The 72,089-nt window shown below is 39.4% G+C and overlaps 7 non-coding genes across 7 annotated transcripts; all 7 read left to right on the forward strand.

The window, feature by feature from the left end:
- The first annotated feature begins 557 nt into the window (after positions 1–557).
- On the forward strand, positions 558–676 carry LOC131931127 (5S ribosomal RNA). The gene has a single exon (XR_009384242.1). It is a non-coding gene; the product is annotated as a 5S ribosomal RNA (ribosomal RNA).
- Positions 677–8,835: 8,159 nt separating this feature from the next.
- Positions 8,836–8,954, forward strand: LOC131931131 (5S ribosomal RNA). The gene has a single exon (XR_009384246.1). It is a non-coding gene; the product is annotated as a 5S ribosomal RNA (ribosomal RNA).
- Positions 8,955–17,193: 8,239 nt separating this feature from the next.
- Positions 17,194–17,312, forward strand: LOC131931133 (5S ribosomal RNA). The gene has a single exon (XR_009384247.1). It is a non-coding gene; the product is annotated as a 5S ribosomal RNA (ribosomal RNA).
- A 14,213-nt stretch (positions 17,313–31,525) lies between these two features.
- Positions 31,526–31,644, forward strand: LOC131931134 (5S ribosomal RNA). The gene has a single exon (XR_009384248.1). It is a non-coding gene; the product is annotated as a 5S ribosomal RNA (ribosomal RNA).
- An 8,254-nt stretch (positions 31,645–39,898) lies between these two features.
- On the forward strand, positions 39,899–40,017 carry LOC131931135 (5S ribosomal RNA). Its single transcript, XR_009384249.1, has one exon. It is a non-coding gene; the product is annotated as a 5S ribosomal RNA (ribosomal RNA).
- Positions 40,018–54,208: 14,191 nt separating this feature from the next.
- LOC131931128 (5S ribosomal RNA) lies at positions 54,209–54,327 on the forward strand. Its single transcript, XR_009384243.1, has one exon. It is a non-coding gene; the product is annotated as a 5S ribosomal RNA (ribosomal RNA).
- A 14,120-nt stretch (positions 54,328–68,447) lies between these two features.
- On the forward strand, positions 68,448–68,566 carry LOC131931129 (5S ribosomal RNA). Its single transcript, XR_009384244.1, has one exon. It is a non-coding gene; the product is annotated as a 5S ribosomal RNA (ribosomal RNA).
- The last annotated feature ends 3,523 nt before the right edge of the window (positions 68,567–72,089 follow it).

Genomic DNA, 72,089 nt, shown 5'->3' on the forward strand with positions numbered 1-72,089 from the left:
TAATAAATGAAAAGCATTGAACTATTTCTCAAACATTAAATTAGTAGACTTGTAGGCGGCTAGATCTAGATCTATGTGATGAGTTGGATTAAAATTGAATGAATTCGTGCAGAATGTTTCGGAAGGAGTGAGTGAGCGGGAGACCCAAAAAAGTTAAAGTATCGCCTTTCCGATAGATCATTTCACATGAAAGCGATAGTTAAAGGACAGGTCGGATGCAGGGGGCACCTGGTTTTCTGATTTTAGTCAAGGAAAATGGGGAAAATGTATTTATTTTGTATTTTACAACGCGCGATGCTCGAAAATTAGTAGCTCAGGGAAGTCTACCGGTGGTTACCGCCTCAGGTTAAAAATAGCGACCAATGGCTGTAGAGGGAAAAAAAGGCACATAGTATTCGATATTAAAACAATGTTTCGCTTTTGTGGAGATTTAGGGCGTTTTTTATTATTGAAATAATATGAGGAAAGCAGTGAAATCATTATTGTAGCCAGAAAAGGACGAATAACTGCTGATTTCGTTTGAGTATATTTATAAGCCCCAATTTTCTCACACAGATGTCTACGGCCATACCACGTTGAAAATACCGGTTCTCGTCCGATCACCGCAGTCAAGCAACGTCGGGCGTGGTTAGTACTTAGATGGGTGACCGCTTGGGAACACCACGTGTTGTAGACTTTTTTTCATCTTTTGTCTTTTATTTTTTGCCCCACTGGACACCTATTCTTACCACCTGCACTCTTTCCTAAGTTCACCACATACCTGTGAACACTTTTGTAATATCGAAATATTTTTTGTTTGTTTCTTTTGTGCCTTCACGGTAGGCTACCTCGATCCTACCCACCCATGGAAACAAACCCCTTAAAAACCAACAAAGGAAAGATGACCACTCTGCCCAAATTAAATAAATAAACTAAGTAGGCTACAACCTAATAATTAGAAGTAACTCAGTAAGTTAAATAAGGGGTAGGTATGGAAAACATTCGTGTAGGGGTTACAACCACTCGAGCTAATTCGGAAACGTATGGGTGGCCCTAATAAGGGCCGGATGGGTAGAACAAATGGGTGGTCCTGGGTTGAGTTTAACCGCCGAAGCCGTACAGGGTGCGACCTTGACGTTTCAGAGCATAGACGACATCCATAGCAGTGACGGTCTTCCTCTTGGCGTGCTCAGTGTAGGTGACGGCATCACGGATGACATTTTCAAGGAACACCTTGAGGACACCTCTGGTTTCTTCGTAGATCAGACCAGAGATACGTTTGACACCACCTCTGCGAGCAAGACGACGGATGGCTGGCTTGGTGATACCTTGGATGTTATCACGCAACACCTTCCTGTGACGCTTGGCGCCTCCTTTGCCGAGTCCCTTACCACCTTTGCCTCGGCCAGACATATTGAATTTTTCTTCTTTGTTGATGAAGGAGTGTTCGAAAAACGCCGTCTGCAGAGAAACTCGCTCCTTATATACGGTCCTGGGCTCGAGTTCGTTCAATATGGCGGACACCGCCCAACCAAAAGCGGTCGGCGAATGAGCCAGCCAATGAAAAAGCAGCTTGCCGTGTCGACTGGAATGTTGCTGGCTTGTCGGCTAACGGTGTCGTTTTCAAAGTCATTTTTTCACCTATTCTGCTATGCGACCCTTGGATAAAAAATAAAGAGTTTCATTGCCCACACGTGTAGGCATAGAAAAGATCCACGTTTGTCATGTTAAAATATGATATTAGACGTTATTTTCACCGTTTTGTGCGAATAAAACTGAAATATTTCCCTACACCTAATTATGCGAGTACGAGCGAGCTCATTATGCGAGTACGAGAGAATCTCGAACGCTGATTGGTCGAGTACGAACGAAATAATATTCTCGTACTCCGCTCCGTACTCGCAGTGGTTTGTTTACATCGTGAAACGAATAGGTTAGTTAGGCTTCTAATAATTAAATAATCTATGGCGTGTAGTCGTTAAGAATAATTTCTGCTCTCCGATTAAGATCTAGATATCTAGCTCTAACCCTAAAGGGTTTTTCTTTTTTTTTTTTTATATATATATTTTAAAAAGCAATGGATAGGGTGGTGGGTGGGTGAAAGAAAAATATAAAATTTATTCTCTCCTTTCTTCACATTTGAGATAAATAAAACAATATCAACAGCATGCATACACGAATTCAAATAGCAATGTGATGTGTGAGTTGAATTAAAGAGATAAATGAATAGAACCTATCTCCCGCATCCCCCAGAATAATACTAATAGATGTAGTAGTAGTAGTAGTAGTAGAGTGGCAGACATGGGCAGGGGGTGTAGTGGGTGGGTGGGTGGAAACTCGTGAGGTGGGGGACCTTCACTGCTAATCTGAACGTTGTCAGGTGGTCCTAAAAAGGACCTTGGTTGAGGACAGGGGGTGGTGGTTTGGGCTTAAAAGAAACCTCTTAAGCACGCTCACCACGGATACGTCTGGCTAGCTGGATGTCCTTGGGCATGATGGTGACACGCTTGGCGTGGATGGCGCACAGGTTGGTGTCTTCAAACAGACCGACGAGGTAAGCCTCGCTAGCCTCCTGCAGGGCCATGACAGCGGAGCTCTGGAAGCGAAGGTCAGTCTTGAAGTCCTGGGCGATTTCTCTGACCAGGCGCTGGAATGGCAGCTTGCGAATGAGCAGCTCAGTGCTCTTCTGGTAACGACGGATTTCTCTCAGGGCGACGGTTCCAGGCCTGTAACGATGGGGCTTCTTAACACCGCCGGTGGCTGGTGCTGACTTTCTGGCGGCTTTGGTGGCCAGCTGTTTACGTGGGGCTTTGCCTCCAGTAGATTTTCGGGCGGTTTGTTTGGTACGAGCCATCTTTTTTTTTTTGAATGATCTTAACTGACTGTTAAGGAAATGCGGCAGCTCAGCGCTGCTGGCCCTTTTATAACCGTCCGCCAAACCCTTAGCGCAACGAAGCTCTCCCATTGGACGAGTACGAGTTTAACGACGCTGATTGGCCAGTAGCAGCCACACAACGTTGAGACAGCGTCGACATAGCAGATTATTTTTAGACACGGTATCCAGCCGAGCGATCTATTAATAGCAGACAGGGCCGATAACACAAAATATTCTTCGTTCAAATGAAATCCTTGGTTGTGCCGCTTGTCAATGGAATCCGGTGTGTTTGCTTCTGTCGTCTTCAATGAATTATGAATGTGTGTGTGAGTGATTAGAAAAGAACCCAACATAGACTGCCTGAAACAATTTAGATCTAGACCTAGTCTATAGACCTAGGTAGATATTCTGACCCGATTCGACCGCCCGATCGGCGGTATTTACACAGTGTGTAAATAAATGAGGGGGAAGGATTAATAAAAACATATTTGGTTTTAAAAAGAAGAAGATATAAAATAAAAAGGGTAGACTAGCGGTAGGTTAAAGAATAGAATTTTAAAATAACGACCACCCTTATTTGTTGTAGACAGGGGTTAAACGGAGCACATTTAAAGAAAAATAGATTCTATTTTCATTTGTATCTATGAACGAATACCCCTAAAATATGTCCAGTTACTACTATTAATATGACCGCCCCCTCCCTGTTCTGCTCGTGTAAACCAGTGTAAGTATTATACATCTATAATAATGATCTCATACTGCTAGTGATTGACATGTTGATACGTTATTAATAAAGTTTGAAACAAGTAGGGTAGGGTAGGGTAGGGTAGGAAAACTCGATTTTTGTTCATTGACACACAACGAAAGCTAATTGGGTAAACTTTGGTTGTCCTGAAAAGGACAGTAGTAGGCTAGGTGGACAGTGGGCAGCAGGGTGACACTGTTTAGCTCTTGCCACCGGGTGTCTTCTGTGACTTCTTGGGCAGAAGCACGGCCTGGATGTTGGGGAGGACACCACCCTGGGCGATGGTGACACCCGACAAAAGTTTGTTCAACTCTTCGTCGTTACGGATGGCCAGCTGGAGGTGACGAGGAATGATTCTTGTCTTCTTGTTGTCTCTGGCAGCGTTGCCGGCCAACTCGAGCACTTCAGCGGCCAAATACTCGAGGACGGCGGCTAGGTAGACTGGGGCACCAGCACCGACACGCTCAGCATAGTTTCCTTTCCTCAACAGACGATGAATACGTCCGACTGGGAATTGAAGGCCTGCCCTGGAGGAGCGAGACTTGGACTTTCCCTTGACTTTACCGCCTTTACCACGTCCGGACATTGTGAGTTGGTTAGGAGCGAGAAGAAATACAGCGACTAACAGCGATACGGCTGCAGGCGATGAATGAAGACTTAACGGCGAGATCGGCCCTTTTATACGAAACGGCGAGGAAATCCGTTCGTCACCAAGCGAGCGTTCTGATTGGCTGCGCAGCGGCTTGGCGTTCGTACTCGTACTCGTACTCTCCAAATTTCCTCGCCGTTTCATATAAAAGGGCGGCCGGCGGTCGGTTCGCCTCATTTCTGTTCAAGCCATTGAAAAGAAAACAACATGCCACCTAAAGTTTCTTCCAAGGGAGCCAAGAAGGCCGGTAAGGCTAAAGCCGTACGCACCGGTGACAAGAAAAAGAAGAGGAGGAGAAAGGAAAGCTACAGCATCTACATTTACAAAGTCTTGAAGCAGGTGCACCCTGACACTGGCATTTCCTCCAAGGCCATGTCCATCATGAACTCCTTCGTCAACGACATCTTTGAGCGCATTTCAGCTGAAGCCAGCCGTCTTGCCCACTACAACAAGCGCAGCACCATCACCTCCAGGGAGATCCAGACCGCTGTCCGTCTCCTCCTGCCCGGTGAGCTGGCCAAACACGCCGTCAGTGAAGGCACCAAGGCTGTCACCAAGTACACCACCAGCAAATAAACACAACAGCAAACAACCACCTGGCTTGCTTGTTGTGGCTCTACTACTCGGCCCTTTTCAGGGCCTCCACCCATTCCCAATTAGCTCGGTTTGGTTTACATTGAACGAGTTTTCCCTCCCTCCCTCATCCACCCACCCACTCTGTGTAGCTGCCATGTTACAGTTTTTTTTTTTTTGTTTAGTCATTCTTTTCTTTAATAAGTAGAGATAGATATACATACATACATAGGCCTACATAGTAATATGCCTATCCCAACAACTGCACACACTATTCTCTTAACACATTTCATGCTAATTCTATCCTTTAAACTAGACATAAAAAGGCCACATACTTATTACTGGGTGGCTCCTTTTTTTTAAAAACACTATTTCATTCTGCATCTCACACAGGGCATCAGCACACCTCTATGCATATCATTTATTGTGTGTTGTTTGGCATAGATCCAAGGGATGAATGGGATTTAATAGTTTTAATTCAGATTATAAGGCTGGCTGTTGTAATAGGAATTATTAGCCAACACTTTGATTCTTATCACCAGTGCTAACTGCCATTTTCATTACAATACATCCATTCTGGTGGGTTGGTTTTTTTCTGTCTTCATTATATATGTTGAACATAACTGTGTGAGTGTGGCTTTTGGTGTTTTTATTATTTTTGTTTTTCTTTCATTAAAGCTACCATGTCAGATTGCTAAGGCATGCATCTGCCACCATTTGTTCACTGATATACTTTTTTCCTACTACCATCATATCATATGATTCTTTTGGTTTTGTCTTTTGCTAGGCCTGGCTTGAAAATGAGTTGGTTACACTTCTGCACAACATACATTCTCTTTAACAAGACAAAACAACAATTAAATACTCTGAACTTTTTTTTTTTATTATCATATATATACTTTTTTTTTTTTCAAAATACAGAAAATAAAAAATAACATGAGCTCAAGTACACAGCTTTCAAGAAGTTCATGGTTTTCTTTGCCAGCCTGCACAATGATTTCAGCACAGATTAAATTTAAACAATCAAAAGGAGGTTGATCTCTTACCGGCTGACGAGAAAGTTTGCGCAGAAGCATCATTTCTTAAGCCCCTGGTCAGTTGGAGTTGTAAAATGATGAGGTTTTCTTAACATTTGCCCTGGGGCATACATTTATGGTCCTGGTACTAGTTCTATACTGACAAGGATTCTTTCAAAGCAACTTGAGCCCAAAGGGAAGTATTTATATGCCTGCAACATAGCTGTGATTAATAAAGAATGAATTTCAATGCAAAAAATAATAATTTGAATCCCTGCAAGCTCCTTTCACATAAACCAGAGAGAAAAAAATGTATGCCAGTCTATAACATATACAATATAAATAAATTAGATTGAATATAAAGATTTTTTTTATTCCTCTCATTAGTTCAACCCTTCTCTTTTTATATAAACACCCAAGGCAGACGCTTGAGTAAATTAATATCCTTCCATATATTATAGAAGCATAAATAAATATGTGTAAAAAGTATTTCATATATGTATATATTTTTTTAAATATATATATATATATATATATATATATATTTTTATATATATATTTATTTATAATGTAAAAATATTGAATATATATACATAGACGAATATTGTATATATGTCTATATATACGTATGTATATATATGCATGTTTTGTGTATATATATATATATATATTTACATGTGTGTCTAAATGTATATTCATTGAATATATATTTGAATGTATATTCAAATATATATATTTGAGTGTAGACGAAAGACGCTCAAGTAAAATAATATCCTTCAGAATATTATAATTATAAGTTTTTTTCTTCTACCCCAGCAAACAGAAGGATATATATATACACACATATATATAATTTATATTTACAAATATATATTATATAAGAATTAATATATATATTCATAATACATATATATATATATATATATATATATATATATATATATATATATATAAGTATATATATATATATATATATGTATAAATAAATAAGTTATATATATAGATATATTCATATATAATGTATTTATTATGTAAATATATGTATATATCAGTGTGCGTATATAAAGGTATGTATATATGTTCAAATATATTTATTTGTTTGTTCGGATACATATATATCTGTTGTGTGTATTAAATTGCGCTCTTCTGTCAGTTTTTTCATTTGACGACAGTCGGTTAAGGTACTGGCCCCAGCCTAAAGATATTAGTAGAGTCTTCATAATGTGATGCCATGGGCTAGCAAAAAATAAATGAAGAAAAATCACATAGCAGGACAAATTGACATTTTACATGCTTTCAAACTTAAACTGAAATCAGAAAATGATGTGAAATTCATCTTGTGTATATAGAAAAATAAGCATTGTGCCAAAATCCTAATCATTGGTATTAAAAATGACATCAGCTTAATTTAAAAACTGGAAATTGTTTTGCCCTGCCGGATGAGATACCGGTAGCAGACACAGGGTTCCAGGCTGATGAAAGAAAGCGGTATACTTAAAGACAAAAGAATACCCTGTGTTAAAGCGGAACCAGCTAAGATTAAAGCTTAAAGTAAAGGCCTGCCCTGTCGCAGAATGTTAAAGTGGCCGGTGAAAGATCCCCGCGCCAGGCTAAAAGCAAGCTGTACACTTATTACTTAACGAGGGCTTCTTCAGGTCTTGTCTGTAGGACAATTCAGTCACAATAACAGGCAGACCAGGCCAGCCCTGGATATAAGCTAATTCATTTTATGCGCTGCTTCGACAGTCAATGAATATGGAGCTGCGGTCAGACTTTCAAACAAACCGCCTGAGTATTTAAAATGGGAAACAATATTTATTAATATTATCACCAACTAGATCTAGATTATATAGGCTACAAGGAAACCCAGAACCAGACTGGAAAGAAGTAAATTTACTCCCACTAATGATGACTTATCACTAATACTAATAATTAAAAAAAATGTTTAAAAAAATTAATTGCTCAAACCTAATAATCATTACAATCAAGCATCAAGTCTGATAGCCAACATTGGACCTAAAATCTAGATCTATTAGTTTTTACTGAACTAAATCTTATGTTATTTACTAATAATTACTAATGCATTTAATTATTAATACCTAGGCTACTCATTCCTACAGAATCTAGAAATTCTAGATCTAGACTCTAGAGAAATACTGGCGTCCCAGGCCAACCTAACCTTTTAAGCAACATCCTTAATTAGCATTTAATTAACCATGGATCGCCTGCCTTTTTTTTTTCACCGTGAAATTATTATTGTAATTTTTGAAACAGTATTTTGAATAGATCTACCCTCCTGTTTATATTATTTTAGTTAAGCTAGAGCGTTAGATCTAGAATTCTAGATCGTCGCCTAGTTGCGTGTTTTAAAATGAAGCCAGAATATTAATAGACTGAAAATAAATGTGCCAGTTGTCGTGGGAAAAGGTTAAAAGAATAATTAATAAATGAAAAGCATTGAACTATTTCTCAAACATTAAATTAGTAGACTTGTAGGCGGCTAGATCTAGATCTATGTGATGAGTTGGATTAAAATTGAATGAATTCGTGCAGAATGTTTCGGAAGGAGTGAGTGAGCGGGAGACCCAAAAAAGTTAAAGTATCGCCTTTCCGATAGATCATTTCACATGAAAGCGATAGTTAAAGGACAGGTCGGATGCAGGGGGCACCTGGTTTTCTGATTTTAGTCAAGGAAAATGGGGAAAATGTATTTATTTTGTATTTTACAACGCGCGATGCTCGAAAATTAGTAGCTCAGGGAAGTCTACCGGTGGTTACCGCCTCAGGTTAAAAATAGCGACCAATGGCTGTAGAGGGAAAAAAAGGCACATAGTATTCGATATTAAAACAATGTTTCGCTTTTGTGGAGATTTAGGGCGTTTTTTATTATTGAAATAATATGAGGAAAGCAGTGAAATCATTATTGTAGCCAGAAAAGGACGAATAACTGCTGATTTCGTTTGAGTATATTTATAAGCCCCAATTTTCTCACACAGATGTCTACGGCCATACCACGTTGAAAATACCGGTTCTCGTCCGATCACCGCAGTCAAGCAACGTCGGGCGTGGTTAGTACTTAGATGGGTGACCGCTTGGGAACACCACGTGTTGTAGACTTTTTTTCATCTTTTGTCTTTTATTTTTTGCCCCACTGGACACCTATTCTTACCACCTGCACTCTTTCCTAAGTTCACCACATACCTGTGAACACTTTTGTAATATCGAAATATTTTTTGTTTGTTTCTTTTGTGCCTTCACGGTAGGCTACCTCGATCCTACCCACCCATGGAAACAAACCCCTTAAAAACCAACAAAGGAAAGATGACCACTCTGCCCAAATTAAATAAATAAACTAAGTAGGCTACAACCTAATAATTAGAAGTAACTCAGTAAGTTAAATAAGGGGTAGGTATGGAAAACATTCGTGTAGGGGTTACAACCACTCGAGCTAATTCGGAAACGTATGGGTGGCCCTAATAAGGGCCGGATGGGTAGAACAAATGGGTGGTCCTGGGTTGAGTTTAACCGCCGAAGCCGTACAGGGTGCGACCTTGACGTTTCAGAGCATAGACGACATCCATAGCAGTGACGGTCTTCCTCTTGGCGTGCTCAGTGTAGGTGACGGCATCACGGATGACATTTTCAAGGAACACCTTGAGGACACCTCTGGTTTCTTCGTAGATCAGACCAGAGATACGTTTGACACCACCTCTGCGAGCAAGACGACGGATGGCTGGCTTGGTGATACCTTGGATGTTATCACGCAACACCTTCCTGTGACGCTTGGCGCCTCCTTTGCCGAGTCCCTTACCACCTTTGCCTCGGCCAGACATATTGAATTTTTCTTCTTTGTTGATGAAGGAGTGTTCGAAAAACGCCGTCTGCAGAGAAACTCGCTCCTTATATACGGTCCTGGGCTCGAGTTCGTTCAATATGGCGGACACCGCCCAACCAAAAGCGGTCGGCGAATGAGCCAGCCAATGAAAAAGCAGCTTGCCGTGTCGACTGGAATGTTGCTGGCTTGTCGGCTAACGGTGTCGTTTTCAAAGTCATTTTTTCACCTATTCTGCTATGCGACCCTTGGATAAAAAATAAAGAGTTTCATTGCCCACACGTGTAGGCATAGAAAAGATCCACGTTTGTCATGTTAAAATATGATATTAGACGTTATTTTCACCGTTTTGTGCGAATAAAACTGAAATATTTCCCTACACCTAATTATGCGAGTACGAGCGAGCTCATTATGCGAGTACGAGAGAATCTCGAACGCTGATTGGTCGAGTACGAACGAAATAATATTCTCGTACTCCGCTCCGTACTCGCAGTGGTTTGTTTACATCGTGAAACGAATAGGTTAGTTAGGCTTCTAATAATTAAATAATCTATGGCGTGTAGTCGTTAAGAATAATTTCTGCTCTCCGATTAAGATCTAGATATCTAGCTCTAACCCTAAAGGGTTTTTCTTTTTTTTTTTTTATATATATATTTTAAAAAGCAATGGATAGGGTGGTGGGTGGGTGAAAGAAAAATATAAAATTTATTCTCTCCTTTCTTCACATTTGAGATAAATAAAACAATATCAACAGCATGCATACACGAATTCAAATAGCAATGTGATGTGTGAGTTGAATTAAAGAGATAAATGAATAGAACCTATCTCCCGCATCCCCCAGAATAATACTAATAGATGTAGTAGTAGTAGTAGTAGTAGAGTGGCAGACATGGGCAGGGGGTGTAGTGGGTGGGTGGGTGGAAACTCGTGAGGTGGGGGACCTTCACTGCTAATCTGAACGTTGTCAGGTGGTCCTAAAAAGGACCTTGGTTGAGGACAGGGGGTGGTGGTTTGGGCTTAAAAGAAACCTCTTAAGCACGCTCACCACGGATACGTCTGGCTAGCTGGATGTCCTTGGGCATGATGGTGACACGCTTGGCGTGGATGGCGCACAGGTTGGTGTCTTCAAACAGACCGACGAGGTAAGCCTCGCTAGCCTCCTGCAGGGCCATGACAGCGGAGCTCTGGAAGCGAAGGTCAGTCTTGAAGTCCTGGGCGATTTCTCTGACCAGGCGCTGGAATGGCAGCTTGCGAATGAGCAGCTCAGTGCTCTTCTGGTAACGACGGATTTCTCTCAGGGCGACGGTTCCAGGCCTGTAACGATGGGGCTTCTTAACACCGCCGGTGGCTGGTGCTGACTTTCTGGCGGCTTTGGTGGCCAGCTGTTTACGTGGGGCTTTGCCTCCAGTAGATTTTCGGGCGGTTTGTTTGGTACGAGCCATCTTTTTTTTTTTGAATGATCTTAACTGACTGTTAAGGAAATGCGGCAGCTCAGCGCTGCTGGCCCTTTTATAACCGTCCGCCAAACCCTTAGCGCAACGAAGCTCTCCCATTGGACGAGTACGAGTTTAACGACGCTGATTGGCCAGTAGCAGCCACACAACGTTGAGACAGCGTCGACATAGCAGATTATTTTTAGACACGGTATCCAGCCGAGCGATCTATTAATAGCAGACAGGGCCGATAACACAAAATATTCTTCGTTCAAATGAAATCCTTGGTTGTGCCGCTTGTCAATGGAATCCGGTGTGTTTGCTTCTGTCGTCTTCAATGAATTATGAATGTGTGTGTGAGTGATTAGAAAAGAACCCAACATAGACTGCCTGAAACAATTTAGATCTAGACCTAGTCTATAGACCTAGGTAGATATTCTGACCCGATTCGACCGCCCGATCGGCGGTATTTACACAGTGTGTAAATAAATGAGGGGGAAGGATTAATAAAAACATATTTGGTTTTAAAAAGAAGAAGATATAAAATAAAAAGGGTAGACTAGCGGTAGGTTAAAGAATAGAATTTTAAAATAACGACCACCCTTATTTGTTGTAGACAGGGGTTAAACGGAGCACATTTAAAGAAAAATAGATTCTATTTTCATTTGTATCTATGAACGAATACCCCTAAAATATGTCCAGTTACTACTATTAATATGACCGCCCCCTCCCTGTTCTGCTCGTGTAAACCAGTGTAAGTATTATACATCTATAATAATGATCTCATACTGCTAGTGATTGACATGTTGATACGTTATTAATAAAGTTTGAAACAAGTAGGGTAGGGTAGGGTAGGGTAGGAAAACTCGATTTTTGTTCATTGACACACAACGAAAGCTAATTGGGTAAACTTTGGTTGTCCTGAAAAGGACAGTAGTAGGCTAGGTGGACAGTGGGCAGCAGGGTGACACTGTTTAGCTCTTGCCACCGGGTGTCTTCTGTGACTTCTTGGGCAGAAGCACGGCCTGGATGTTGGGGAGGACACCACCCTGGGCGATGGTGACACCCGACAAAAGTTTGTTCAACTCTTCGTCGTTACGGATGGCCAGCTGGAGGTGACGAGGAATGATTCTTGTCTTCTTGTTGTCTCTGGCAGCGTTGCCGGCCAACTCGAGCACTTCAGCGGCCAAATACTCGAGGACGGCGGCTAGGTAGACTGGGGCACCAGCACCGACACGCTCAGCATAGTTTCCTTTCCTCAACAGACGATGAATACGTCCGACTGGGAATTGAAGGCCTGCCCTGGAGGAGCGAGACTTGGACTTTCCCTTGACTTTACCGCCTTTACCACGTCCGGACATTGTGAGTTGGTTAGGAGCGAGAAGAAATACAGCGACTAACAGCGATACGGCTGCAGGCGATGAATGAAGACTTAACGGCGAGATCGGCCCTTTTATACGAAACGGCGAGGAAATCCGTTCGTCACCAAGCGAGCGTTCTGATTGGCTGCGCAGCGGCTTGGCGTTCGTACTCGTACTCGTACTCTCCAAATTTCCTCGCCGTTTCATATAAAAGGGCGGCCGGCGGTCGGTTCGCCTCATTTCTGTTCAAGCCGTTGAAAAGAAAACAACATGCCACCTAAAGTTTCTTCCAAGGGAGCCAAGAAGGCCGGTAAGGCTAAAGCCGTACGCACCGGTGACAAGAAAAAGAAGAGGAGGAGAAAGGAAAGCTATAGCATCTACATTTACAAAGTCTTGAAGCAGGTGCACCCTGACACTGGCATTTCCTCCAAGGCCATGTCCATCATGAACTCCTTCGTCAACGACATCTTTGAGCGCATTTCAGCTGAAGCCAGCCGTCTTGCCCACTACAACAAGCGCAGCACCATCACCTCCAGGGAGATCCAGACCGCTGTCCGTCTCCTCCTGCCCGGTGAGCTGGCCAAACACGCCGTCAGTGAAGGCACCAAGGCTGTCACCAAGTACACCACCAGCAAATAAACACAACAGCAAACAACCACCTGGCTTGCTTGTTGTGTGGCTCTACTACTCGGCCCTTTTCAGGGCCTCCACCCATTCCCAATTAGCTCGGTTTGGTTTACATTGAACGAGTTTTCCCTCCCTCATCCACCCACCCACCCACTCTGTGTAGCTGCCATGTTACAGTTGTTTTTTTGTTTAGTCATTCTTTTCTTTAATAAGTAGAGATAGATATACATACATACATAGGCCTGCATAGTAATATGCCTATCCCAACAACTGCACACACTATTCTCTTAACACATTTCATGCTAATTCTATCCTTTAAACTAGACATAAAAAGGCCACATACTTATTACTGGGTGGCTCCTTTTTTTAAAAAACACTATTTCATTCTGCATCTCACACAGGGCATCAGCACACCTCTATGCATATCATTTATTGTGTGTTGTTTGGCATAGATCCAAGGGATGAATGGGATTTAATAGTTTTAATTCAGATTATAAGGCTGGCTGTTGTAATAGGAATTATTAGCCAACACTTTTGATTCTTATCACCAGTGCTAACTGCCATTTTCATTACAATACATCCATTCTGGTGGGTTGGTTTTTTTCTGTCTTCATTATATATGTTGAACATAACTGTGTGAGTGTGGCTTTTGGTGTTTTTATTATTTTTGTTTTTCTTTCATTAAAGCTACCATGTCAGATTGCTAAGGCATGCATCTGCCACCATTTGTTCACTGATTTATTTTTTTCCTACTACCATCATATCATATGATTCTTTTTGTTTTGTCTTTTGCTAGTCCTGGCTTGAAAATGAGTTGGTTACACTTCTGCACAACATACATTCTCTTTAACAAGACAAAACAACAATTAAATACTCTGAACTTTTTTTTTTATTATCATATATATACTTTTTTTTTTTTCAAAATACAGAAAATAAAAAATAACATGAGCTCAAGTACACAGCTTTCAAGAAGTTCATGGTTTTCTTTGCCAGCCCGCACAATGATTTCAGCACAGATTAAAATTTAAACAATCAAAAGGAGGTTGATCTCTTACCGGCTGACGAGAAAGTTTGCGCAGAAGCATCATTTCTTAAGTCCTTGGTCAGTTGGAGTTGTAAAATGATGAGGTTTTCTTAACATTTGCCCTGGGGCATACATTTATGGTCCTGGTACTAGTTCTATACTGACAAGGATTCTTTCAAAGCAACTTGAGCCCAAAGGGAAGTATTTATATGCCTGCAACATAGCTGTGATTAATAAAGAATGAATTTCAATGCAAAAAATAATAATTTGAATCCCTGCAAGCTCCTTTCACATAAACCAGAGGGAAAAAAATGTATGCCAGTCTATAACATATACAAAATAAATAAATTAGATTGAATATAAAGATTTTTTTTATTCCTCTCATTAGTTCAACCCTTCTCTTTTTATATAAACACCCAAGGCAGACACTTGAGTAAATTAATATCCTTCCATATATTATAGAAACATAAATAAATATGTGTAAAAAGTATTTCATATATGTATATTTTTTTTTAATATATATAAATATATATATATATATAAATATATATATATATATATATATATATATATATATATATATATATATATAATGTAAAAATATTGAATAGACGAATATTGTATATATGTCTATATATACGTATGTATATATATGCATGTTTTGTGTGTATATATATATATATATGTATATATATATATATATATATATATATATATATTTACATGTGTGTCTAAATGTATATTCATTGAATATATATTTGAATGTATATTCAAATATATATATTTGAGTGTAGACGAAAGACGCTCAAGTAAAATAATATCCTTCAGAATATTATAATTATAAGTTTTTTTTTTCTACCCCAGCAAACAGAAGGATATATATATACACACATATATATAATTTATATTTACAAATATATATCATATAAGAATTAATATATATTTTCATAATATATAAGGATATAATACAAATATATATATATATATATATATATATATATATATATATATATATATATATATATATATATATATATATATATATATATATATGTATAAATAAATAAATTATATATATAGATATATTCATATATAATGTATTTATTATGTAAATATATGTATATGTATATATCAGTGTGCGTATATAAAGGTATGTATATATGTTCCAATATATTTATTTGTTTGTTCGGATACATATATATCTGTTGTGTGTATTAAATTGCGCTCTTCTGTCAGTTTTTTCATTTGACGACAGTTGGTTAAGGTACTGGCCCCAGCCTAAAGATATTAGTAGAGCCTTCATAATGTGATGCCATGGGTTAGCAAAAAATAAATGAAGAAAAATCACATAGCAGGACAAATTGACATTTTACATGCTTTCAAACTTAAACTGAAATCAGAAAATGATGTGAAATTCATCTTGTGTATATAGAAAAATAAGCATTGTGCCAAAATCCTAATCATTGGTTTTAAAAATGACACCAGCTTAATTTAAAAACTGGAAATTGTTTTGCCCTGCCGGATGAGATACCGGTAGCCGACACAGGGTTCCAGGCTGATAAAAGAAAGCGGTATACTTAAAGACAAAAGAATACCCTGTGTTAAAGCGGAACCAGCTAAGATTAAAGCTTAAAGTAAAGGCCTGCCCTGTCGCAGAATGTTAAAGTGGCCGGTGAAAGATCCCCGCGCCAGGCTAAAAGCAAGCTGTACACTTATTACTTAACGAGAGCTTCTTCAGGTCTTGTCTGTAGGACAATTCAGTCACAATAACAGGCAGACCAGGCCAGCCCTGGATATAAGCTAATTCATTTTATGCGGTGCTTCGACAGTCAATGAATATGGAGCTGCGGTCAGACTTTCAAACAAACCGCCTGAGTATTTAAAATGGGAAACAATATTTATTAATATTATCACCAACTAGATCTAGATTATATAGGCTACAAGGAAACCCAGAACCAGACTGGAAAGAAGTAAATTTACTCCCACTAATGATGACTTATCACTAATACTAATAATTAAAAAAATGTTTAAAAAAATTAATTGCTCAAACCTAATAATCATTACAATCAAGCATCAAGTCTGATAGCCAACATTGGACCTAAAATCTAGATCTATTAGTTTTTACTGAACTAAATCTTATGTTAGCTACTAATAATTACTAATGCATTTAATTATTAATACCTAGGCTACTCATTCCTACAGAATCTAGAAATTCTAGATCTAGACTCTAGAGAAATACTGGCGTCCCAGGCCAACCTAACCTTTTAAGCAACATCCTTAATTAGCATTTAATTTACCATGGATCGCCTGCCTTTTTTTTTCACCGTGAAATTATTATTGTAATTTTTGAAACAGTATTTTGAATAGATCTACCCTCCTGTTTATATTATTTTAGTTAAGCTAGAGCGTTAGATCTAGAATTCTAGATCGACGCCTAGTTGCGTGTTTTAAAATGAAGCCAGAATATTAATAGACTGAAAATAAATGTGCCAGTTGTCGTGGGAAAAGGTTAAAAGAATAATTAATAAATGAAAAGCATTGAACTATTTCTCAAACATTAAATTAGTAGACTTGTAGGCGGCTAGATCTAGATCTATGTGATGAGTTGGATTAAAATTGAATGAATTCGTGCAGAATGTTTCGGATGGAGTGAGTGAGCGGGAGACCCAAAAAAGTTAAAGTATCGCCTTTCCGATAGATCATTTCACATGAAAGCGATAGTTAAAGGACAGGTCGGATGCAGGGGGCACCTGGTTTTCTGATTTTAGTCAAGGAAAATGGGGAAAATGTATTTATTTTGTATTTTACAACGCGCGATGCTCGAAAATTAGTAGCTCAGGGAAGTCTACCGGTGGTTACCGCCTCAGGTTAAAAATAGCGACCAATGGCTGTAGAGGGAAAAAAAGGCACATAGTATTCGATATTAAAACAATGTTTCGCTTTTGTGGCGATTTAGGGCGTTTTTTATTATTGAAATAATATGAGGAAAGCAGTGAAATCATTATTGTAGCCAGAAAAGGACGAATAACTGCTGATTTCGTTTGAGTATATTTATAAGCCCCAATTTTCTCACACCGATGTCTACGGCCATACCACGTTGAAAATACCGGTTCTCGTCCGATCACCGCAGTCAAGCAACGTCGGGCGTGGTTAGTACTTAGATGGGTGACCGCTTGGGAACACCACGTGTTGTAGACTTTTTTTCATCTTTTGTCTTTTATTTTTTGCCCCACTGGACACCTATTCTTAATACCTGCACTCTTTCCTAAGTTCACCACATACCTGTGAACACTTTTGTAATATCGAAATATTTTTTGTTTGTTTCTTTTGTGCCTTCACGGTAGGCTACCTCGACCCTCCCCACCCATGGAAACAAACCCCTTAAAAACCAAAGGAAAGATGACCACTCTGCCCAAATTAAATAAATAAACTAAGTAGGCTACAACCAAATAATTGTACAATCAAACCTAAGTAATAAGGAGGAAGAAGTAACTCAGTAAGTAAGGGGTAGGTATGGAAAACATTCGTGTAGGGGTTACAACCACTCGAGCTAATTCGGAAACGTATGGGTGGCCCTAATAAGGGCCGGATGGGTAGAACAAATGGGTGGTCCTGGGTTGAGTTTAACCGCCGAAGCCGTACAGGGTGCGACCTTGACGTTTCAGAGCATAGACGACATCCATAGCAGTGACGGTCTTCCTCTTGGCGTGCTCAGTGTAGGTGACGGCATCACGGATGACATTTTCAAGGAACACCTTGAGGACACCTCTGGTTTCTTCGTAGATCAGACCAGAGATACGTTTGACACCACCTCTGCGAGCAAGACGACGGATGGCTGGCTTGGTGATACCTTGGATGTTATCACGCAACACCTTCCTGTGACGCTTGGCGCCTCCTTTGCCGAGTCCCTTACCACCTTTTTTTTTTTTTTTTTTTTTTTTTTTTTTTTTTCTTATTTTTTTTTTTTTATTTTTTTTTTTTTTTTTTTTTTTTTTTTTTTTTTTTTTTTTTTTTTTTTTTTTTTTTTTTTTTTTTATTACGTCTCAGTGTTGTAGATTTTACTTTCAGCGAGCCCAGCCAATGAGTGGTGGCAGTAGCTGATTTTTACTACGTTCATCATGCGACATAAGAAGACTGATGCAGATTTACAATATAAACTATTCCTGAAACTTTCATTCTCAAAATTTTTTACATGTTATTTACAGAATAAAATATGTATTTTATAGGGAGGGGGGGGGGTTATTTCATGGGCCAAAAGCAATTTGCTGTTTCTGAAAATTAAAGTTATAATTGGGGCAATATTTGGCTATAATAAATAAAAGTGCTGAGTTATGGTAAACTTTATATTAACAAAATTTGGCTTCGAAGGTTGGTCTAGGCTTCCTAAAGGGGGGGGGGGGTACAAATAGTTATATATGAAGTATACAGGAAAACATGATATGTTATGTACAATAGGTAGTTGCTATTTCTAAATAATAAAGTTGAAAAAGGGACAATATTTGTCTATGATAAATAAAAGTGATGAGTTGTAGTAAACTTTATATTAACAAACTTGGCTTCAAAGGTTTGTCTAGGCTTCCTAAAAGAGGGGAGAAGTACCTAAAGGAGGGGAGAAGTACACATAGTTATGTCTGAAGTATACAAAAAGCATGATATATTATGTACAATAGGTAGTCATTTGCATTCACACTTTCCATTTGTGCCTATTATCTGCAAACAGTCTTCATTTTTTTTTTTTTTAATTTTTTTTTAATTTTTTTTTTTTAATTTTTTTTTTTTTATTTTTTTTTTTTTTTAAATCAAAATTTTAAAATAATTAAACTTCAAAACAAACTTATTAATTAATTTGAGTAGGTAATGTACAGAGATGATCGTTAAATCAAATATGTTGAACGTATTTGAATTACATAAAAGGACAAATTTTTAAGAGGGGAGCGGTGGTGGGTCAGTGAGGGGGGGGTGGGTGGTGGGTGGGGGTTGGTTGGGTAAGGCGACCTAGATAGCGTGATCGTTTTTGCTACGCTGAGTAAACAAAAATCGTTCACTGGGAAGTTTGGTTGGGGGTGGGGGAGGGGGTTGGTTGGCTGTGGCAGGCCAGGCGTTGGGAGCGTTGTTGCGTGAAATGAACGCTATGGTGTTACATTTATAGCGTCATGTTGCGTGACATGACTGCTACAAGGAGGAGATAAAATCTCCCAGTCTCACGATAAGAGTGTAAAACTAGTAACATCTTACTTAAACTTTCACAGTGAAACATTACCAGTGGGGTGGATTTCCATGTATGGCAAAGTAAAAGGGTAGTATAGTTACAAAGATTTCAAGTAACAGATTTTTACTCTTGCTAAGTGGTTGGGGTAAAAAGGGGTTGCAAAGATTATTTATAAGTAAAGTAACCAATAATTTATTCAAGGGTAGGTTTGAGTGAGGGGAGGGGGGAAGTTGGTTGGGTGTGGCGGGCCATGTACTGGGAGCGGTGTTGCGTGACCTAACGGCTGTGGTATCATATTTATAGTGTGTGTGTTTTCCCTGTCAAGTCGTCTGTTAAAAATCAAGTCCAAAGTCTGTCTGTTAAACTCTGTCTCGTTGTATTTTGCCCTATTTCTGCAGTTCCAAATTATTTGTCTGTATATTGCTACTGTTCTTATTTTTTTTTCCAGTATGGTCCGGTCTTGTTGTTTTGGTACTTTGTTAAGCGTTATTCCTATATCAACATTGAAGGTCTCGTTCTTATTTCTTATTTTGGTTTCTAACGTTTTCTTCATGGTCTGGATGGTTGGGCAGTCTAGGTAGATGTGTGTTTCTGTTTCTGGGGTGTCTTGTTTGCATAGATAGCATAGGGATTTTTGTTTGCGTGTCGCTAGTGGTGTGTTGGTCTTGTGTTGGTGTCCGTGTCTCAGTGGTGTTGTGTTGTAAATCAGTCTGTATGTTATTTCCCTTTCCTTAGGTGTTATTGTTTTGAAATGAAGGTTTTTAAAAGTGTCCGTCGTGTCTGTTAAAGCGAATGTCCTGCACCAGGATATTCTATTGTAAAGAGGGGTGGCAAGCTTCTGTACTACTTTCCTATAAATCTGTTGAGATTTCTTTTTTAAAAGGTTTTCGTTAGTTTTAAAGATTTGTATACATTCTGTATAGAAGTTGTTTAATTTTTGTCCTATGAAATGTGGGGAGTTGTTGTTAATTTTTATATGTTTATTTAGATTAATCCCTATGTAATAATGTGCTAATGGGTGGTGTTGTGGTTCGCTAATTATTCTGTTTACATGTGTTAGCCTAAATGTATTTATTTTAGTTTGTATGTCGTGTAGATTTATTCCCCCGTGTATTTTGCTTTGGACTAGTGTGTTGTGACTGATGTTGCCTATAGTGTGTTGGAAGATATATCTCCTAATGAGCTTGTTTATTTCCTTGATTGTTGATTTTGGGACTGTTTGGGCTGTGGCGGTGTATGTTATTTGGGGTATAATGTATCTGTTTGTGATTGCGGCTCTCGTAAAAATTGTTGTTGTGCTGTACTTGTAGAAGTCTATAGTTTTCTTAATTTTGTTTATAATTTCTTTCCATCTTTTGTTGTTTTCCAGCGAGGGATTGTTCTGGTGTGTTATGCCATATATGTGTAATTCGTTTTTAGCTGTCATGTTTAGTGGATATGTTTGTCTGTTTTTCCAACGTCCTAGTCCCATAATTTCTGTCTTGTCTAAGTTAATTTTTGTTCCACTAGCCTGTCCATAGTCAATGAATTTTTCTACCACTAATTTTATTGAGTTTTCCGTCTGCAAAGTAAAGGCGGTGTCGTCGGCGTATGCTAATATCTTTTTATTCGTCAGGTTCGGTATGTCTATTCCTTTAATGTCTGCGTCTCGTCTGATATTTTCTAATAAAGGTTCTAGGGTTAAAATGTATAATATGGGTGATAGGGGGCATCCTTGTCTAACTGATTTGTCTATACTAAACGGTCTGGTTATGTTACTGTTTATAAGGAGGTGGCTTTTTGCGTTTGTGTAAATTATTTTGATCCAAGTGTTGAAATAACTGCCTAAGTTATATGTCTTGAGTGCTTTGTGTAGGTATTTATGTGAGACTCTGTCAAATGCTTTTTCTTGGTCTAATGTTAAAATGCAGGCTTGCGTGTTTTTCTCGTGTGTGTATTGTATAATGTCCCTAATTAGATGGTTGTGGTTCTGTATGTTTCTGCCTGTGACGCTGCATTGTTGGTCTGTATGTATTAGTTTTGGTAGGTGTGGTTCTAATTTGGCTACGAGTGCTTTGGTTAGTATTTTGTAGTCTGTATTTAAGAGTGATATGGGTCTATAATTTTTGGTTAGTTTAGGGTCTGTTTTTGGTTTATGGATGAGTGTTATGTATGATGTATTGAAGTTTTCGTGGCATTGTTCTAGCATATATATTTCTTTGAATGTATCTAGTAGGAGGGGGCTTAAGTCTGCTATGAAAGTTTTGTAGAATTCACTTGTCAGGCCGTCGGGTCCGGGGGATTTATTGTCGTTAAGTTTTTGAATGGCTTTCCTGATGTCGTCTAAGTTAAAGGGCGTATCTATTATGTTTTTGTCGTTGTCGTCTAGTGGTTTGATGTAGCTTAGGTATTCGTCTTGTTTCTCGTTGTGTGTCGCTTCTCGTTTGTAAAGTCGTGCGTAATAGTCTATAAATAAGGATTGTATCTTTTCAGGGTCTGTCGTTTCTTGGTTGTTTTCGTCCACAATTTGTTTGATTTGTTTGGATCTTTGTATGCTTTGTTCTAGTATGAGTGTGTGGTGTGTAGGGTTTTCTGATCCTATCCTGTCTATTTTGCTTCTTATTTGTGCTCCTCTGTATTTATATTCTTGTATTTCTGTCAATTGGTTTTCTAATGTGTCGATGTCTTCCCTACTGCCATTTGTTTTCTTAAGTGTTTTTAGTTGGTCTTCTATTCTTTTTTCCCTATCTTGTCTGATTATGTTGATGCTTTTGGCTATTTGTATAGTTGTTTGTTTGATATCTGCTTTGAAGTCTTCCCAATGTTGTATTTTATCTATCCTAGGCGCTGATTGTATGTAAAATTGGATAGTGTCTTTAATTCTAGATCTGTATCTTTCGTCCGAGAGTAATGAGTTATTTAGTTTCCACGGTGTGTTTCTTTTGAGTTTTGGTTCGAAGTTGTTTAGTGTTGTTATTACTGCACTGTGGTCGCTAAATTTTAGGGTGTGTGTAAGGTGTTCCACTCTGTTTATTTTCATGTCCTGTGGGGCATATATCCTGTCTAGCCTAGCTAGGTTACCTTGTGATTTGTTACCGCGGGTGAATTGTAGTGAGTGGGGGTATAATGTTCTGAACGTGTCCACTAGGTTGAAGTGTGTTGTAATGTTTTGGATCAGTTTTACCTGAGGCCTGTCTCGTTCTATACGACTATTTTTCTTTTCCGTCGTTCCAGATATGTCTATCGTTCTTTCAACACAATTAAAGTCCCCTAATAGTATGATTTTATGTTGTTTATACCTTGTTGTCAGCAGTTTATTTAGGTCATTATAATAATTTGTGTTTCGTTTTTCCGTCTGTCCGTGTACGTTAACTATTACTAGTGTCCCTGTTTGTCCTTGTACAGTCGCTATTAACAGTTTTCCGTTTATGTCGTTATACGTGTCTTTTACTTTGTAATGGTTGGAGGTGTTGAATATGGATGTGCCGCTACCTGTTGTAAGCTTACTTAGGCTGTGATATGCTTGAGTGAGTCCTAGGCTACGTGTGAATCTGTCCGCTGTGTGTTTGTCCTTGAAGTTAGTTTCTTGTATTGCTATAAAGTCTGGTGTGTAAGTGTGTATTAATTGCCTTAGGTACTTATCTTTATGTCTGATGCCTTGGATGTTGAGGGTGATGATTGTGAGGCTATCTATGTTGTCTCCCATACATGGCCTGCCTTGGTCGATTTGGGGCTTGGGGGGCTGATGAATTCCCCTGGTGGTCTCTTGTTTGTCCTGTCCGGTTTGTTGGCTAAGACGCCAGCATATGTAGTGGTTGGGCTAGCTATTTGCTCAATCGTGTCTGTTCGTTCTGCTTTGTTAATTCTGCTGTTGTTCTTGGCTCGTTGATGTCTGTATGCTGTCTTCTTTTTCCTATTTACAGTGTGCCATTCATTCTGTTGTTCCTCTTGATCGCCTGCTTCCCATCGGGTCGTAGTCTCGTCATCTGTCGTCGATAGTTCTTCGTCTTCTCGGTCCACTATGTATTGTCCCTCCCTGTCTAGGTGTATGTTGTCTCTTTCCCTGATGTACTGGTTTCTGCATGCCATTGGCCCGTGCCTGGTTGTTTTGCACAGAGGACACACCGTCCTCCGTCCCTCGAGCTGGAGCAACAAGGTGTGTTTCTCCTCACCTGCCTCCACTTCAATGTAGTGGGGCAGCTCTTCTGTGGGTACCATAGGACAGAAGTCCACGGCCCACTTATCGCTTTTCCCGATCTGCACTGCTGTTTTGGGTTCATTCGGGATGGCGATGCCCTCTAAAATGATGTTGATGGTCTCCTTTGCAAAGGTCGGGGGTACCCATTTCAGCATGCCTCTCTGGCCGTTCCTCTCTACGTCTAGCATGAGTATACTTGCACAGATGTTGCTATTCTTGGCAATTTCCCTCATGTGGAGGCTTTTAAAAAGTTCCTCCGAAAGAATGGTGACGAACCACTCATTCGGTTTGCCGAGATTGTATAGTTTTTGTATCTGGCGCTGTGGGATTCCTAGTTCTTGCATTATAATATCTTCTAGAATGATTTCATCGAATTTTGATGTTTTCTTCCCTTTGATAACTAGTCTTAGGGTGTTCTTTAGGTGAGTACCAACAGGTCCTCCGGTCAGAGTAATGCGCTTAATTAGTGAGGATTCTGTACTTACAGTTGCTTTGGTGTTTTCCTTCGCCAAAGATAGAATTCTCTCCACTTGGGGGGATATTCCAAGATCTCCCTTACCACCCTTGCCTCGGCCAGACATATTGAATTTTTTTTCTTTGTTGATGAACGAGTGTTCGAAAAACGCCGTCTGCAGAGAAACTCGCTCCTTATATACGGTCCTGGGCTCGAGTTCGTTCAATATGGCGGACACCGCCCAACCAAAAGCGGTCGGCGAATGAGCCAGCCAATGAAAAAGCAGCTTGCCGTGTCGACTGGAATGTTGCTGGCTTGTCGGCTAACGGTGTCGTTTTCAAAGTCATTTTTTCACCTATTCTGCTATGCGACCCTTGGATAAAAAATAAAGAGTTTCATTGCCCACACGTGTAGGCATAGAAAAGATCCACGTTTGTCATGTTAAAATATGATATTAGACGTTATTTTCACCGTTTTGTGCGAATAAAACTGAAATATTTCCCTACACCTAATTATGCGAGTACGAGCGAGCTCATTATGCGAGTACGAGAGAATCTCGAACGCTGATTGGTCGAGTACGAACGAAATAATATTCTCGTACTCCGCTCCGTACTCGCAGTGGTTTGTTTACATCGTGAAACGAATAGGTTAGTTAGGCTTCTAATAATTAAATAATCTATGGCGTGTAGTCGTTAAGAATAATTTCTGCTCTCCGATTAAGATCTAGATATCTAGCTCTAACCCTAAAGGGTTTTTCTTTTTTTTTTTTTATATATATATTTTAAAAAGCAATGGATAGGGTGGTGGGTGGGTGAAAGAAAAATATAAAATTTATTCTCTCCTTTCTTCACATTTGAGATAAATAAAACAATATCAACAGCATGCATACACGAATTCAAATAGCAATGTGATGTGTGAGTTGAATTAAAGAGATAAATGAATAGAACCTATCTCCCGCATCCCCCAGAATAATACTAATAGATGTAGTAGTAGTAGTAGTAGTAGAGTGGCAGACATGGGCAGGGGGTGTAGTGGGTGGGTGGGTGGAAACTCGTGAGGTGGGGGACCTTCACTGCTAATCTGAACGTTGTCAGGTGGTCCTAAAAAGGACCTTGGTTGAGGACAGGGGGTGGTGGTTTGGGCTTAAAAGAAACCTCTTAAGCACGCTCACCACGGATACGTCTGGCTAGCTGGATGTCCTTGGGCATGATGGTGACACGCTTGGCGTGGATGGCGCACAGGTTGGTGTCTTCAAACAGACCGACGAGGTAAGCCTCGCTAGCCTCCTGCAGGGCCATGACAGCGGAGCTCTGGAAGCGAAGGTCAGTCTTGAAGTCCTGGGCGATTTCTCTGACCAGGCGCTGGAATGGCAGCTTGCGAATGAGCAGCTCAGTGCTCTTCTGGTAACGACGGATTTCTCTCAGGGCGACGGTTCCAGGCCTGTAACGATGGGGCTTCTTAACACCGCCGGTGGCTGGTGCTGACTTTCTGGCGGCTTTGGTGGCCAGCTGTTTACGTGGGGCTTTGCCTCCAGTAGATTTTCGGGCGGTTTGTTTGGTACGAGCCATCTTTTTTTTTTTGAATGATCTTAACTGACTGTTAAGGAAATGCGGCAGCTCAGCGCTGCTGGCCCTTTTATAACCGTCCGCCAAACCCTTAGCGCAACGAAGCTCTCCCATTGGACGAGTACGAGTTTAACGACGCTGATTGGCCAGTAGCAGCCACACAACGTTGAGACAGCGTCGACATAGCAGATTATTTTTAGACACGGTATCCAGCCGAGCGATCTATTAATAGCAGACAGGGCCGATAACACAAAATATTCTTCGTTCAAATGAAATCCTTGGTTGTGCCGCTTGTCAATGGAATCCGGTGTGTTTGCTTCTGTCGTCTTCAATGAATTATGAATGTGTGTGTGAGTGATTAGAAAAGAACCCAACATAGACTGCCTGAAACAATTTAGATCTAGACCTAGTCTATAGACCTAGGTAGATATTCTGACCCGATTCGACCGCCCGATCGGCGGTATTTACACAGTGTGTAAATAAATGAGGGGGAAGGATTAATAAAAACATATTTGGTTTTAAAAAGAAGAAGATATAAAATAAAAAGGGTAGACTAGCGGTAGGTTAAAGAATAGAATTTTAAAATAACGACCACCCTTATTTGTTGTAGACAGGGGTTAAACGGAGCACATTTAAAGAAAAATAGATTCTATTTTCATTTGTATCTATGAACGAATACCCCTAAAATATGTCCAGTTACTACTATTAATATGACCGCCCCCTCCCTGTTCTGCTCGTGTAAACCAGTGTAAGTATTATACATCTATAATAATGATCTCATACTGCTAGTGATTGACATGTTGATACGTTATTAATAAAGTTTGAAACAAGTAGGGTAGGGTAGGGTAGGGTAGGAAAACTCGATTTTTGTTCATTGACACACAACGAAAGCTAATTGGGTAAACTTTGGTTGTCCTGAAAAGGACAGTAGTAGGCTAGGTGGACAGTGGGCAGCAGGGTGACACTGTTTAGCTCTTGCCACCGGGTGTCTTCTGTGACTTCTTGGGCAGAAGCACGGCCTGGATGTTGGGGAGGACACCACCCTGGGCGATGGTGACACCCGACAAAAGTTTGTTCAACTCTTCGTCGTTACGGATGGCCAGCTGGAGGTGACGAGGAATGATTCTTGTCTTCTTGTTGTCTCTGGCAGCGTTGCCGGCCAACTCGAGCACTTCAGCGGCCAAATACTCGAGGACGGCGGCTAGGTAGACTGGGGCACCAGCACCGACACGCTCAGCATAGTTTCCTTTCCTCAACAGACGATGAATACGTCCGACTGGGAATTGAAGGCCTGCCCTGGAGGAGCGAGACTTGGACTTTCCCTTGACTTTACCGCCTTTACCACGTCCGGACATTGTGAGTTGGTTAGGAGCGAGAAGAAATACAGCGACTAACAGCGATACGGCTGCAGGCGATGAATGAAGACTTAACGGCGAGATCGGCCCTTTTATACGAAACGGCGAGGAAATCCGTTCGTCACCAAGCGAGCGTTCTGATTGGCTGCGCAGCGGCTTGGCGTTCGTACTCGTACTCGTACTCTCCAAATTTCCTCGCCGTTTCATATAAAAGGGCGGCCGGCGGTCGGTTCGCCTCATTTCTGTTCAAGCCATTGAAAAGAAAACAACATGCCACCTAAAGTTTCTTCCAAGGGAGCCAAGAAGGCCGGTAAGGCTAAAGCCGTACGCACCGGTGACAAGAAAAAGAAGAGGAGGAGAAAGGAAAGCTACAGCATCTACATTTACAAAGTCTTGAAGCAGGTGCACCCTGACACTGGCATTTCCTCCAAGGCCATGTCCATCATGAACTCCTTCGTCAACGACATCTTTGAGCGCATTTCAGCTGAAGCCAGCCGTCTTGCCCACTACAACAAGCGCAGCACCATCACCTCCAGGGAGATCCAGACCGCTGTCCGTCTCCTCCTGCCCGGTGAGCTGGCCAAACACGCCGTCAGTGAAGGCACCAAGGCTGTCACCAAGTACACCACCAGCAAATAAACACAACAGCAAACAACCACCTGGCTTGCTTGTTGTGGCTCTACTACTCGGCCCTTTTCAGGGCCTCCACCCATTCCCAATTAGCTCGGTTTGGTTTACATTGAACGAGTTTTCCCTCCCTCCCTCATCCACCCACCCACTCTGTGTAGCTGCCATGTTACAGTTTTTTTTTTTTGTTTAGTCATTCTTTTCTTTAATAAGTAGAGATAGATATACATACATACATAGGCCTACATAGTAATATGCCTATCCCAACAACTGCACACACTATTCTCTTAACACATTTCATGCTAATTCTATCCTTTAAACTAGACATAAAAAGGCCACATACTTATTACTGGGTGGCTCCTTTTTTTTAAAAACACTATTTCATTCTGCATCTCACACAGGGCATCAGCACACCTCTATGCATATCATTTATTGTGTGTTGTTTGGCATAGATCCAAGGGATGAATGGGATTTAATAGTTTTAATTCAGATTATAAGGCTGGCTGTTGTAATAGGAATTATTAGCCAACACTTTGATTCTTATCACCAGTGCTAACTGCCATTTTCATTACAATACATCCATTCTGGTGGGTTGGTTTTTTTCTGTCTTCATTATATATGTTGAACATAACTGTGTGAGTGTGGCTTTTGGTGTTTTTATTATTTTTGTTTTTCTTTCATTAAAGCTACCATGTCAGATTGCTAAGGCATGCATCTGCCACCATTTGTTCACTGATATACTTTTTTCCTACTACCATCATATCATATGATTCTTTTGGTTTTGTCTTTTGCTAGGCCTGGCTTGAAAATGAGTTGGTTACACTTCTGCACAACATACATTCTCTTTAACAAGACAAAACAACAATTAAATACTCTGAACTTTTTTTTTTTATTATCATATATATACTTTTTTTTTTTTCAAAATACAGAAAATAAAAAATAACATGAGCTCAAGTACACAGCTTTCAAGAAGTTCATGGTTTTCTTTGCCAGCCTGCACAATGATTTCAGCACAGATTAAATTTAAACAATCAAAAGGAGGTTGATCTCTTACCGGCTGACGAGAAAGTTTGCGCAGAAGCATCATTTCTTAAGCCCCTGGTCAGTTGGAGTTGTAAAATGATGAGGTTTTCTTAACATTTGCCCTGGGGCATACATTTATGGTCCTGGTACTAGTTCTATACTGACAAGGATTCTTTCAAAGCAACTTGAGCCCAAAGGGAAGTATTTATATGCCTGCAACATAGCTGTGATTAATAAAGAATGAATTTCAATGCAAAAAATAATAATTTGAATCCCTGCAAGCTCCTTTCACATAAACCAGAGAGAAAAAAATGTATGCCAGTCTATAACATATACAATATAAATAAATTAGATTGAATATAAAGATTTTTTTTATTCCTCTCATTAGTTCAACCCTTCTCTTTTTATATAAACACCCAAGGCAGACGCTTGAGTAAATTAATATCCTTCCATATATTATAGAAGCATAAATAAATATGTGTAAAAAGTATTTCATATATGTATATATTTTTTTAAATATATATATATATATATATATATATATATTTTTATATATATATTTATTTATAATGTAAAAATATTGAATATATATACATAGACGAATATTGTATATATGTCTATATATACGTATGTATATATATGCATGTTTTGTGTATATATATATATATATATTTACATGTGTGTCTAAATGTATATTCATTGAATATATATTTGAATGTATATTCAAATATATATATTTGAGTGTAGACGAAAGACGCTCAAGTAAAATAATATCCTTCAGAATATTATAATTATAAGTTTTTTTCTTCTACCCCAGCAAACAGAAGGATATATATATACACACATATATATAATTTATATTTACAAATATATATTATATAAGAATTAATATATATATTCATAATACATATATATATATATATATATATATATATATATATATATATATATATATAAGTATATATATATATATATATATGTATAAATAAATAAGTTATATATATAGATATATTCATATATAATGTATTTATTATGTAAATATATGTATATATCAGTGTGCGTATATAAAGGTATGTATATATGTTCAAATATATTTATTTGTTTGTTCGGATACATATATATCTGTTGTGTGTATTAAATTGCGCTCTTCTGTCAGTTTTTTCATTTGACGACAGTCGGTTAAGGTACTGGCCCCAGCCTAAAGATATTAGTAGAGTCTTCATAATGTGATGCCATGGGCTAGCAAAAAATAAATGAAGAAAAATCACATAGCAGGACAAATTGACATTTTACATGCTTTCAAACTTAAACTGAAATCAGAAAATGATGTGAAATTCATCTTGTGTATATAGAAAAATAAGCATTGTGCCAAAATCCTAATCATTGGTATTAAAAATGACATCAGCTTAATTTAAAAACTGGAAATTGTTTTGCCCTGCCGGATGAGATACCGGTAGCAGACACAGGGTTCCAGGCTGATGAAAGAAAGCGGTATACTTAAAGACAAAAGAATACCCTGTGTTAAAGCGGAACCAGCTAAGATTAAAGCTTAAAGTAAAGGCCTGCCCTGTCGCAGAATGTTAAAGTGGCCGGTGAAAGATCCCCGCGCCAGGCTAAAAGCAAGCTGTACACTTATTACTTAACGAGGGCTTCTTCAGGTCTTGTCTGTAGGACAATTCAGTCACAATAACAGGCAGACCAGGCCAGCCCTGGATATAAGCTAATTCATTTTATGCGCTGCTTCGACAGTCAATGAATATGGAGCTGCGGTCAGACTTTCAAACAAACCGCCTGAGTATTTAAAATGGGAAACAATATTTATTAATATTATCACCAACTAGATCTAGATTATATAGGCTACAAGGAAACCCAGAACCAGACTGGAAAGAAGTAAATTTACTCCCACTAATGATGACTTATCACTAATACTAATAATTAAAAAAAATGTTTAAAAAAATTAATTGCTCAAACCTAATAATCATTACAATCAAGCATCAAGTCTGATAGCCAACATTGGACCTAAAATCTAGATCTATTAGTTTTTACTGAACTAAATCTTATGTTATTTACTAATAATTACTAATGCATTTAATTATTAATACCTAGGCTACTCATTCCTACAGAATCTAGAAATTCTAGATCTAGACTCTAGAGAAATACTGGCGTCCCAGGCCAACCTAACCTTTTAAGCAACATCCTTAATTAGCATTTAATTAACCATGGATCGCCTGCCTTTTTTTTTTCACCGTGAAATTATTATTGTAATTTTTGAAACAGTATTTTGAATAGATCTACCCTCCTGTTTATATTATTTTAGTTAAGCTAGAGCGTTAGATCTAGAATTCTAGATCGTCGCCTAGTTGCGTGTTTTAAAATGAAGCCAGAATATTAATAGACTGAAAATAAATGTGCCAGTTGTCGTGGGAAAAGGTTAAAAGAATAATTAATAAATGAAAAGCATTGAACTATTTCTCAAACATTAAATTAGTAGACTTGTAGGCGGCTAGATCTAGATCTATGTGATGAGTTGGATTAAAATTGAATGAATTCGTGCAGAATGTTTCGGAAGGAGTGAGTGAGCGGGAGACCCAAAAAAGTTAAAGTATCGCCTTTCCGATAGATCATTTCACATGAAAGCGATAGTTAAAGGACAGGTCGGATGCAGGGGGCACCTGGTTTTCTGATTTTAGTCAAGGAAAATGGGGAAAATGTATTTATTTTGTATTTTACAACGCGCGATGCTCGAAAATTAGTAGCTCAGGGAAGTCTACCGGTGGTTACCGCCTCAGGTTAAAAATAGCGACCAATGGCTGTAGAGGGAAAAAAAGGCACATAGTATTCGATATTAAAACAATGTTTCGCTTTTGTGGAGATTTAGGGCGTTTTTTATTATTGAAATAATATGAGGAAAGCAGTGAAATCATTATTGTAGCCAGAAAAGGACGAATAACTGCTGATTTCGTTTGAGTATATTTATAAGCCCCAATTTTCTCACACAGATGTCTACGGCCATACCACGTTGAAAATACCGGTTCTCGTCCGATCACCGCAGTCAAGCAACGTCGGGCGTGGTTAGTACTTAGATGGGTGACCGCTTGGGAACACCACGTGTTGTAGACTTTTTTTCATCTTTTGTCTTTTATTTTTTGCCCCACTGGACACCTATTCTTACCACCTGCACTCTTTCCTAAGTTCACCACATACCTGTGAACACTTTTGTAATATCGAAATATTTTTTGTTTGTTTCTTTTGTGCCTTCACGGTAGGCTACCTCGATCCTACCCACCCATGGAAACAAACCCCTTAAAAACCAACAAAGGAAAGATGACCACTCTGCCCAAATTAAATAAATAAACTAAGTAGGCTACAACCTAATAATTAGAAGTAACTCAGTAAGTTAAATAAGGGGTAGGTATGGAAAACATTCGTGTAGGGGTTACAACCACTCGAGCTAATTCGGAAACGTATGGGTGGCCCTAATAAGGGCCGGATGGGTAGAACAAATGGGTGGTCCTGGGTTGAGTTTAACCGCCGAAGCCGTACAGGGTGCGACCTTGACGTTTCAGAGCATAGACGACATCCATAGCAGTGACGGTCTTCCTCTTGGCGTGCTCAGTGTAGGTGACGGCATCACGGATGACATTTTCAAGGAACACCTTGAGGACACCTCTGGTTTCTTCGTAGATCAGACCAGAGATACGTTTGACACCACCTCTGCGAGCAAGACGACGGATGGCTGGCTTGGTGATACCTTGGATGTTATCACGCAACACCTTCCTGTGACGCTTGGCGCCTCCTTTGCCGAGTCCCTTACCACCTTTGCCTCGGCCAGACATATTGAATTTTTCTTCTTTGTTGATGAAGGAGTGTTCGAAAAACGCCGTCTGCAGAGAAACTCGCTCCTTATATACGGTCCTGGGCTCGAGTTCGTTCAATATGGCGGACACCGCCCAACCAAAAGCGGTCGGCGAATGAGCCAGCCAATGAAAAAGCAGCTTGCCGTGTCGACTGGAATGTTGCTGGCTTGTCGGCTAACGGTGTCGTTTTCAAAGTCATTTTTTCACCTATTCTGCTATGCGACCCTTGGATAAAAAATAAAGAGTTTCATTGCCCACACGTGTAGGCATAGAAAAGATCCACGTTTGTCATGTTAAAATATGATATTAGACGTTATTTTCACCGTTTTGTGCGAATAAAACTGAAATATTTCCCTACACCTAATTATGCGAGTACGAGCGAGCTCATTATGCGAGTACGAGAGAATCTCGAACGCTGATTGGTCGAGTACGAACGAAATAATATTCTCGTACTCCGCTCCGTACTCGCAGTGGTTTGTTTACATCGTGAAACGAATAGGTTAGTTAGGCTTCTAATAATTAAATAATCTATGGCGTGTAGTCGTTAAGAATAATTTCTGCTCTCCGATTAAGATCTAGATATCTAGCTCTAACCCTAAAGGGTTTTTCTTTTTTTTTTTTTATATATATATTTTAAAAAGCAATGGATAGGGTGGTGGGTGGGTGAAAGAAAAATATAAAATTTATTCTCTCCTTTCTTCACATTTGAGATAAATAAAACAATATCAACAGCATGCATACACGAATTCAAATAGCAATGTGATGTGTGAGTTGAATTAAAGAGATAAATGAATAGAACCTATCTCCCGCATCCCCCAGAATAATACTAATAGATGTAGTAGTAGTAGTAGTAGTAGAGTGGCAGACATGGGCAGGGGGTGTAGTGGGTGGGTGGGTGGAAACTCGTGAGGTGGGGGACCTTCACTGCTAATCTGAACGTTGTCAGGTGGTCCTAAAAAGGACCTTGGTTGAGGACAGGGGGTGGTGGTTTGGGCTTAAAAGAAACCTCTTAAGCACGCTCACCACGGATACGTCTGGCTAGCTGGATGTCCTTGGGCATGATGGTGACACGCTTGGCGTGGATGGCGCACAGGTTGGTGTCTTCAAACAGACCGACGAGGTAAGCCTCGCTAGCCTCCTGCAGGGCCATGACAGCGGAGCTCTGGAAGCGAAGGTCAGTCTTGAAGTCCTGGGCGATTTCTCTGACCAGGCGCTGGAATGGCAGCTTGCGAATGAGCAGCTCAGTGCTCTTCTGGTAACGACGGATTTCTCTCAGGGCGACGGTTCCAGGCCTGTAACGATGGGGCTTCTTAACACCGCCGGTGGCTGGTGCTGACTTTCTGGCGGCTTTGGTGGCCAGCTGTTTACGTGGGGCTTTGCCTCCAGTAGATTTTCGGGCGGTTTGTTTGGTACGAGCCATCTTTTTTTTTTTGAATGATCTTAACTGACTGTTAAGGAAATGCGGCAGCTCAGCGCTGCTGGCCCTTTTATAACCGTCCGCCAAACCCTTAGCGCAACGAAGCTCTCCCATTGGACGAGTACGAGTTTAACGACGCTGATTGGCCAGTAGCAGCCACACAACGTTGAGACAGCGTCGACATAGCAGATTATTTTTAGACACGGTATCCAGCCGAGCGATCTATTAATAGCAGACAGGGCCGATAACACAAAATATTCTTCGTTCAAATGAAATCCTTGGTTGTGCCGCTTGTCAATGGAATCCGGTGTGTTTGCTTCTGTCGTCTTCAATGAATTATGAATGTGTGTGTGAGTGATTAGAAAAGAACCCAACATAGACTGCCTGAAACAATTTAGATCTAGACCTAGTCTATAGACCTAGGTAGATATTCTGACCCGATTCGACCGCCCGATCGGCGGTATTTACACAGTGTGTAAATAAATGAGGGGGAAGGATTAATAAAAACATATTTGGTTTTAAAAAGAAGAAGATATAAAATAAAAAGGGTAGACTAGCGGTAGGTTAAAGAATAGAATTTTAAAATAACGACCACCCTTATTTGTTGTAGACAGGGGTTAAACGGAGCACATTTAAAGAAAAATAGATTCTATTTTCATTTGTATCTATGAACGAATACCCCTAAAATATGTCCAGTTACTACTATTAATATGACCGCCCCCTCCCTGTTCTGCTCGTGTAAACCAGTGTAAGTATTATACATCTATAATAATGATCTCATACTGCTAGTGATTGACATGTTGATACGTTATTAATAAAGTTTGAAACAAGTAGGGTAGGGTAGGGTAGGGTAGGAAAACTCGATTTTTGTTCATTGACACACAACGAAAGCTAATTGGGTAAACTTTGGTTGTCCTGAAAAGGACAGTAGTAGGCTAGGTGGACAGTGGGCAGCAGGGTGACACTGTTTAGCTCTTGCCACCGGGTGTCTTCTGTGACTTCTTGGGCAGAAGCACGGCCTGGATGTTGGGGAGGACACCACCCTGGGCGATGGTGACACCCGACAAAAGTTTGTTCAACTCTTCGTCGTTACGGATGGCCAGCTGGAGGTGACGAGGAATGATTCTTGTCTTCTTGTTGTCTCTGGCAGCGTTGCCGGCCAACTCGAGCACTTCAGCGGCCAAATACTCGAGGACGGCGGCTAGGTAGACTGGGGCACCAGCACCGACACGCTCAGCATAGTTTCCTTTCCTCAACAGACGATGAATACGTCCGACTGGGAATTGAAGGCCTGCCCTGGAGGAGCGAGACTTGGACTTTCCCTTGACTTTACCGCCTTTACCACGTCCGGACATTGTGAGTTGGTTAGGAGCGAGAAGAAATACAGCGACTAACAGCGATACGGCTGCAGGCGATGAATGAAGACTTAACGGCGAGATCGGCCCTTTTATACGAAACGGCGAGGAAATCCGTTCGTCACCAAGCGAGCGTTCTGATTGGCTGCGCAGCGGCTTGGCGTTCGTACTCGTACTCGTACTCTCCAAATTTCCTCGCCGTTTCATATAAAAGGGCGGCCGGCGGTCGGTTCGCCTCATTTCTGTTCAAGCCATTGAAAAGAAAACAACATGCCACCTAAAGTTTCTTCCAAGGGAGCCAAGAAGGCCGGTAAGGCTAAAGCCGTACGCACCGGTGACAAGAAAAAGAAGAGGAGGAGAAAGGAAAGCTACAGCATCTACATTTACAAAGTCTTGAAGCAGGTGCACCCTGACACTGGCATTTCCTCCAAGGCCATGTCCATCATGAACTCCTTCGTCAACGACATCTTTGAGCGCATTTCAGCTGAAGCCAGCCGTCTTGCCCACTACAACAAGCGCAGCACCATCACCTCCAGGGAGATCCAGACCGCTGTCCGTCTCCTCCTGCCCGGTGAGCTGGCCAAACACGCCGTCAGTGAAGGCACCAAGGCTGTCACCAAGTACACCACCAGCAAATAAACACAACAGCAAACAACCACCTGGCTTGCTTGTTGTGTGGCTCTACTACTCGGCCCTTTTCAGGGCCTCCACCCATTCCCAATTAGCTCGGTTTGGTTTACATTGAACGAGTTTTCCCTCCCTCATCCACCCACCCACCCACTCTGTGTAGCTGCCATGTTACAGTTGTTTTTTTGTTTAGTCATTCTTTTCTTTAATAAGTAGAGATAGATATACATACATACATAGGCCTGCATAGTAATATGCCTATCCCAACAACTGCACACACTATTCTCTTAACACATTTCATGCTAATTCTATCCTTTAAACTAGACATAAAAAGGCCACATACTTATTACTGGGTGGCTCCTTTTTTTAAAAAACACTATTTCATTCTGCATCTCACACAGGGCATCAGCACACCTCTATGCATATCATTTATTGTGTGTTGTTTGGCATAGATCCAAGGGATGAATGGGATTTAATAGTTTTAATTCAGATTATAAGGCTGGCTGTTGTAATAGGAATTATTAGCCAACACTTTGATTCTTATCACCAGTGCTAACTGCCATTTTCATTACAATACATCCATTCTGGTGGGTTGGTTTTTTTCTGTCTTCATTATATATGTTGAACATAACTGTGTGAGTGTGGCTTTTGGTGTTTTTATTATTTTTGTTTTTCTTTCATTAAAGCTACCATGTCAGATTGCTAAGGCATGCATCTGCCACCATTTGTTCACTGATTTATTTTTTTCCTACTACCATCATATCATATGATTCTTTTTGTTTTGTCTTTTGCTAGTCCTGGCTTGAAAATGAGTTGGTTACACTTCTGCACAACATACATTCTCTTTAACAAGACAAAACAACAATTAAATACTCTGAACTTTTTTTTTTATTATCATATATATACTTTTTTTTTTTTCAAAATACAGAAAATAAAAAATAACATGAGCTCAAGTACACAGCTTTCAAGAAGTTCATGGTTTTCTTTGCCAGCCCGCACAATGATTTCAGCACAGATTAAAATTTAAACAATCAAAAGGAGGTTGATCTCTTACCGGCTGACGAGAAAGTTTGCGCAGAAGCATCATTTCTTAAGTCCTTGGTCAGTTGGAGTTGTAAAATGATGAGGTTTTCTTAACATTTGCCCTGGGGCATACATTTATGGTCCTGGTACTAGTTCTATACTGACAAGGATTCTTTCAAAGCAACTTGAGCCCAAAGGGAAGTATTTATATGCCTGCAACATAGCTGTGATTAATAAAGAATGAATTTCAATGCAAAAAATAATAATTTGAATCCCTGCAAGCTCCTTTCACATAAACCAGAGGGAAAAAAATGTATGCCAGTCTATAACATATACAAAATAAATAAATTAGATTGAATATAAAGATTTTTTTTATTCCTCTCATTAGTTCAACCCTTCTCTTTTTATATAAACACCCAAGGCAGACACTTGAGTAAATTAATATCCTTCCATATATTATAGAAACATAAATAAATATGTGTAAAAAGTATTTCATATATGTATATTTTTTTTTAATATATATAAATATATATATATATATAAATATATATATATATATATATATATATATATATATATATATATATATATAATGTAAAAATATTGAATAGACGAATATTGTATATATGTCTATATATACGTATGTATATATATGCATGTTTTGTGTGTATATATATATATATATGTATATATATATATATATATATATATATATATATTTACATGTGTGTCTAAATGTATATTCATTGAATATATATTTGAATGTATATTCAAATATATATATTTGAGTGTAGACGAAAGACGCTCAAGTAAAATAATATCCTTCAGAATATTATAATTATAAGTTTTTTTTTTCTACCCCAGCAAACAGAAGGATATATATATACACACATATATATAATTTATATTTACAAATATATATCATATAAGAATTAATATATATTTTCATAATATATAAGGATATAATACAAATATATATATATATATATATATATATATATATATATATATATATATATATATATATATATATATATATATATATATATATATATATATATATATATATGTATAAATAAATAAATTATATATATAGATATATTCATATATAATGTATTTATTATGTAAATATATGTATATGTATATATCAGTGTGCGTATATAAAGGTATGTATATATGTTCCAATATATTTATTTGTTTGTTCGGATACATATATATCTGTTGTGTGTATTAAATTGCGCTCTTCTGTCAGTTTTTTCATTTGACGACAGTTGGTTAAGGTACTGGCCCCAGCCTAAAGATATTAGTAGAGCCTTCATAATGTGATGCCATGGGTTAGCAAAAAATAAATGAAGAAAAATCACATAGCAGGACAAATTGACATTTTACATGCTTTCAAACTTAAACTGAAATCAGAAAATGATGTGAAATTCATCTTGTGTATATAGAAAAATAAGCATTGTGCCAAAATCCTAATCATTGGTTTTAAAAATGACACCAGCTTAATTTAAAAACTGGAAATTGTTTTGCCCTGCCGGATGAGATACCGGTAGCCGACACAGGGTTCCAGGCTGATAAAAGAAAGCGGTATACTTAAAGACAAAAGAATACCCTGTGTTAAAGCGGAACCAGCTAAGATTAAAGCTTAAAGTAAAGGCCTGCCCTGTCGCAGAATGTTAAAGTGGCCGGTGAAAGATCCCCGCGCCAGGCTAAAAGCAAGCTGTACACTTATTACTTAACGAGAGCTTCTTCAGGTCTTGTCTGTAGGACAATTCAGTCACAATAACAGGCAGACCAGGCCAGCCCTGGATATAAGCTAATTCATTTTATGCGGTGCTTCGACAGTCAATGAATATGGAGCTGCGGTCAGACTTTCAAACAAACCGCCTGAGTATTTAAAATGGGAAACAATATTTATTAATATTATCACCAACTAGATCTAGATTATATAGGCTACAAGGAAACCCAGAACCAGACTGGAAAGAAGTAAATTTACTCCCACTAATGATGACTTATCACTAATACTAATAATTAAAAAAATGTTTAAAAAAATTAATTGCTCAAACCTAATAATCATTACAATCAAGCATCAAGTCTGATAGCCAACATTGGACCTAAAATCTAGATCTATTAGTTTTTACTGAACTAAATCTTATGTTAGCTACTAATAATTACTAATGCATTTAATTATTAATACCTAGGCTACTCATTCCTACAGAATCTAGAAATTCTAGATCTAGACTCTAGAGAAATACTGGCGTCCCAGGCCAACCTAACCTTTTAAGCAACATCCTTAATTAGCATTTAATTTACCATGGATCGCCTGCCTTTTTTTTTCACCGTGAAATTATTATTGTAATTTTTGAAACAGTATTTTGAATAGATCTACCCTCCTGTTTATATTATTTTAGTTAAGCTAGAGCGTTAGATCTAGAATTCTAGATCGACGCCTAGTTGCGTGTTTTAAAATGAAGCCAGAATATTAATAGACTGAAAATAAATGTGCCAGTTGTCGTGGGAAAAGGTTAAAAGAATAATTAATAAATGAAAAGCATTGAACTATTTCTCAAACATTAAATTAGTAGACTTGTAGGCGGCTAGATCTAGATCTATGTGATGAGTTGGATTAAAATTGAATGAATTCGTGCAGAATGTTTCGGATGGAGTGAGTGAGCGGGAGACCCAAAAAAGTTAAAGTATCGCCTTTCCGATAGATCATTTCACATGAAAGCGATAGTTAAAGGACAGGTCGGATGCAGGGGGCACCTGGTTTTCTGATTTTAGTCAAGGAAAATGGGGAAAATGTATTTATTTTGTATTTTACAACGCGCGATGCTCGAAAATTAGTAGCTCAGGGAAGTCTACCGGTGGTTACCGCCTCAGGTTAAAAATAGCGACCAATGGCTGTAGAGGGAAAAAAAGGCACATAGTATTCGATATTAAAACAATGTTTCGCTTTTGTGGCGATTTAGGGCGTTTTTTATTATTGAAATAATATGAGGAAAGCAGTGAAATCATTATTGTAGCCAGAAAAGGACGAATAACTGCTGATTTCGTTTGAGTATATTTATAAGCCCCAATTTTCTCACACCGATGTCTACGGCCATACCACGTTGAAAATACCGGTTCTCGTCCGATCACCGCAGTCAAGCAACGTCGGGCGTGGTTAGTACTTAGATGGGTGACCGCTTGGGAACACCACGTGTTGTAGACTTTTTTTCATCTTTTGTCTTTTATTTTTTGCCCCACTGGACACCTATTCTTAATACCTGCACTCTTTCCTAAGTTCACCACATACCTGTGAACACTTTTGTAATATCGAAATATTTTTTGTTTGTTTCTTTTGTGCCTTCACGGTAGGCTACCTCGACCCTCCCCACCCATGGAAACAAACCCCTTAAAAACCAAAGGAAAGATGACCACTCTGCCCAAATTAAATAAATAAACTAAGTAGGCTACAACCAAATAATTGTACAATCAAACCTAAGTAATAAGGAGGAAGAAGTAACTCAGTAAGTAAGGGGTAGGTATGGAAAACATTCGTGTAGGGGTTACAACCACTCGAGCTAATTCGGAAACGTATGGGTGGCCCTAATAAGGGCCGGATGGGTAGAACAAATGGGTGGTCCTGGGTTGAGTTTAACCGCCGAAGCCGTACAGGGTGCGACCTTGACGTTTCAGAGCATAGACGACATCCATAGCAGTGACGGTCTTCCTCTTGGCGTGCTCAGTGTAGGTGACGGCATCACGGATGACATTTTCAAGGAACACCTTGAGGACACCTCTGGTTTCTTCGTAGATCAGACCAGAGATACGTTTGACACCACCTCTGCGAGCAAGACGACGGATGGCTGGCTTGGTGATACCTTGGATGTTATCACGCAACACCTTCCTGTGACGCTTGGCGCCTCCTTTGCCGAGTCCCTTACCACCTTTTTTTTTTTTTTTTTTTTTTTTTTTTTTTTTTCTTATTTTTTTTTTTTTATTTTTTTTTTTTTTTTTTTTTTTTTTTTTTTTTTTTTTTTTTTTTTTTTTTTTTATTACGTCTCAGTGTTGTAGATTTTACTTTCAGCGAGCCCAGCCAATGAGTGGTGGCAGTAGCTGATTTTTACTACGTTCATCATGCGACATAAGAAGACTGATGCAGATTTACAATATAAACTATTCCTGAAACTTTCATTCTCAAAATTTTTTACATGTTATTTACAGAATAAAATATGTATTTTATAGGGAGGGGGGGGGGTTATTTCATGGGCCAAAAGCAATTTGCTGTTTCTGAAAATTAAAGTTATAATTGGGGCAATATTTGGCTATAATAAATAAAAGTGCTGAGTTATGGTAAACTTTATATTAACAAAATTTGGCTTCGAAGGTTGGTCTAGGCTTCCTAAAGGGGGGGGGGGGTACAAATAGTTATATATGAAGTATACAGGAAAACATGATATGTTATGTACAATAGGTAGTTGCTATTTCTAAATAATAAAGTTGAAAAAGGGACAATATTTGTCTATGATAAATAAAAGTGATGAGTTGTAGTAAACTTTATATTAACAAACTTGGCTTCAAAGGTTTGTCTAGGCTTCCTAAAAGAGGGGAGAAGTACCTAAAGGAGGGGAGAAGTACACATAGTTATGTCTGAAGTATACAAAAAGCATGATATATTATGTACAATAGGTAGTCATTTGCATTCACACTTTCCATTTGTGCCTATTATCTGCAAACAGTCTTCATTTTTTTTTTTTTTAATTTTTTTTTAATTTTTTTTTTTTTATTTTTTTTTTTTTATTTTTTTTTTTTTTTAAATCAAAATTTTAAAATAATTAAACTTCAAAACAAACTTATTAATTAATTTGAGTAGGTAATGTACAGAGATGATCGTTAAATCAAATATGTTGAACGTATTTGAATTACATAAAAGGACAAATTTTTAAGAGGGGAGCGGTGGTGGGTCAGTGAGGGGGGGGTGGGTGGTGGGTGGGGGTTGGTTGGGTAAGGCGACCTAGATAGCGTGATCGTTTTTGCTACGCTGAGTAAACAAAAATCGTTCACTGGGAAGTTTGGTTGGGGGTGGGGGAGGGGGTTGGTTGGCTGTGGCAGGCCAGGCGTTGGGAGCGTTGTTGCGTGAAATGAACGCTATGGTGTTACATTTATAGCGTCATGTTGCGTGACATGACTGCTACAAGGAGGAGATAAAATCTCCCAGTCTCACGATAAGAGTGTAAAACTAGTAACATCTTACTTAAACTTTCACAGTGAAACATTACCAGTGGGGTGGATTTCCATGTATGGCAAAGTAAAAGGGTAGTATAGTTACAAAGATTTCAAGTAACAGATTTTTACTCTTGCTAAGTGGTTGGGGTAAAAAGGGGTTGCAAAGATTATTTATAAGTAAAGTAACCAATAATTTATTCAAGGGTAGGTTTGAGTGAGGGGAGGGGGGAAGTTGGTTGGGTGTGGCGGGCCATGTACTGGGAGCGGTGTTGCGTGACCTAACGGCTGTGGTATCATATTTATAGTGTGTGTGTTTTCCCTGTCAAGTCGTCTGTTAAAAATCAAGTCCAAAGTCTGTCTGTTAAACTCTGTCTCGTTGTATTTTGCCCTATTTCTGCAGTTCCAAATTATTTGTCTGTATATTGCTACTGTTCTTATTTTTTTTTCCAGTATGGTCCGGTCTTGTTGTTTTGGTACTTTGTTAAGCGTTATTCCTATATCAACATTGAAGGTCTCGTTCTTATTTCTTATTTTGGTTTCTAACGTTTTCTTCATGGTCTGGATGGTTGGGCAGTCTAGGTAGATGTGTGTTTCTGTTTCTGGGGTGTCTTGTTTGCATAGATAGCATAGGGATTTTTGTTTGCGTGTCGCTAGTGGTGTGTTGGTCTTGTGTTGGTGTCCGTGTCTCAGTGGTGTTGTGTTGTAAATCAGTCTGTATGTTATTTCCCTTTCCTTAGGTGTTATTGTTTTGAAATGAAGGTTTTTAAAAGTGTCCGTCGTGTCTGTTAAAGCGAATGTCCTGCACCAGGATATTCTATTGTAAAGAGGGGTGGCAAGCTTCTGTACTACTTTCCTATAAATCTGTTGAGATTTCTTTTTTAAAAGGTTTTCGTTAGTTTTAAAGATTTGTATACATTCTGTATAGAAGTTGTTTAATTTTTGTCCTATGAAATGTGGGGAGTTGTTGTTAATTTTTATATGTTTATTTAGATTAATCCCTATGTAATAATGTGCTAATGGGTGGTGTTGTGGTTCGCTAATTATTCTGTTTACATGTGTTAGCCTAAATGTATTTATTTTAGTTTGTATGTCGTGTAGATTTATTCCCCCGTGTATTTTGCTTTGGACTAGTGTGTTGTGACTGATGTTGCCTATAGTGTGTTGGAAGATATATCTCCTAATGAGCTTGTTTATTTCCTTGATTGTTGATTTTGGGACTGTTTGGGCTGTGGCGGTGTATGTTATTTGGGGTATAATGTATCTGTTTGTGATTGCGGCTCTCGTAAAAATTGTTGTTGTGCTGTACTTGTAGAAGTCTATAGTTTTCTTAATTTTGTTTATAATTTCTTTCCATCTTTTGTTGTTTTCCAGCGAGGGATTGTTCTGGTGTGTTATGCCATATATGTGTAATTCGTTTTTAGCTGTCATGTTTAGTGGATATGTTTGTCTGTTTTTCCAACGTCCTAGTCCCATAATTTCTGTCTTGTCTAAGTTAATTTTTGTTCCACTAGCCTGTCCATAGTCAATGAATTTTTCTACCACTAATTTTATTGAGTTTTCCGTCTGCAAAGTAAAGGCGGTGTCGTCGGCGTATGCTAATATCTTTTTATTCGTCAGGTTCGGTATGTCTATTCCTTTAATGTCTGCGTCTCGTCTGATATTTTCTAATAAAGGTTCTAGGGTTAAAATGTATAATATGGGTGATAGGGGGCATCCTTGTCTAACTGATTTGTCTATACTAAACGGTCTGGTTATGTTACTGTTTATAAGGAGGTGGCTTTTTGCGTTTGTGTAAATTATTTTGATCCAAGTGTTGAAATAACTGCCTAAGTTATATGTCTTGAGTGCTTTGTGTAGGTATTTATGTGAGACTCTGTCAAATGCTTTTTCTTGGTCTAATGTTAAAATGCAGGCTTGCGTGTTTTTCTCGTGTGTGTATTGTATAATGTCCCTAATTAGATGGTTGTGGTTCTGTATGTTTCTGCCTGTGACGCTGCATTGTTGGTCTGTATGTATTAGTTTTGGTAGGTGTGGTTCTAATTTGGCTACGAGTGCTTTGGTTAGTATTTTGTAGTCTGTATTTAAGAGTGATATGGGTCTATAATTTTTGGTTAGTTTAGGGTCTGTTTTTGGTTTATGGATGAGTGTTATGTATGATGTATTGAAGTTTTCGTGGCATTGTTCTAGCATATATATTTCTTTGAATGTATCTAGTAGGAGGGGGCTTAAGTCTGCTATGAAAGTTTTGTAGAATTCACTTGTCAGGCCGTCGGGTCCGGGGGATTTATTGTCGTTAAGTTTTTGAATGGCTTTCCTGATGTCGTCTAAGTTAAAGGGCGTATCTATTTTGTTTTTGTCGTTGTCGTCTAGTGGTTTGATGTAGCTTAGGTATTCGTCTTGTTTGTCGTTGTGTGTCGCTTCTCGTTTGTAAAGTCGTGCGTAATAGTCTGTAAATAAGGATTGTATCTTTTCAGGGTCTGTCGTTTCTTGGTTGTTTTCGTCCACAATTTGTTTGATTTGTTTGGATCTTTGTATGCTTTGTTCTAGTATGAGTGTGTGGTGTGTAGGGTTTTCTGATCCTATCCTGTCTATTTTGCTTCTTATTTGTGCTCCTCTGTATTTGTATTCTTGTATTTCTGTCAATTGGTTTTCTAGTGTGTCGATGTCTTCCCTACTGCCATTTGTTTTCTTAAGTGTTTTTAGTTGGTCTTCTATTCTTTTTTCCCTATCTTGTCTGATTATGTTGATGCTTTTGGCTATTTGTATAGTTGTTTGTTTGATATCTGCTTTGAAGTCTTCCCAATGTTGTATTTTATCTATCCTAGGCGCTGATTGTATGTAAAATTGGATAGTGTCTTTGATTCTAGATCTGTATCTTTCATCCAAAAGTAGTGAGTTATTTAGTTTCCACGGTGTGTTTCTTTTGAGTTTTGGTTCGAAGTTGTTTAGTGTTGTTATTACTGCACTGTGGTCGCTAAATTTTAGGGTGTGTGTAAGGTGTTCCACTCTGTTTATTTTCATGTCCTGTGGGGCATATATCCTGTCTAGCCTAGCTAGGTTACCTTGTGATTTGTTACCGCGGGTGAATTGTAGTGAGTGGGGGTATAATGTTCTGAACGTGTCCACTAGGTTGAAGTGTGTTGTAATGTTTTGAATCAGTTTTACCTGAGGTCTGTCTCGTTCTATACGACTATTTTTCTTTTCCGTCGTTCCAGATATGTCTATCGTTCTTTCAACACAATTAAAGTCTCCTAATAGTATGATTTTATGTTGTTTATACCTTGTTGTCAGCAGTTTATTTAGGTCATTATAATAGTTTGTGTTTCGTTTTTCCGTCTGTCCGTGTACGTTAACTATTGCTAGTGTCCCTGTTTGTCCTTGTACAGTCGCTATTAGCAGTTTTCCGTTTATGTCGTTATACGTGTCTTTTACCTTGTAATGGTTGGAGGTGTTGAATATGGATGTGCCGCTGCCTGTTGTAAGCTTACTTAGGCTGTGATATGCTTGAGTGAGTCCTAGGCTACGTGTGAATCTATCCGCTGTGTGTTTGTCCTTGAAGTTAGTTTCTTGTATTGCTATAAAGTCTGGTGTGTAAGTGTGTATTAATTGCCTTAGGTACTTATCTTTATGTCTGATGCCTTGGATGTTGAGGGTGATGATTGTGAGGCTGTCTATGTTGTCTCCCATACATGGCCTGCCTTGGTCGATTTGGGGCTTGGGGGGCTGATGAATTCCCCTGGTGGTCTCTTATTTGTCCTGTCCGGTTTGTTGGCTAAGACGCCAGCGTATGTAGTGGTTGGGCTAGCTATTTGCTCAATCATGTCTGTTCGTTCTGCTTTGTTAATTCTGCTGTTGTTTTTGGCTCGTTGATGTCTGTATGCTGTCTTCTTTTTCCTATTTACAGTGTGCCATTCATTCTGTTGTTCCTCTTGTTCGCCTGCTTCCCATCGGGTCGTAGTCTCGTCATCTGTCGTCGATAGTTCTTCGTCTTCTCGGTCCACTATGTATTGTCCTTCCCTGTCTAGGTGTATGTTGTCTCTTTCCCTAATGTACTGGTTTCTGCATGCCATTGGCCCGTGCCTGGTCGTTTTGCACAGAGGACACACCGTCCTCCGTCCCTCGAGCTGGAGCAACAAGGTGTGTTTCTCCTCTCCTGCCTCAACTTCAATGTAGTGGGGCAGCTCTTCTGTGGATACCGTAGGACAGAAGTCCACGGCCCACTTATCGCTTTTCCCGATCTGCACTGCTGTTTTGGGTTCATTTGGCATGGTAAGGTTGTCAAGGATGGTGTTAACTGTTTCTTTGGTAAATGTTGGGGGTACCCATTTCAGCACTCCTCGCTGTCCGTTTCTCTCTACATCAAGTAGCAGTATGCTCGAGCAGATGCTGCTGTTTTTAGCGATCTCCCTCATGTGGAGGCTTTTAAAAAGTTCTTCAGATAGAATGGTGACAAGCCATTCATTGGGCTTTCCGAGGTTGTACAGTTTTTGTATTTGGCGCTGTGGGATTCCTAGTTCTTGCATTATAATATCTTCTAGAATGATTTCATCGAATTTTGATGTTTTCTTTCCTTTAATAACCAGTCTTAGGGTGTTCTTTAAGTGAGTACCAACAGGTCCTCCGGTCAGAGTAATGCGCTTAATTAGTGAGGATTCTGTACTTACAGTTGCTTTGGTGTTTTCCTTCGCCAAAGACAGAATTCTCTCCACTTGGGGGGATATTCCAAGATCTCCCTTACCACCTTTGCCTCGGCCAGACATATTGAATTTTTTTTTCTTTGTTGATGAACGAGTGTTCGAAAAACGCCGTCTGCAGAGAAACTCGCTCCTTATATACGGCCCTGGGCTCGAGTTCGTTCAATATGGCGGACACCGCCCAACCAAAAGCGGTCGGCGAATGAGCCAGCCAATGAAAAAGCAGCTTGCCGTGTCGACTGGAATGTTGCTGGCTTGTCGGCTAACGGTGTCGTTTTCAAAGTCATTTTTTCACCTATTCTGCTATGCGACCCTTGGATACAAAATAAAGAGTTTCATTGCCCACACGTGTAGGCATAGAAAAGATCCACGTTTGTCATGTTAAAATATGATATTAGACGTTATTTTCACCGTTTTGTGCGAATAAAACTGAAATATTTCCCTACACCTAATTATGCGAGTACGAGCGAGCTCATTATGCGAGTACGAGAGAATCTCGAACGCTGATTGGTCGAGTACGAACGAAATAATATTCTCGTACTCCGCTCCGTACTCGCAGTGGTTTGTTTACATCGTGAAATGAATAGGTTAGTTAGGCTTCTAATAATTAAATAATCTATGGCGTGTAGTCGTTAAGAATAATTTCTGCTCTCCGATTAAGATCTAGATATCTAGCTCTAACCCTAAAGGGTTTTTCTTTTTTATATATTTTAAAAAGCAATGGATAGGGTGGTGGGTGGGTGGGTGAAAGAAAAATATAAAATTTATTCTCTCCTTTCTTCACATTTGAGATAAATAAAACAATATCAACAGCATGCATACACGAATTCAAATAGCAATGTGATGTGTGAGTTGAATTAAAGAGATAAATGAATAGAACCTATCTCCCGTCTACCCAGGAATAATACTAATAGATGTAGTAGTAGTAGTAGATTGGCAGACATGGGCAGGGGGTGTAGTGGGTGGAAACTCGTGAGGTGGGGGACCTTCACTGCTAATCTGAACGTTGTCAGGTGGTCCTAAAAAGGACCTTGGTTGAGGACAGGGGGTGGTGGTTTGGGCTTAAAAGAAACCTCTTAAGCACGCTCACCACGGATACGTCTGGCTAGCTGGATGTCCTTGGGCATGATGGTGACACGCTTGGCGTGGATGGCGCACAGGTTGGTGTCTTCAAACAGACCGACGAGGTAAGCCTCGCTAGCCTCCTGCAGGGCCATGACAGCGGAGCTCTGGAAGCGAAGGTCAGTCTTGAAGTCCTGGGCGATTTCTCTGACCAGGCGCTGGAATGGCAGCTTGCGAATGAGCAGCTCAGTGCTCTTCTGGTAACGACGGATTTCTCTCAGGGCGACGGTTCCAGGCCTGTAACGATGGGGCTTCTTAACACCGCCGGTGGCTGGTGCTGACTTTCTGGCGGCTTTGGTGGCCAGCTGTTTACGTGGGGCTTTGCCTCCAGTAGATTTTCGGGCGGTTTGTTTGGTACGAGCCATCTTTTTTTTTTTGAATGATCTTAACTGACTGTTAAGGAAATGCGGCAGCTCAGCGCTGCTGGCCCTTTTATAACCGTCCGCCAAACCCTTAGCGCAACGAAGCTCTCCCATTGGACGAGTACGAGTTTAACGACGCTGATTGGCCAGTAGCAGCCACACAACGTTGAGACAGCGTCGACATAGCAGATTATTTTTAGACACGGTATCCAGCCGAGCGATCTATTAATAGCAGACAGGGCCGATAACACAAAATATTCTTCGTTCAAATGAAATCCTTGGTTGTGCCGCTTGTCAATGGAATCCGGTGTGTTTGCTTCTGTCGTCTTCAATGAATTATGAATGTGTGTGTGAGTGATTAGAAAAGAACCCAACATAGACTGCCTGAAACAATTTAGATCTAGACCTAGTCTATAGACCTAGGTAGATATTCTGACCCGATTCGACCGCCCGATCGGCGGTATTTACACAGTGTGTAAATAAATGAGGGGGAAGGATTAATAAAAACATATTTGGTTTTAAAAAGAAGAAGATATAAAATAAAAAGGGTAGACTAGCGGTAGGTTAAAGAATAGAATTTTAAAATAACGACCACCCTTATTTGTTGTAGACAGGGGTTAAACGGAGCACATTTAAAGAAAAATAGATTCTATTTTCATTTGTATCTATGAACGAATACCCCTAAAATATGTCCAGTTACTACTATTAATATGACCGCCCCCTCCCTGTTCTGCTCGTGTAAACCAGTGTAAGTATTATACATCTATAATAATGATCTCATACTGCTAGTGATTGACATGTTGATACGTTATTAATAAAGTTTGAAACAAGTAGGGTAGGGTAGGGTAGGGTAGGAAAACTCGATTTTTGTTCATTGACACACAACGAAAGCTAATTGGGTAAACTTTGGTTGTCCTGAAAAGGACAGTAGTAGGCTAGGTGGACAGTGGGCAGCAGGGTGACACTGTTTAGCTCTTGCCACCGGGTGTCTTCTGTGACTTCTTGGGCAGAAGCACGGCCTGGATGTTGGGGAGGACACCACCCTGGGCGATGGTGACACCCGACAAAAGTTTGTTCAACTCTTCGTCGTTACGGATGGCCAGCTGGAGGTGACGAGGAATGATTCTTGTCTTCTTGTTGTCTCTGGCAGCGTTGCCGGCCAACTCGAGCACTTCAGCGGCCAAATACTCGAGGACGGCGGCTAGGTAGACTGGGGCACCAGCACCGACACGCTCAGCATAGTTTCCTTTCCTCAACAGACGATGAATACGTCCGACTGGGAATTGAAGGCCTGCCCTGGAGGAGCGAGACTTGGACTTTCCCTTGACTTTACCGCCTTTACCACGTCCGGACATTGTGAGTTGGTTAGGAGCGAGAAGAAATACAGCGACTAACAGCGATACGGCTGCAGGCGATGAATGAAGACTTAACGGCGAGATCGGCCCTTTTATACGAAACGGCGAGGAAATCCGTTCGTCACCAAGCGAGCGTTCTGATTGGCTGCGCAGCGGCTTGGCGTTCGTACTCGTACTCGTACTCTCCAAATTTCCTCGCCGTTTCATATAAAAGGGCGGCCGGCGGTCGGTTCGCCTCATTTCTGTTCAAGCCATTGAAAAGAAAACAACATGCCACCTAAAGTTTCTTCCAAGGGAGCCAAGAAGGCCGGTAAGGCTAAAGCCGTACGCACCGGTGACAAGAAAAAGAAGAGGAGGAGAAAGGAAAGCTACAGCATCTACATTTACAAAGTCTTGAAGCAGGTGCACCCTGACACTGGCATTTCCTCCAAGGCCATGTCCATCATGAACTCCTTCGTCAACGACATCTTTGAGCGCATTTCAGCTGAAGCCAGCCGTCTTGCCCACTACAACAAGCGCAGCACCATCACCTCCAGGGAGATCCAGACCGCTGTCCGTCTCCTCCTGCCCGGTGAGCTGGCCAAACACGCCGTCAGTGAAGGCACCAAGGCTGTCACCAAGTACACCACCAGCAAATAAACACAACAGCAAACAACCACCTGGCTTGCTTGTTGTGTGGCTCTACTACTCGGCCCTTTTCAGGGCCTCCACCCATTCCCAATTAGCTCGGTTTGGTTTACATTGAACGAGTTTTCCCTCCCTCATCCACCCACCCACCCACTCTGTGTAGCTGCCATGTTACAGTTGTTTTTTTGTTTAGTCATTCTTTTCTTTAATAAGTAGAGATAGATATACATACATACATAGGCCTACATAGTAATATGCCTATCCCAACAACTGCACACACTATTCTCTTAACACATTTCATGCTAATTCTATCCTTTAAACTAGACATAAAAAGGCCACATACTTATTACTGGGTGGCTCCTTTTTTTTAAAAACACTATTTCATTCTGCATCTCACACAGGGCATCAGCACACCTCTATGCATATCATTTATTGTGTGTTGTTTGGCATAGATCCAAGGGATGAATGGGATTTAATAGTTTTAATTCAGATTATAAGGCTGGCTGTTGTAATAGGAATTATTAGCCAACACTTTGATTCTTATCACCAGTGCTAACTGCCATTTTCATTACAATACATCCATTCTGGTGGGTTGGTTTTTTTCTGTCTTCATTATATATGTTGAACATAACTGTGTGAGTGTGGCTTTTGGTGTTTTTATTATTTTTGTTTTTCTTTCATTAAAGCTACCATGTCAGATTGCTAAGGCATGCATCTGCCACCATTTGTTCACTGATATACTTTTTTCCTACTACCATCATATCATATGATTCTTTTGGTTTTGTCTTTTGCTAGGCCTGGCTTGAAAATGAGTTGGTTACACTTCTGCACAACATACATTCTCTTTAACAAGACAAAACAACAATTAAATACTCTGAACTTTTTTTTTTTATTATCATATATATACTTTTTTTTTTTTCAAAATACAGAAAATAAAAAATAACATGAGCTCAAGTACACAGCTTTCAAGAAGTTCATGGTTTTCTTTGCCAGCCTGCACAATGATTTCAGCACAGATTAAATTTAAACAATCAAAAGGAGGTTGATCTCTTACCGGCTGACGAGAAAGTTTGCGCAGAAGCATCATTTCTTAAGCCCCTGGTCAGTTGGAGTTGTAAAATGATGAGGTTTTCTTAACATTTGCCCTGGGGCATACATTTATGGTCCTGGTACTAGTTCTATACTGACAAGGATTCTTTCAAAGCAACTTGAGCCCAAAGGGAAGTATTTATATGCCTGCAACATAGCTGTGATTAATAAAGAATGAATTTCAATGCAAAAAATAATAATTTGAATCCCTGCAAGCTCCTTTCACATAAACCAGAGAGAAAAAAATGTATGCCAGTCTATAACATATACAATATAAATAAATTAGATTGAATATAAAGATTTTTTTTATTCCTCTCATTAGTTCAACCCTTCTCTTTTTATATAAACACCCAAGGCAGACGCTTGAGTAAATTAATATCCTTCCATATATTATAGAAGCATAAATAAATATGTGTAAAAAGTATTTCATATATGTATATATTTTTTTAAATATATATATATATATATATATATATATATTTTTATATATATATTTATTTATAATGTAAAAATATTGAATATATATACATAGACGAATATTGTATATATGTCTATATATACGTATGTATATATATGCATGTTTTGTGTATATATATATATATATATTTACATGTGTGTCTAAATGTATATTCATTGAATATATATTTGAATGTATATTCAAATATATATATTTGAGTGTAGACGAAAGACGCTCAAGTAAAATAATATCCTTCAGAATATTATAATTATAAGTTTTTTTCTTCTACCCCAGCAAACAGAAGGATATATATATACACACATATATATAATTTATATTTACAAATATATATTATATAAGAATTAATATATATATTCATAATACATATATATATATATATATATATATATATATATATATATATATATATATATATATATATAAGTATATATATATATATATATATGTATAAATAAATAAGTTATATATATAGATATATTCATATATAATGTATTTATTATGTAAATATATGTATATATCAGTGTGCGTATATAAAGGTATGTATATATGTTCAAATATATTTATTTGTTTGTTCGGATACATATATATCTGTTGTGTGTATTAAATTGCGCTCTTCTGTCAGTTTTTTCATTTGACGACAGTCGGTTAAGGTACTGGCCCCAGCCTAAAGATATTAGTAGAGTCTTCATAATGTGATGCCATGGGCTAGCAAAAAATAAATGAAGAAAAATCACATAGCAGGACAAATTGACATTTTACATGCTTTCAAACTTAAACTGAAATCAGAAAATGATGTGAAATTCATCTTGTGTATATAGAAAAATAAGCATTGTGCCAAAATCCTAATCATTGGTATTAAAAATGACATCAGCTTAATTTAAAAACTGGAAATTGTTTTGCCCTGCCGGATGAGATACCGGTAGCAGACACAGGGTTCCAGGCTGATGAAAGAAAGCGGTATACTTAAAGACAAAAGAATACCCTGTGTTAAAGCGGAACCAGCTAAGATTAAAGCTTAAAGTAAAGGCCTGCCCTGTCGCAGAATGTTAAAGTGGCCGGTGAAAGATCCCCGCGCCAGGCTAAAAGCAAGCTGTACACTTATTACTTAACGAGGGCTTCTTCAGGTCTTGTCTGTAGGACAATTCAGTCACAATAACAGGCAGACCAGGCCAGCCCTGGATATAAGCTAATTCATTTTATGCGCTGCTTCGACAGTCAATGAATATGGAGCTGCGGTCAGACTTTCAAACAAACCGCCTGAGTATTTAAAATGGGAAACAATATTTATTAATATTATCACCAACTAGATCTAGATTATATAGGCTACAAGGAAACCCAGAACCAGACTGGAAAGAAGTAAATTTACTCCCACTAATGATGACTTATCACTAATACTAATAATTAAAAAAAATGTTTAAAAAAATTAATTGCTCAAACCTAATAATCATTACAATCAAGCATCAAGTCTGATAGCCAACATTGGACCTAAAATCTAGATCTATTAGTTTTTACTGAACTAAATCTTATGTTATTTACTAATAATTACTAATGCATTTAATTATTAATACCTAGGCTACTCATTCCTACAGAATCTAGAAATTCTAGATCTAGACTCTAGAGAAATACTGGCGTCCCAGGCCAACCTAACCTTTTAAGCAACATCCTTAATTAGCATTTAATTAACCATGGATCGCCTGCCTTTTTTTTTTCACCGTGAAATTATTATTGTAATTTTTGAAACAGTATTTTGAATAGATCTACCCTCCTGTTTATATTATTTTAGTTAAGCTAGAGCGTTAGATCTAGAATTCTAGATCGTCGCCTAGTTGCGTGTTTTAAAATGAAGCCAGAATATTAATAGACTGAAAATAAATGTGCCAGTTGTCGTGGGAAAAGGTTAAAAGAATAATTAATAAATGAAAAGCATTGAACTATTTCTCAAACATTAAATTAGTAGACTTGTAGGCGGCTAGATCTAGATCTATGTGATGAGTTGGATTAAAATTGAATGAATTCGTGCAGAATGTTTCGGAAGGAGTGAGTGAGCGGGAGACCCAAAAAAGTTAAAGTATCGCCTTTCCGATAGATCATTTCACATGAAAGCGATAGTTAAAGGACAGGTCGGATGCAGGGGGCACCTGGTTTTCTGATTTTAGTCAAGGAAAATGGGGAAAATGTATTTATTTTGTATTTTACAACGCGCGATGCTCGAAAATTAGTAGCTCAGGGAAGTCTACCGGTGGTTACCGCCTCAGGTTAAAAATAGCGACCAATGGCTGTAGAGGGAAAAAAAGGCACATAGTATTCGATATTAAAACAATGTTTCGCTTTTGTGGAGATTTAGGGCGTTTTTTATTATTGAAATAATATGAGGAAAGCAGTGAAATCATTATTGTAGCCAGAAAAGGACGAATAACTGCTGATTTCGTTTGAGTATATTTATAAGCCCCAATTTTCTCACACAGATGTCTACGGCCATACCACGTTGAAAATACCGGTTCTCGTCCGATCACCGCAGTCAAGCAACGTCGGGCGTGGTTAGTACTTAGATGGGTGACCGCTTGGGAACACCACGTGTTGTAGACTTTTTTTCATCTTTTGTCTTTTATTTTTTGCCCCACTGGACACCTATTCTTACCACCTGCACTCTTTCCTAAGTTCACCACATACCTGTGAACACTTTTGTAATATCGAAATATTTTTTGTTTGTTTCTTTTGTGCCTTCACGGTAGGCTACCTCGATCCTACCCACCCATGGAAACAAACCCCTTAAAAACCAACAAAGGAAAGATGACCACTCTGCCCAAATTAAATAAATAAACTAAGTAGGCTACAACCTAATAATTAGAAGTAACTCAGTAAGTTAAATAAGGGGTAGGTATGGAAAACATTCGTGTAGGGGTTACAACCACTCGAGCTAATTCGGAAACGTATGGGTGGCCCTAATAAGGGCCGGATGGGTAGAACAAATGGGTGGTCCTGGGTTGAGTTTAACCGCCGAAGCCGTACAGGGTGCGACCTTGACGTTTCAGAGCATAGACGACATCCATAGCAGTGACGGTCTTCCTCTTGGCGTGCTCAGTGTAGGTGACGGCATCACGGATGACATTTTCAAGGAACACCTTGAGGACACCTCTGGTTTCTTCGTAGATCAGACCAGAGATACGTTTGACACCACCTCTGCGAGCAAGACGACGGATGGCTGGCTTGGTGATACCTTGGATGTTATCACGCAACACCTTCCTGTGACGCTTGGCGCCTCCTTTGCCGAGTCCCTTACCACCTTTTTTTTTTTTTTTTTTTTTTTTTTTTTTTTTTTTTTTTTTTTTTTTTTTTTTTTTTTTTTTTTTTTTTTTTCATTTCTTTATATGTCTCAGTGTTGTAGATTTGACTTTCAGCGAGCCCAGCCAATGAGTGGTGGCAGTAGCTGATTTTTACTACGTTCATCATGCGACATAAGAAGACTGATGCAGATTTACAATATAAACTATTCCTGAAACTTTCATTCTCAAAATTTTTTACATGTTATTTACAGTATAAAATATGTATTTTATAGGGAGGGGGGGGGGGTTATTTCATGGGCCAAAAGCAATTTGCTGTTTCTGAAAATTAAAGTTATAGTTGGGGCAATATTTGGCTATAATAAATAAAAGTGCTGAGTTATGGTACACTTTATATTTAACAAAATTTGGCTTCGAAGGTTGGTCTAGGCTTCCTAAAGGGGGGGGGGGTACAAATAGTTATGTATGAAGTATACAGGAAAACATGATATGTTATGTACAATAGGTAGTTGCTATTTCTAAATAATAAAGTTGAAAAGGGGACAATATTTGTCTATGATAAATAAAAGTGGTGAGTTGTAGTAAACTTTATATTAACAACATTGGCTTCAAAGGTTTGTCTAGGCTTCCTAAAAGAGGGGAGAAGTACACATAGTTATGTCTGAAGTATACAAAAAAAAAACATGATATATTATGTACAATAGGTAGTCATTTGCATTCACACTTTCCATTTGTGCCTATTATCTGCAAACAGTCTTCATTTTTTTTTTTTTTAAATTTTTTTTTTTTTTATTTTATTTTATTTTATTTTTTTTTTTTTTTTAATCAAAATTTTAAAATAATTAAACTTCACAACAAACTTATTAATTAATTTGAGTAGGTAATGTACAGAGATGATCGTTAAATCAAATATCTTGAACGTATTTGAATTGCATGAAAGGACAAATTTATAAGAGGGGAGCGGTGGTGGGTCAGTGAGGGGGAGTGGGTGGTGGGTGGGGGTTGGTTGGGTAAGGCGACCTAGATAGCGTGATCGTTTTTGCTACGCTGAGTAAACAAAAATCGTTCACTGGGAAGTTTGGTTGGGGGTGGGGGGGAGGGGGTTGGTTGGCTGTGGCAGGCCAGGCGCTGGGAGCGTTGTTGCGTGAAATGAACGCTGTGGTGTTACATTTATAGCGTCATGTTGCGTGGTAAGGGTACAAGGGGGAGATAAAATCTCCCAGTCTCACGATAAGAGTGTAAAACTAGTAACTTTTTACTTAAACATTCACAGTGAAACATTACCAGTGGGGGGATTTCCATGTATGGCAAAGTAAAAGGGTAGTATAGTTTCAAAGATTTCAAGTAACAGATTTTTACTCTTGCTAAGTGGTTGGGGTAAAGAGGGGTTGCAAAGATTATTTATAAGTAAAGTAAACAATAATTTATTCAAGGGTAGGTTTGAGTGAGGGGAGGGGGGAAGTTGGTTGGGTGTGGCGGGCCATGTACTGGGAGCGGTGTTGCGTGACCTAACGGCTGTGGTATCATATTTATAGTGTGTGTGTTTTCCCTGTCAAGTCGTCTGTTAAAAATCAAGTCCAAAGTCTGTCTGTTAAACTCTGTCTCGTTGTATTTTGCCCTATTTCTGCAGTTCCAAATTATTTGTCTGTATATTGCTACTGTTCTTATTTTTTTTTCCAGTATAGTCCGGTCTTGTTGTTTTGGTACTTTGTTAAGCGTTATTCCTATATCAACATTGAAGGTCTCGTTCTTATTTCTTATTTTGGTTTCTAACGTTTTCTTCATGGTCTGGATGGTTGGGCAGTCTAGGTAGATGTGTGTTTCTGTTTCTGGGGTGTCTTGTTTGCATAGATAGCATAGGGATTTTTGTTTGCGTGTCGCTAGTGGTGTGTTGGTCTTGTGTTGGTGTCCGTGTCTCAGTGGTGTTGTGTTGTAAATCAGTCTGTATGTTATTTCCCTTTCCTTAGGTGTTATTGTTTTGAAATGAAGGTTTTTAAAAGTGTCCGTCGTGTCTGTTAAAGCGAATGTCCTGCACCAGGATATTCTATTGTAAAGAGGGGTGGCAAGCTTCTGTACTAATTTCCTATAAATCTGTTGAGATTTCTTTTTTAAAAGGTTTTCGTTAGTTTTAAAGATTTGTATACATTCTGTATAGAAGTTGTTTAATTTTTGTCCTATGAAATGTGGGGAGTTGTTGTTAATTTTTATATGTTTATTTAGATTAATCCCTATGTAATAATGTGCTAATGGGTGGTGTTGTGGTTCGCTAATTATTCTGTTTACATGTGTTAGCCTAAATGTATTTATTTTAGTTTGTATGTCGTGTAGATTTATTCCCCCGTGTATTTTGCTTTGGACTAGTGTGTTGTGACTGATGTTGCCTATAGTGTGTTGGAAGATATATCTCCTAATGAGCTTGTTTATTTCCTTGATTGTTGGTTTTGGGACTGTTTGGGCTGTGGCGGTGTATGTTATTTGGGGTATAATGTATCTGTTTGTGATTGCGGCTCTCGTAAAAATTGTTGTTGTGCTGTACTTGTAGAAGTCTATAGTTTTCTTAATTTTGTTTATAATTTCTTTCCATCTTTTGTTGTTTTCCAGCGAGGGGTTGTTCTGGTGTGTTATGCCATATATGTGTAATTCGTTTTTAGCTGTCATGTTTAGTGGATATGTTTGTCTGTTTTTCCAACGTCCTAGTCCCATAATTTCTGTCTTGTCTAAGTTAATTTTTGTTCCACTAGCCTGTCCATAGTCAATGAATTTTTCTACCACTAATTTTATTGAGTTTTCCGTCTGCAAAGTAAAGGCGGTGTCGTCGGCGTATGCTAATATCTTTTTATTCGTCAGGTTCGGTATGTCTATTCCTTTAATGTCTGCGTCTCGTCTGATATTTTCTAATAAAGGTTCTAGGGTTAAAATGTATAATATGGGTGATAGGGGGCATCCTTGTCTAACTGATTTGTCTATACTAAACGGTCTGGTTATGTTACTGTTTATAAGGAGGTGGCTTTTTGCGTTTGTGTAAATTATTTTGATCCAAATGTTGAAATAACTGCCTAAGTTATATGTCTTGAGTGCTTTGTGTAGGTATTTATGTGAGACTCTGTCAAATGCTTTTTCTTGGTCTAATGTTAAAATGCAGGCTTGCGTGTTTTTCTCGTGTGTGTATTGTATAATGTCCCTAATTAGATGGTTGTGGTTCTGTATGTTTCTGCCTGTGACGCTGCATTGTTGGTCTGTATGTATTAGTTTTGGTAGGTGTGGTTCTAATTTGGCTACGAGTGCTTTGGTTAGTATTTTGTAGTCTGTATTTAGGAGTGATATGGGTCTATAATTTTTGGTTAGTTTAGGGTCTGTTTTTGGTTTATGGATGAGTGTTATGTATGATGTATTGAAGTTTTCGTGGCATTGTTCTAGCATATATATTTCTTTGAATGTATCTAGTAGGAGGGGGCTTAAGTCTGCTATGAAAGTTTTGTAGAATTCACTTGTCAGGCCGTCGGGTCCGGGGGATTTATTGTCGTTAAGTTTTTGAATGGCTTTCCTGATGTCGTCTAAGTTAAAGGGCGTATCTATTTTGTTTTTGTCGTTGTCGTCTAGTGGTTTGATGTAGCTTAGGTATTCGTCTTGTTTGTCGTTGTGTGTCGCTTCTCGTTTGTAAAGTCGTGCGTAATAGTCTATAAATAAGGATTGTATCTTTTCAGGGTCTGTCGTTTCTTGGTTGTTTTCGTCCACAATTTGTTTGATTTGTTTGGATCTTTGTATGCTTTGTTCTAGTATGAGTGTGTGGTGTGTAGGGTTTTCTGATCCTATCCTGTCTATTTTGCTTCTTATTTGTGCTCCTCTGTATTTGTATTCTTGTATTTCTGTCAATTGGTTTTCTAGTGTGTCGATGTCTTCCCTACTGCCATTTGTTTTCTTAAGTGTTTTTAGTTGGTCTTCTATTCTTTTTTCCCTATCTTGTCTGATTATGTTGATGCTTTTGGCTATTTGTATAGTTGTTTGTTTGATATCTGCTTTGAAGTCTTCCCAATGTTGTATTTTATCTATCCTAGGCGCTGATTGTATGTAAAATTGGATAGTGTCTTTGATTCTAGATCTGTATCTTTCGTCCAAGAGTAGTGAGTTATTTAGTTTCCACGGTGTGTTTCTTTTGAGTTTTGGTTCGAAGTTGTTTAGTGTTGTTATTACTGCACTGTGGTCGCTAAATTTTAGGGTGTGTGTAAGGTGTTCCACTCTGTTTATTTTCATGTCCTGTGGGGCATATATCCTGTCTAGCCTAGCTAGGTTACCTTGTGATTTGTTACCGCGGGTGAATTGTAGTGAGTGGGGGTATAGTGTTCTGAACGTGTCCACTAGGTTGAAGTGTGTTGTAATGTTTTGGATCAGTTTTACCTGAGGTCTGTCTCGTTCTATACGACTATTTTTCTTTTCCGTCGTTCCAGATATGTCTATCGTTCTTTCAACACAATTAAAGTCCCCTAATAGTATGATTTTATGTTGTTTATACCTTGTTGTCAGCAGTTTATTTAGGTCATTATAATAGTTTGTGTTTCGTTTTTCCGTCTGTCCGTGTACGTTAACTATTGCTAGTGTCCCTGTTTGACCTTGTACAGTCGCTATTAACAGTTTTCCGTTTATGTCGTTATACGTGTCTTTTACTTTGTAATGGTTGGAGGTGTTGAATATGGATGTGCCGCTACCTGTTGTAAGCTTACTTAGGCTGTGATATGCTTGAGTGAGTCCTAGGCTACGTGTGAATCTGTCCGCTGTGTGTTTGTCCTTGAAGTTAGTTTCTTGTATTGCTATAAAGTCTGGTGTGTAAGTGTGTATTAATTGCCTTAGGTACTTATCTTTATGTCTGATGCCTTGGATGTTGAGGGTGATGATTGTGAGGCTATCTATGTTGTCTCCCATACATGGCCTGCCTTGGTCGATTTGGGGCTTGGGGGGCTGATGAATTCCCCTGGTGGTCTCTTGTTTGTCCTGTCCGGTTTGTTGGCTAAGACGCCAGCGTATGTAGTGGTTGGGCTAGCTATTTGTTCAATCGTGTCTGTTCGTTCTGCTTTGTTAATTCTGCTGTTGTTCTTGGCTCGTTGATGTCTGTATGCTGTCTTCTTTTTCCTATTGACAGTGTGCCATTCATTCTGTTGTTCCTCCTGTTCGCCTGCTTCCCATCGGGTCGTAGTCTCGTCATCTGTCGTCGATAGTTCTTCGTCTTCTCGGTCCACTATGTATTGTCCCTCCCTGTCCAAGTGTATGTTGTCTCTTTCCCTAATGTACTGGTTTCTGCATGCCATTGGCCCGTGCCTGGTCGTTTTGCACAGAGGACACACCGTCCTCCGTCCCTCGAGTTGGAGCAACAAGGTGTGTTTCTCCTCTCCTGCCTCAACTTCAATGTAGTGGGGCAGCTCTTCTGTGGGTACCATAGGACAGAAGTCCACGGCCCACTTATCGCTTTTCCCGATCTGCACTGCTGTTTTGGGTTCATTTGGCATGGCAAGGTTGTCAAGGATGGTGTTAACTGTTTCTTTGGTAAATGTTGGGGGTACCCATTTCAGTACTCCTCTCTGTCCGTATCTATCTACATCGAGCAGCAGTATGCTCGAGCAGATGCTGCTGTTTTTAGCGATCTCCCTCATGTGGAGGCTTTTAAAAAGTTCTTCAGATAGAATGGTGACAAACCATTCATTGGGCTTTCCGAGGTTGTACAGTTTTTGTATTTGGCGCTGTGGGATTCCTAGTTCTTGCATTATAATATCTTCTAGAATGATTTCATCGAATTTTGATGTTTTCTTTCCTTTAATAACCAGTCTTAGGGTGTTCTTTAAGTGAGTACCAACAGGTCCTCCGGTCAGAGTAATGCGCTTAATTAGTGAGGATTCTGTACTTACAGTTGCTTTGGTGTTTTCCTTCGCCAAAGACAGAATTCTCTCCACTTGGGGGGATATTCCAAGATCTCCCTTACCACCTTTGCCTCGGCCAGACATATTGAATTTTTCTTCTTTGTTGATGAAGGAGTGTTCGAAAAACGCCGTCTGCAGAGAAACTCGCTCCTTATATACGGTCCTGGGCTCGAGTTCGTTCAATATGGCGGACACCGCCCAACCAAAAGCGGTCGGCGAATGAGCCAGCCAATGAAAAAGCAGCTTGCCGTGTCGACTGGAATGTTGCTGGCTTGTCGGCTAACGGTGTCGTTTTCAAAGTCATTTTTTCACCTATTCTGCTATGCGACCCTTGGATAAAAAATAAAGAGTTTCATTGCCCACACGTGTAGGCATAGAAAAGATCCACGTTTGTCATGTTAAAATATGATATTAGACGTTATTTTCACCGTTTTGTGCGAATAAAACTGAAATATTTCCCTACACCTAATTATGCGAGTACGAGCGAGCTCATTATGCGAGTACGAGAGAATCTCGAACGCTGATTGGTCGAGTACGAACGAAATAATATTCTCGTACTCCGCTCCGTACTCGCAGTGGTTTGTTTACATCGTGAAACGAATAGGTTAGTTAGGCTTCTAATAATTAAATAATCTATGGCGTGTAGTCGTTAAGAATAATTTCTGCTCTCCGATTAAGATCTAGATATCTAGCTCTAACCCTAAAGGGTTTTTCTTTTTTTTTTTTTATATATATATTTTAAAAAGCAATGGATAGGGTGGTGGGTGGGTGAAAGAAAAATATAAAATTTATTCTCTCCTTTCTTCACATTTGAGATAAATAAAACAATATCAACAGCATGCATACACGAATTCAAATAGCAATGTGATGTGTGAGTTGAATTAAAGAGATAAATGAATAGAACCTATCTCCCGCATCCCCCAGAATAATACTAATAGATGTAGTAGTAGTAGTAGTAGTAGAGTGGCAGACATGGGCAGGGGGTGTAGTGGGTGGGTGGGTGGAAACTCGTGAGGTGGGGGACCTTCACTGCTAATCTGAACGTTGTCAGGTGGTCCTAAAAAGGACCTTGGTTGAGGACAGGGGGTGGTGGTTTGGGCTTAAAAGAAACCTCTTAAGCACGCTCACCACGGATACGTCTGGCTAGCTGGATGTCCTTGGGCATGATGGTGACACGCTTGGCGTGGATGGCGCACAGGTTGGTGTCTTCAAACAGACCGACGAGGTAAGCCTCGCTAGCCTCCTGCAGGGCCATGACAGCGGAGCTCTGGAAGCGAAGGTCAGTCTTGAAGTCCTGGGCGATTTCTCTGACCAGGCGCTGGAATGGCAGCTTGCGAATGAGCAGCTCAGTGCTCTTCTGGTAACGACGGATTTCTCTCAGGGCGACGGTTCCAGGCCTGTAACGATGGGGCTTCTTAACACCGCCGGTGGCTGGTGCTGACTTTCTGGCGGCTTTGGTGGCCAGCTGTTTACGTGGGGCTTTGCCTCCAGTAGATTTTCGGGCGGTTTGTTTGGTACGAGCCATCTTTTTTTTTTTGAATGATCTTAACTGACTGTTAAGGAAATGCGGCAGCTCAGCGCTGCTGGCCCTTTTATAACCGTCCGCCAAACCCTTAGCGCAACGAAGCTCTCCCATTGGACGAGTACGAGTTTAACGACGCTGATTGGCCAGTAGCAGCCACACAACGTTGAGACAGCGTCGACATAGCAGATTATTTTTAGACACGGTATCCAGCCGAGCGATCTATTAATAGCAGACAGGGCCGATAACACAAAATATTCTTCGTTCAAATGAAATCCTTGGTTGTGCCGCTTGTCAATGGAATCCGGTGTGTTTGCTTCTGTCGTCTTCAATGAATTATGAATGTGTGTGTGAGTGATTAGAAAAGAACCCAACATAGACTGCCTGAAACAATTTAGATCTAGACCTAGTCTATAGACCTAGGTAGATATTCTGACCCGATTCGACCGCCCGATCGGCGGTATTTACACAGTGTGTAAATAAATGAGGGGGAAGGATTAATAAAAACATATTTGGTTTTAAAAAGAAGAAGATATAAAATAAAAAGGGTAGACTAGCGGTAGGTTAAAGAATAGAATTTTAAAATAACGACCACCCTTATTTGTTGTAGACAGGGGTTAAACGGAGCACATTTAAAGAAAAATAGATTCTATTTTCATTTGTATCTATGAACGAATACCCCTAAAATATGTCCAGTTACTACTATTAATATGACCGCCCCCTCCCTGTTCTGCTCGTGTAAACCAGTGTAAGTATTATACATCTATAATAATGATCTCATACTGCTAGTGATTGACATGTTGATACGTTATTAATAAAGTTTGAAACAAGTAGGGTAGGGTAGGGTAGGGTAGGAAAACTCGATTTTTGTTCATTGACACACAACGAAAGCTAATTGGGTAAACTTTGGTTGTCCTGAAAAGGACAGTAGTAGGCTAGGTGGACAGTGGGCAGCAGGGTGACACTGTTTAGCTCTTGCCACCGGGTGTCTTCTGTGACTTCTTGGGCAGAAGCACGGCCTGGATGTTGGGGAGGACACCACCCTGGGCGATGGTGACACCCGACAAAAGTTTGTTCAACTCTTCGTCGTTACGGATGGCCAGCTGGAGGTGACGAGGAATGATTCTTGTCTTCTTGTTGTCTCTGGCAGCGTTGCCGGCCAACTCGAGCACTTCAGCGGCCAAATACTCGAGGACGGCGGCTAGGTAGACTGGGGCACCAGCACCGACACGCTCAGCATAGTTTCCTTTCCTCAACAGACGATGAATACGTCCGACTGGGAATTGAAGGCCTGCCCTGGAGGAGCGAGACTTGGACTTTCCCTTGACTTTACCGCCTTTACCACGTCCGGACATTGTGAGTTGGTTAGGAGCGAGAAGAAATACAGCGACTAACAGCGATACGGCTGCAGGCGATGAATGAAGACTTAACGGCGAGATCGGCCCTTTTATACGAAACGGCGAGGAAATCCGTTCGTCACCAAGCGAGCGTTCTGATTGGCTGCGCAGCGGCTTGGCGTTCGTACTCGTACTCGTACTCTCCAAATTTCCTCGCCGTTTCATATAAAAGGGCGGCCGGCGGTCGGTTCGCCTCATTTCTGTTCAAGCCATTGAAAAGAAAACAACATGCCACCTAAAGTTTCTTCCAAGGGAGCCAAGAAGGCCGGTAAGGCTAAAGCCGTACGCACCGGTGACAAGAAAAAGAAGAGGAGGAGAAAGGAAAGCTACAGCATCTACATTTACAAAGTCTTGAAGCAGGTGCACCCTGACACTGGCATTTCCTCCAAGGCCATGTCCATCATGAACTCCTTCGTCAACGACATCTTTGAGCGCATTTCAGCTGAAGCCAGCCGTCTTGCCCACTACAACAAGCGCAGCACCATCACCTCCAGGGAGATCCAGACCGCTGTCCGTCTCCTCCTGCCCGGTGAGCTGGCCAAACACGCCGTCAGTGAAGGCACCAAGGCTGTCACCAAGTACACCACCAGCAAATAAACACAACAGCAAACAACCACCTGGCTTGCTTGTTGTGGCTCTACTACTCGGCCCTTTTCAGGGCCTCCACCCATTCCCAATTAGCTCGGTTTGGTTTACATTGAACGAGTTTTCCCTCCCTCCCTCATCCACCCACCCACTCTGTGTAGCTGCCATGTTACAGTTTTTTTTTTTTGTTTAGTCATTCTTTTCTTTAATAAGTAGAGATAGATATACATACATACATAGGCCTACATAGTAATATGCCTATCCCAACAACTGCACACACTATTCTCTTAACACATTTCATGCTAATTCTATCCTTTAAACTAGACATAAAAAGGCCACATACTTATTACTGGGTGGCTCCTTTTTTTTAAAAACACTATTTCATTCTGCATCTCACACAGGGCATCAGCACACCTCTATGCATATCATTTATTGTGTGTTGTTTGGCATAGATCCAAGGGATGAATGGGATTTAATAGTTTTAATTCAGATTATAAGGCTGGCTGTTGTAATAGGAATTATTAGCCAACACTTTGATTCTTATCACCAGTGCTAACTGCCATTTTCATTACAATACATCCATTCTGGTGGGTTGGTTTTTTTCTGTCTTCATTATATATGTTGAACATAACTGTGTGAGTGTGGCTTTTGGTGTTTTTATTATTTTTGTTTTTCTTTCATTAAAGCTACCATGTCAGATTGCTAAGGCATGCATCTGCCACCATTTGTTCACTGATATACTTTTTTCCTACTACCATCATATCATATGATTCTTTTGGTTTTGTCTTTTGCTAGGCCTGGCTTGAAAATGAGTTGGTTACACTTCTGCACAACATACATTCTCTTTAACAAGACAAAACAACAATTAAATACTCTGAACTTTTTTTTTTTATTATCATATATATACTTTTTTTTTTTTCAAAATACAGAAAATAAAAAATAACATGAGCTCAAGTACACAGCTTTCAAGAAGTTCATGGTTTTCTTTGCCAGCCTGCACAATGATTTCAGCACAGATTAAATTTAAACAATCAAAAGGAGGTTGATCTCTTACCGGCTGACGAGAAAGTTTGCGCAGAAGCATCATTTCTTAAGCCCCTGGTCAGTTGGAGTTGTAAAATGATGAGGTTTTCTTAACATTTGCCCTGGGGCATACATTTATGGTCCTGGTACTAGTTCTATACTGACAAGGATTCTTTCAAAGCAACTTGAGCCCAAAGGGAAGTATTTATATGCCTGCAACATAGCTGTGATTAATAAAGAATGAATTTCAATGCAAAAAATAATAATTTGAATCCCTGCAAGCTCCTTTCACATAAACCAGAGAGAAAAAAATGTATGCCAGTCTATAACATATACAATATAAATAAATTAGATTGAATATAAAGATTTTTTTTATTCCTCTCATTAGTTCAACCCTTCTCTTTTTATATAAACACCCAAGGCAGACGCTTGAGTAAATTAATATCCTTCCATATATTATAGAAGCATAAATAAATATGTGTAAAAAGTATTTCATATATGTATATATTTTTTTAAATATATATATATATATATATATATATATATTTTTATATATATATTTATTTATAATGTAAAAATATTGAATATATATACATAGACGAATATTGTATATATGTCTATATATACGTATGTATATATATGCATGTTTTGTGTATATATATATATATATATTTACATGTGTGTCTAAATGTATATTCATTGAATATATATTTGAATGTATATTCAAATATATATATTTGAGTGTAGACGAAAGACGCTCAAGTAAAATAATATCCTTCAGAATATTATAATTATAAGTTTTTTTCTTCTACCCCAGCAAACAGAAGGATATATATATACACACATATATATAATTTATATTTACAAATATATATTATATAAGAATTAATATATATATTCATAATACATATATATATATATATATATATATATATATATATATATATATATATATATATAAGTATATATATATATATATATATGTATAAATAAATAAGTTATATATATAGATATATTCATATATAATGTATTTATTATGTAAATATATGTATATATCAGTGTGCGTATATAAAGGTATGTATATATGTTCAAATATATTTATTTGTTTGTTCGGATACATATATATCTGTTGTGTGTATTAAATTGCGCTCTTCTGTCAGTTAGTCGGTTAAGGTACTGGCCCCAGCCTAAAGATATTAGTAGAGTCTTCATAATGTGATGCCATGGGCTAGCAAAAAATAAATGAAGAAAAATCACATAGCAGGACAAATTGACATTTTACATGCTTTCAAACTTAAACTGAAATCAGAAAATGATGTGAAATTCATCTTGTGTATATAGAAAAATAAGCATTGTGCCAAAATCCTAATCATTGGTATTAAAAATGACATCAGCTTAATTTAAAAACTGGAAATTGTTTTGCCCTGCCGGATGAGATACCGGTAGCAGACACAGGGTTCCAGGCTGATGAAAGAAAGCGGTATACTTAAAGACAAAAGAATACCCTGTGTTAAAGCGGAACCAGCTAAGATTAAAGCTTAAAGTAAAGGCCTGCCCTGTCGCAGAATGTTAAAGTGGCCGGTGAAAGATCCCCCGCGCCAGGCTAAAAGCAAGCTGTACACTTATTACTTAACGAGGGCTTCTTCAGGTCTTGTCTGTAGGACAATTCAGTCACAATAACAGGCAGACCAGGCCAGCCCTGGATATAAGCTAATTCATTTTATGCGCTGCTTCGACAGTCAATGAATATGGAGCTGCGGTCAGACTTTCAAACAAACCGCCTGAGTATTTAAAATGGGAAACAATATTTATTAATATTATCACCAACTAGATCTAGATTATATAGGCTACAAGGAAACCCAGAACCAGACTGGAAAGAAGTAAATTTACTCCCACTAATGATGACTTATCACTAATACTAATAATTAAAAAAAATGTTTAAAAAAATTAATTGCTCAAACCTAATAATCATTACAATCAAGCATCAAGTCTGATAGCCAACATTGGACCTAAAATCTAGATCTATTAGTTTTTACTGAACTAAATCTTATGTTATTTACTAATAATTACTAATGCATTTAATTATTAATACCTAGGCTACTCATTCCTACAGAATCTAGAAATTCTAGATCTAGACTCTAGAGAAATACTGGCGTCCCAGGCCAACCTAACCTTTTAAGCAACATCCTTAATTAGCATTTAATTAACCATGGATCGCCTGCCTTTTTTTTTTCACCGTGAAATTATTATTGTAATTTTTGAAACAGTATTTTGAATAGATCTACCCTCCTGTTTATATTATTTTAGTTAAGCTAGAGCGTTAGATCTAGAATTCTAGATCGTCGCCTAGTTGCGTGTTTTAAAATGAAGCCAGAATATTAATAGACTGAAAATAAATGTGCCAGTTGTCGTGGGAAAAGGTTAAAAAGAATAATTAATAAATGAAAAGCATTGAACTATTTCTCAAACATTAAATTAGTAGACTTGTAGGCGGCTAGATCTAGATCTATGTGATGAGTTGGATTAAAATTGAATGAATTCGTGCAGAATGTTTCGGAAGGAGTGAGTGAGCGGGAGACCCAAAAAAGTTAAAGTATCGCCTTTCCGATAGATCATTTCACATGAAAGCGATAGTTAAAGGACAGGTCGGATGCAGGGGGCACCTGGTTTTCTGATTTTAGTCAAGGAAAATGGGGAAAATGTATTTATTTTGTATTTTACAACGCGCGATGCTCGAAAATTAGTAGCTCAGGGAAGTCTACCGGTGGTTACCGCCTCAGGTTAAAAATAGCGACCAATGGCTGTAGAGGGAAAAAAAGGCACATAGTATTCGATATTAAAACAATGTTTCGCTTTTGTGGAGATTTAGGGCGTTTTTTATTATTGAAATAATATGAGGAAAGCAGTGAAATCATTATTGTAGCCAGAAAAGGACGAATAACTGCTGATTTCGTTTGAGTATATTTATAAGCCCCAATTTTCTCACACAGATGTCTACGGCCATACCACGTTGAAAATACCGGTTCTCGTCCGATCACCGCAGTCAAGCAACGTCGGGCGTGGTTAGTACTTAGATGGGTGACCGCTTGGGAACACCACGTGTTGTAGACTTTTTTTCATCTTTTGTCTTTTATTTTTTGCCCCACTGGACACCTATTCTTACCACCTGCACTCTTTCCTAAGTTCACCACATACCTGTGAACACTTTTGTAATATCGAAATATTTTTTGTTTGTTTCTTTTGTGCCTTCACGGTAGGCTACCTCGATCCTACCCACCCATGGAAACAAACCCCTTAAAAACCAACAAAGGAAAGATGACCACTCTGCCCAAATTAAATAAATAAACTAAGTAGGCTACAACCTAATAATTAGAAGTAACTCAGTAAGTTTAAATAAGGGGTAGGTATGGAAAACATTCGTGTAGGGGTTACAACCACTCGAGCTAATTCGGAAACGTATGGGTGGCCCTAATAAGGGCCGGATGGGTAGAACAAATGGGTGGTCCTGGGTTGAGTTTAACCGCCGAAGCCGTACAGGGTGCGACCTTGACGTTTCAGAGCATAGACGACATCCATAGCAGTGACGGTCTTCCTCTTGGCGTGCTCAGTGTAGGTGACGGCATCACGGATGACATTTTCAAGGAACACCTTGAGGACACCTCTGGTTTCTTCGTAGATCAGACCAGAGATACGTTTGACACCACCTCTGCGAGCAAGACGACGGATGGCTGGCTTGGTGATACCTTGGATGTTATCACGCAACACCTTCCTGTGACGCTTGGCGCCTCCTTTGCCGAGTCCCTTACCACCTTTGCCTCGGCCAGACATATTGAATTTTTCTTCTTTGTTGATGAAGGAGTGTTCGAAAAACGCCGTCTGCAGAGAAACTCGCTCCTTATATACGGTCCTGGGCTCGAGTTCGTTCAATATGGCGGACACCGCCCAACCAAAAGCGGTCGGCGAATGAGCCAGCCAATGAAAAAGCAGCTTGCCGTGTCGACTGGAATGTTGCTGGCTTGTCGGCTATCGGTGTCGTTTTCAAAGTCATTTTTTCACCTATTCTGCTATGCGACCCTTGGATAAAAAATAAAGAGTTTCATTGCCCACACGTGTAGGCATAGAAAAGATCCACGTTTGTCATGTTAAAATATGATATTAGACGTTATTTTCACCGTTTTGTGCGAATAAAACTGAAATATTTCCCTACACCTAATTATGCGAGTACGAGCGAGCTCATTATGCGAGTACGAGAGAATCTCGAACGCTGATTGGTCGAGTACGAACGAAATAATATTCTCGTACTCCGCTCCGTACTCGCAGTGGTTTGTTTACATCGTGAAACGAATAGGTTAGTTAGGCTTCTAATAATTAAATAATCTATGGCGTGTAGTCGTTAAGAATAATTTCTGCTCTCCGATTAAGATCTAGATATCTAGCTCTAACCCTAAAGGGTTTTTCTTTTTTTTTTTTTTATATATATATTTTAAAAAGCAATGGATAGGGTGGTGGGTGGGTGAAAGAAAAATATAAAATTTATTCTCTCCTTTCTTCACATTTGAGATAAATAAAACAATATCAACAGCATGCATACACGAATTCAAATAGCAATGTGATGTGTGAGTTGAATTAAAGAGATAAATGAATAGAACCTATCTCCCGCATCCCCCAGAATAATACTAATAGATGTAGTAGTAGTAGTAGTAGTAGAGTGGCAGACATGGGCAGGGGGTGTAGTGGGTGGGTGGGTGGAAACTCGTGAGGTGGGGGACCTTCACTGCTAATCTGAACGTTGTCAGGTGGTCCTAAAAAGGACCTTGGTTGAGGACAGGGGGTGGTGGTTTGGGCTTAAAAGAAACCTCTTAAGCACGCTCACCACGGATACGTCTGGCTAGCTGGATGTCCTTGGGCATGATGGTGACACGCTTGGCGTGGATGGCGCACAGGTTGGTGTCTTCAAACAGACCGACGAGGTAAGCCTCGCTAGCCTCCTGCAGGGCCATGACAGCGGAGCTCTGGAAGCGAAGGTCAGTCTTGAAGTCCTGGGCGATTTCTCTGACCAGGCGCTGGAATGGCAGCTTGCGAATGAGCAGCTCAGTGCTCTTCTGGTAACGACGGATTTCTCTCAGGGCGACGGTTCCAGGCCTGTAACGATGGGGCTTCTTAACACCGCCGGTGGCTGGTGCTGACTTTCTGGCGGCTTTGGTGGCCAGCTGTTTACGTGGGGCTTTGCCTCCAGTAGATTTTCGGGCGGTTTGTTTGGTACGAGCCATCTTTTTTTTTTTTGAATGATCTTAACTGACTGTTAAGGAAATGCGGCAGCTCAGCGCTGCTGGCCCTTTTATAACCGTCCGCCAAACCCTTAGCGCAACGAAGCTCTCCCATTGGACGAGTACGAGTTTAACGACGCTGATTGGCCAGTAGCAGCCACACAACGTTGAGACAGCGTCGACATAGCAGATTATTTTTAGACACGGTATCCAGCCGAGCGATCTATTAATAGCAGACAGGGCCGATAACACAAAATATTCTTCGTTCAAATGAAATCCTTGGTTGTGCCGCTTGTCAATGGAATCCGGTGTGTTTGCTTCTGTCGTCTTCAATGAATTATGAATGTGTGTGTGAGTGATTAGAAAAGAACCCAACATAGACTGCCTGAAACAATTTAGATCTAGACCTAGTCTATAGACCTAGGTAGATATTCTGACCCGATTCGACCGCCCGATCGGCGGTATTTACACAGTGTGTAAATAAATGAGGGGGAAGGATTAATAAAAACATATTTGGTTTTAAAAAGAAGAAGATATAAAATAAAAAGGGTAGACTAGCGGTAGGTTAAAGAATAGAATTTTAAAATAACGACCACCCTTATTTGTTGTAGACAGGGGTTAAACGGAGCACATTTAAAGAAAAATAGATTCTATTTTCATTTGTATCTATGAACGAATACCCCTAAAATATGTCCAGTTACTACTATTAATATGACCGCCCCCTCCCTGTTCTGCTCGTGTAAACCAGTGTAAGTATTATACATCTATAATAATGATCTCATACTGCTAGTGATTGACATGTTGATACGTTATTAATAAAGTTTGAAACAAGTAGGGTAGGGTAGGGTAGGGTAGGAAAACTCGATTTTTGTTCATTGACACACAACGAAAGCTAATTGGGTAAACTTTGGTTGTCCTGAAAAGGACAGTAGTAGGCTAGGTGGACAGTGGGCAGCAGGGTGACACTGTTTAGCTCTTGCCACCGGGTGTCTTCTGTGACTTCTTGGGCAGAAGCACGGCCTGGATGTTGGGGAGGACACCACCCTGGGCGATGGTGACACCCGACAAAAGTTTGTTCAACTCTTCGTCGTTACGGATGGCCAGCTGGAGGTGACGAGGAATGATTCTTGTCTTCTTGTTGTCTCTGGCAGCGTTGCCGGCCAACTCGAGCACTTCAGCGGCCAAATACTCGAGGACGGCGGCTAGGTAGACTGGGGCACCAGCACCGACACGCTCAGCATAGTTTCCTTTCCTCAACAGACGATGAATACGTCCGACTGGGAATTGAAGGCCTGCCCTGGAGGAGCGAGACTTGGACTTTCCCTTGACTTTTACCGCCTTTACCACGTCCGGACATTGTGAGTTGG

Source organism: Physella acuta, unplaced genomic scaffold (assembly GCF_028476545.2).
Source record: "Physella acuta isolate Inbredline_101_S28 unplaced genomic scaffold, ASM2847654v3 ptg001897l, whole genome shotgun sequence".
Lineage (NCBI taxonomy): Eukaryota > Metazoa > Mollusca > Gastropoda > Physidae > Physella > Physella acuta.